Raw genomic sequence first — 70,887 nt, 5'->3', positions numbered from 1 at the left:
CTCTGTCGGAAGGGTCTGTAGTACTGGATCCTTGTTCCAGTCCATATATGGAGTTCTTCCTGAGGGTGAAGGGCTTCCCTGGTGGCTCAGATGGTAGAGAATCTGCCTGCAATGCAGGAGAGCTGGGTTAGATCCCTGGGTTGGGAAGATCCCATGGAGAAAGGAAATGGCAGCCCACTCCAGGATTCTTGCCTGGAGAATTCCATAGACAGAGGAGCTGCAAACAGTCTGACACGACTAAGTGACCAGCACTTTCTTTTTCCTGAAGGCTCCATTTCCTGACTCCATTGATCCACACCCCACTGAGGGTCCCCCCAGCCACCCCCTACCTCTCAGTTCTTGGGTCTGTGCTCTGTGGCGGGAGTCAGGAATGGGTGATGTCACCCAGTGAGGAATCACTGAAGTGATAGAGAGACAGGCTGGCTGCCAGGAGCCCCAGTCTGACCTGGAGTGGCCTCTGTTTCTGTCTCTTACTGGCTGGACAATGTTGGGCCTCTGTCTCTGATTCTCTAGGGAGGGAGTAATAATATCCACTTTAAGACCATAGCCTAGTTAAAAGCCAGGCCTACCCTGTGGGGGGTGTCCCTCAACAAGTAGCAGTCTCCTGGCTTTTTTTCTTTTTTTTAATTTAAAAATATTTATTTATTTATTTGGCTGCATCAGATCTTCGGTACGGCACATGGGTTCTCTATTGTGGTGCAGGGTGGCATGAGGGCCAAGTAGTTGCTATGCAGGTTTAGTTGCCACAGGGCAAGTGGGATCCTAGTTCCCCAACAAGGGACTGGCCCAGTGTCCCCCACGTTGGAAGGTGGATTCTAAATCCCTCAACTACCAGGGAAGCCCTAGCCTCCTGCCTTCTTGCCTTCTCCTGATCTCAGAGGGTTGCTGATGTGACCCCCACATTGGAAGGTGGGTTCTAAACCCCTGGACTACCAGGGAAGTCCTAGCCTCCTGCCTTCTTGCCTTCTCCTGATCTCAGAGGGTTGCTGATGTGACCCCCACATTGGAAGGTGGGTTCTAAACCCCTGGACTACCAGGGAAGTCCTAGCCTCCTGCCTTCTTGCCTTCTCCTGATCTCAGAGGGTTGCTGATGTGACCTCCACATTGGAAGGTGGATGCTATACCCCTGGACCACCAGGGAAGTCCTAGCCTCCTGCCTTCTTGCCTTCCCCTGATCTCAGAGGGCTGCTGATGCGATGAGGGAGCCACCACAGGAATGTTAGGGCCTCAGAGGGCAGTGAGCCTGGGGTGGGGCACCATTCACACACTCAAGAATGTCCTCAAAATGGCCCACACAGGGGGACTCTGGCCTCTTCACATTACAGGGTCAATAACTAAGGGAGATGCTGACTTTCCACAGGCATCAGGCTCTCTTCTGCAACAAGAGAAAAGGAGCTTTGCACTCGCTGCTTCTGCCTCTCCCCTTCCTCCACTAACTCCTCCTCCTCCTCCAGAGACTGGCACAAAGCTCCCTTCCTACAGGAAGCTTCCCTGACTCTCCTTGGCTGGGTTAGGGCCCTCCTTTAAGTTCTCATGCCGCTCCTTCTCCTCTGTGCCTGTACACACTCATTCATCCATCCAGCAAACACTTTTTTTTTTTTTTTACAATGTATACATATTTATCTATTTTGGCTACTTCTGGTCATAGTTGCAGTACACGGGATTTGCGGTGTTTGGTCTCCAGGGGGCACGGGCTCAGCAGTTGCCCGTCGGCATGTGGGATCTTAGTTCCCTGACCAGGGACTGAATTTGTGTCTGCTGCATTGGCAGGTGGGTCCTTAACCACCGAACTACCAGGGAGGTCCCTCATCCAGCAAACGCTTAATCTGTGCTAAGTACAGGCTAGGTTCTGTGCCAGGCTCTGGAGATACAATTCTGAAGAACAATAATAGCTAACCTTCCTAGTATACCTGGTGCCATCTGTGGCTCTACATGCCAGCGTCTTGGTTTATTTAATCCTCTGCTGAGGGGGCTTTGAGGGAGATACTATTATTATCCCCATTTTCCAGGTGAGGAAATGGACCCAGAGAGCTGAGGTAGCTTCTTTTTGGGGGGCCTTGCCCCTTGGTGTATGGGCTCTGAGTTCCCAGATCAGGGGCTGAATCTGCGCTTCCTGTGTTGGAAGCAAGGACCTTAACCACTGGACAGCCAGGGAAGCCCCAGCTTAGGTAACTTGACTCAATTTCCACACCCCAGCCTGGACTTAGACCCAGGCTGTCCATTCCTTTCACCTCTGGACCATTCTAGCTCCTGAGTGAGACAAACATTATGCACTCCCTCCCCTGAAATTCACTGTACTAGGGAAAGAGAAGTCAGCTACCAGGCAATTACAGGACGAGGGAAGGGGACTATGGAAAGGCCCACAGGGGCTGCCTAACCCAGGGGGCCAGAAAAGCTGTCTGAGGCAGTGACATCACTGTGGTTGCGTGTGTGGGGACAGACAGGAAATGGCAAAAGTGGAGGCAGGAACAGTTTTTTTCTGGGTCACCCCACAAGTCACTCACTCATTCTACAGCTACTTAATGAGCCCCTACTCTGGGCCAGGCAGGCCCTCAGGGAGTGAACCAAGCAAACAAAATCTTGCTCTGGTGGAGTTTGCTTTCCTGAGAGGGAAAAGCAGCAATAAACAAAACAGACAAGTAACACATCCCATGAGATAGTTGGCAATAGTGCTCTGGAGAAGGGAAGGGCCTGCACTGTTAAATGTTAAAGGCAGGCCTCCGTGGGGCCTTCCCTGGTGGTTCAGTGGCTAAGACTCCACACTCCCCATGCAGGGGGCCTGGGTTCAGTTCCTGGTCGGGGAACTAGATTTCACATGCCGCAACTAAAGTGTTCCCATGTCGCAAGTAAGAAATTCCATGTGCCGCAAGTGAGGCATGATGGAGTCAAATAAATATATAAATATTAAAAAAAAAAAAGGGCAGGAAAAGCTGACCTGTGAGGTGAGGGAGTAAGTGGAAGGTGTTTCTAGGGGAAGATCATTCCTGCCAGGGTGCAGGTTCTGGGTGGGGACTCTGCCTGCCGTATGCCTGGTCTGACCTTGTTTTCCCAGCACCACTGGGACTCTTGGCAAGAGGCTGATTTGGCAGCAGAGACAGAAGCAGGGAGACCCGTGGGGCCAGGTGAGTCAGGCAGGTGAGCTGTGATGGTGGTTTGGACCAGGGTGACATGAGTGAAAGGAGTAAGAAGCAGTTAGATCCTGGATCTATTTTGAGCCAGGGCAAAACAATTGTGCTGATGGATTGGATGTGAGGTTTGGCCTGAGCCTGAGCCGCAGGCAGGATGGAGCTGCTGTCAGCTGAGATGAACTGAGTGGGGAGCCGATTAGGGGGAGAAGGTCAGGATTTCAGTTCTGAGGCTAGGAGTCATAGCACATTCATCCTTCTCATCCCCAGGATTAGTATAATAAATGGCCAATACATGCTTGTTGAATGAGTGAAAGAATGGATGATGGACAACGTTGGGAGGGTAGGAGGCCAAGGCCAGCTGGTGAAGGGTCTGTGGGGATATGGATCCTGTTCCAGTTCCCCTGGCCCCAGCCCTGGGCACACTGGCTGGCTCGTGTCCACACCCACTCTTGCATCCGTACACAAGGCCTCTCCTACTTCCATCCCTGAAGTGGGGCTCTCAGGCCAGCTGGGGCCTGGACTTGTCCAGAAGCAAATCACGCAGTTGTTCTGGGGCTTGGATGGAGGAAGAGAAAGCAGGGAATCCTGCCAGGCAGGACTGCCTTGGGCTCATCCTAAAAATATACCTCTGGGCTCTGCCAATGCTCCGGGGCCTCCATCAGGCTCCTCAGGGTTCACAGAAGCCTCCAGGAGTCCCAGTCCCATACCTGGGCTCTGATCAGTGGGAGAGGTCACACTTCGGGAAGAGGGGGGTGGGACAGGGTGGGAAGGAGTGGAGAGCAGTAAATAGGAGGAAGACAAGCAAGGAGAGGAGGACAGAAGGCCTGGGATCTGGCTTCTGCCTGGAGGCTTCTGGGAGAAGGCAGAAATCTTGTTTTCTGCAGGGTAAGTTTGCAGCAGGCCTTTTATTCGGATTTGGGGATGAGGAGCTCTCGCTGGCATCCGGGAGCTCTGAGCACTACCGTGTTGGTTTCATTTCCATAGTGGCATCAGGCTGCCTGGGGGCTGCCTAAGCATGGGGTTTCTTCTTACCTGAGGTGCCAGGGGTCATGTTAGCCAAGATGCCCAGGTAGAAAATGGGCACTAACATCTTTGTATTTGATCTGAAGCGTTCCCTCTTTGCACCCTGAGTCTGCCTCCCTCCAGGCCTTCCTTCTCTGGGTTGGGCTGAAATTTCCAGAAAGATTATAGCTAGTCTCCCAGGGGGGAGGGGATTGGTGCCCTGTAGAGTGCTGTGGTCAAGAGTACTTAGCAAGCTTGTGTTTCTATGCAAGCGGCTTCATCTCTCTGTGCTTCTGCTTCTTCATCTGTAAAATGCTGCTAACAGCTCCTTCCTCAAAGGCTTGCTGGGAAGAGAATTAGATGAAATCGTGAATGTTTGACTTTCAGAACACCATGCCTGACCCTCAGGCACCCAACAAATGAAGTCCTCTGTCCCCACTCAGGTCCCAGGGCAGGGAGATGATTTGCACAAAAGATTTCCAAGATGTCCATCTGGATAGATTGGGGCCAGGATTTGGGTTTTCCTTCCCGCCCCTGTGTTTTCCCTCCTGCAAGCCCATCTCCGTTCCAGAAGAAAGACACTTGGCGCTATCACCGTGGAAACCCATCTGCCGCTTCTTATCTGCTGGTGTTTTTTCCTCCCACTTGGAACCATCTGGGTGTCTCACTGCAGAATTAACAGGAGTGGGGGCTGAAGGCTTTGGAAGGCTCTGGGGTCTCAGCTTCCACTTGCTGGAGCACAGATAACCCCAAACCGTGGTGAAGACCTACACGGCCCTGCAGTATCGATCCAGCTCCTGCTAAAATGAGTCTGTCCCACTAAGCCCACAGTGGATAATTCATACCTGGGGGAGGGCCCAGGGAGCAGCCCAAGGGACTCTGGGAGGGGAGTTGGGAAAAGCAGGTCTGCCCTCTGCTTCTCCCCCAGGAGCTTCTCTAGTGGCTCAGAGGGTAAAGCATCTGCCTTCAATGCAGGTAGACCTGGGTTCGATTCCTGGGTCAGGAAGATCCTCTGGAGGAGGAAATGGCAACCCACTCCAGTACCTTTGCCCGGAAAATCCCATCGACAGAGGAGCCCAGTAGGCTACAGTCCTTGGGGTCGCAAAGAGTCGGACACGACTGAGCGATTTCACTTCACTTCACTTCACTTCTCCCCCAGGCATGCCTTGTGACCTTGGACAGTCACACCCTTTCTTTCTGGGCCTTCAATTTCTCACCATCAACCTAATATGGTGGCAGGACTAGGCTTTCCAGAGCAACAAGATCTGGAATTCTCACTCAGAAGTAATCCTAATATAGGCTGCAGGTCAGTCCTTCCCTTTCCCATCCTGCCAACACTTGACTTTATTAAGGAAGAGTATACGAACTTGGAAGTGAGGCATTGGGGATAGTGCTTGACCTTCATCTGTCCACTGGGGCATCATCTAACAGCCCCTGAGGGCTACGTGACTCCCTATGTACTAGGGTCCAGATGTTTTATAAGCCTGAGACTAAGATGCTAGCTTATAGAAAACAGATGAGATAGAAAGGACTTTTGTTCAATAGTGACACAAATGATTTCTGACCAGCAGAGATCACCCCAAAGGTTACAGTCATGTGCTTCAGGGTGGCAGTCCCCAACCTTTTTGGCACCAGGGACCAATTTCATGGAAGATAATTTTTCCATGGACCAGGGATGGTGGGCATGGTTTTGGGATGGTTCAAGTGCGTTGCATTTATTGTGCTCTTTATTTTTAAACTTTTGTACTGGGGTATGGGCTTTCCCAGTGGCTCAGTGGTAAAGAGTCCGTCCGCCAACGCAGGAGATGGGTTTGATCCGTAGGTTGGGAAGATCCTCTGGAGCAGGAAACAGCAACCCACTCCAGTACTTTTGCCTGGGAAATCCCATGGACAGAGGAGCTTCATGGGCTATAGTCCTTGGGTTAAAGGCAACAACAATTGTAGATAGCTGATTAACGATGCTGTGATAGTTTCAGGTGAACAGCGAAGGGACTCAGCCACACATATGCATGTGTCCACTCTCCAAACTCCCCTTCCATCCGGACTTACTGCTCACTTTATTTTCAATCTCATGCTGCCACTGATCTGACAAGGAGGTGCCATCCTCGGCCTGGAGGCGGGGGACCTCTGCTGTAGGGCATTTGCCAGCTGGGACTCTGACTAGCAATCTTATTTCAGCCTTCCCTGTGCTTTGCTGATCAATGAGCCCTCTGAACCAGGGGCTTCCCTGATGGTGCTAGTGGTAAAGAACCCGCCTGCCAATGTAGGAGACAAGAGACGTGGGCTCAATCTCTGGGTCAGGAAGATCCCCTGGAGGAGGGCATGGATACCCACTCCAGTAGTCTGACTGAAGGATCCCACGGACAGAGGAGTCTGGAGGGCTACAGTCCATAGGGGTTGCAAACAGTCTAACACTACTGAAGTGGATTAGCACGTACCCCTCTGAGCCAGCTTTGTCATCCTGAGAGATTCCTCATGAATGAGTGAAATACAACTTTGACAGGTGCTTAGGATGCATTAAAAAAATATATTTATTTGCATATGGCTGTGCTGGGTCTTTGTGGTTGCGTGGGCTCTTCTCTAGCTGTGGTGGGTAGGGGCTGCTTTCCAGTTGTGGTGCTCGGGCTTCTCATCATAGTGGCTTCTCTTGTCGTGGAGACGCAGGGTTCTAGGGTGCGAGGGCTTCAGCAGTTGTGGCTCCTGGGCTCTTCAGCACAGGCTCGATACTTGGGGCACACAGCCTTAGTTGCTCCACGGCATGTGGGATCTTGCCCCATCAGGATATAAACCTGAGTCTCCAGCACTGGCAGGTGGATTCTTTACCACTGAACCACCAGGGAAGCCTCTCACTATGCATTCGAATAATTTTTTTAAAAGCATTTTGAAGATTAAGAGTTGACAGCTCACTGAGCCTCATTTTCCTCTTCTATAAAATGAGGAATCTGAAGGAAGGGCTTACAGATTTGCTGACCACGTGCCAGCAGCTGCTGTTGAGCTCTTTGGATCCATGATTTCATTTAAGCCTTGCAGCAAAACTTCCAGGACAGCTCTCAACCCCATTTTACAGGTGAGGTTAATGAGGTTCAGAGAGGTGAAGTGATTGCTCCAAGGCATCACAGCTAGTGAGTAATAGAGCCTGGTTTTGAACCACTACATCACAGGGCGGGGGCTAATTTCTGCTTCACAGGTTCATTATGGGGCTCCTTAAATGAGACAACATGTGGGAAAGTGCTTGGCAAACTTTACAGGGATGCACATATATGAATGATGATAGTCAGCCCAAGACTGCCTTCTAACTGGCCCACCCAGCTGTGGCCCAGGGTCTGGCTCCTCCCCAGGGAGGCAGGCCTCTGCTTCCCGCACGGCGGTTTTCTGTTATCTGGAGGAAGCCAGAGGAGATTGAGGTGAGCGGGCATCTCTGGTCCAGCCCATCACAAACCAGAACACCTGCTGAAAACCATAGGCTGAGCTTTCAGCTCCTGCTGCTCCTTTGGAGCCTGCATTCCTGGGGCAGGAGTGGAGGGTGGGGACCGAGGGACAGCCAATCTGGACAGGCCAAGTAAAGCCAATTTAAACGCTAGTTCTGAAGTCATTCTGTGCCATTCTCCTGAATATTTCACCTGAATTAGACCTTCTCTGTAGGCTCCAGAAGCCACGCCCAGCCTCCTCTAGTTCCTGGAGTCTCCCAGAGCTGTCCACGCCTGGACATCTCCACCTCAGCCCTGGGTGCCAAGGGGTTAAGCACTAGGGCCAGCTTAGCAAGTGTTTACCTAGCAGGCAGGCTGCCTGGAACCACAGGTAACTAACAGCCTGCTTTCCAGAGCTGAGGCAGGAAAATTTATTTGTCTTCACCTCCCTCCCTAGGGATGCTGCTTGGCAGAGTAAACACAGCTTTCTGTTGGCTCTTTGAGGAGATGTTCAGCAGAGGGGTGGGAGCTGGGGGCAGGGATCAAGCCTAGAGGTGCTCTGAGGTGGAGTTGAAAGGGGTTCAATGCCCTTCTTCTAAAGTCTGGGCCCTACCTCAGGAGTCTGGCTTAGATTGACATTCCTAAAGATGTGATCGTTATTGCTTTAATTGATGGAGACCCTGACATATTGTACATCACTTCATTTAATTCTTACAAGCACCAGAAGGGTGAGGGACTCTTACTTCTGCTTCCGGATTAGGGACAGGAAATGCAGAGGTGAAATCACCTGTCCAGGGCCACTCAGCCAGTGGGCGGTAGAACTGGCGCCAAACCACAATCTCTTTAACATCAGATCTGCTGGGCTTTCTGCTTTCCCTCATGGGACAAAAGGCTACTGATTTGCTGAGTACCTACTGTGTGTCAGGCACTGTGTTGAACATTTTATTTGAATCTCTATTTCCTAGAATCCCTTTGCTACACCTTCAACATCAAAAAAGTGAGATGGTACAGTTCATACCTGGGGAAGGAAACACAGGTGTGAACCCCAGAATAAGAACAAGATGGGCTTCAGTTCTCCTCTTGTAATCCAAAGGTGTCCTCACTGGATGTCCATCAGGTCCTGCGGCCCCGCCTCATATAGACCCTGCTGCTAGCCAGCTCCCACGTCCCCTGCGTCCTCCATAGTCCAGGCCACCATCATTTCACACCTGGATCATTGCACTGAGCTCTGGGCTCTGCTTTTCTCTTGCTCACTGTGTCCTCACAGCAGCCTGGGGGATTTGATAAAATGTAAGCCCCATGCCGCCTTGGCTGCAATTCCATATTAACCCTGTGTTTTTAGCTTCTGTGTTTTGATGTTTGACACCAGGGCCTTGCTGACCCGGCAGGGATTGCCTCCCCTAGGGTAGCCATTTCCTACAGATAGTGAATAGCTCATCCTTGAGCCTGCTTTTCAAATGCAAACCAACCAATCTAGACAATGTCAATCCAAAAAAAAAAAAAAAAACACCCCAACCAATCCAGACAAAACCAACCACGGCCGACAAAGGTCCGTCTAGTCAAAGCTATGGTTTTTCCAGTAGTCATGTATGGATGTGAGAGTTGGACCATAAAGAATGCTGAGCACCGAAGAATTGATGCTTTTGAACTGTGGTTTTGGAGAAGACTCTTGAGAGTCCCTTGGACTGCAAGGAGATCAAACCAGTCAATCCTAAAGGAAATCAGTCTTGAATATTCATTGGAAGGACTGATGCTGAAGCTGAAGCTCCGATACTTTGGCCACCTGATGCAAAGAACTGACATTTTGAAAAGACCCTGATGCTGGGAAAGATTGAAGGTGGGAGGAGAAGGGGACGACAGAGGATGAGATGGTTGGATGGCATCACCGACTTAATGGACATGAGTCTGAGCAAAGTCTGGGAGTTGATGGACAGGGAAGCCTGGTGTGCTGCCGTCCATGGGTCGCAAAGAGTCATACACAACTGAGTGACTGAAATGAACTAAATCCATCACATCCTCTGCTGGGCATTCACACTCAGGACCACGATTCCACTGCCCTATGCACCCCAGGGTCAGGAACCAGAAACAGTTGGAGACAGTCCCCATGCCTCAGAGTCCACTGAAATTAAGCATACGAGCCAATTCTAAGCCTGCCTGCTCTCTCACCAGCTCCTCCCATGGAAACCACAAAAAAGGCCCTTGCCTGTGTTTTCCCCTGCCTCCCTCCCTCCCTCTTCCTCCTGACTGACCCTGGTGCTTTCCCATGTGGGCCCTCTGTGGCTTGGTGTGCCCGCTCCTCTTGCCGTCTGTGTGTGCAACAAACTCTTTTTTCTGTGTTTTTTGGCTGCGTTGCATGGCATGTGGGATCTTAGTTCCCAGATCAGAGATGGAACCCGTGGCCTCTGTGGTAGAAGCATGGAGTCTTAACCACTGGACTGCCAAGAAAGTCCCAAACTGTTTCTTCAGTGGTAGTTGTTTCCTGGTCTGTCAGCCTCACAGCACCTAAATAATAATAAAACCTAAGTTTTGAAACAAACTTGCCCCAGTGGCTTCCATCACACAGGAATATTCTTTTCACGGCTTAGAAGACCCTCCGTGATTTGGGCTCTGTCTGCTCTCAAGACCTTGTCTCCAGCCCCACTCTCTGGCCACTGTGCTCTAGACCCAGCACAGCCATTTCTGCCTTAGGACGTTTCCCCCGTCTGTTCCCCCTGCCTGGAATGTTCTTCTCCCAGAGTTCATCACGGGTGGCTGCTCAGCTTACATGTCACCTCCGCAGGAAGGCCCTCCCTGAGCACTCACTGTCAAGGAACGGCAATAGCCTGTCGTCCCACGTGTTTCCCATGTGCCGGGCACCAATTTCTATACTTTCCATGTACTTACTCTTTGAATCCTCACAACAACTCTGTAAGGTAGGTATAATTATTTCCATTTGCAAGAGAGGAAACTAGCTCAGAAAGGTTAAGTGACTTGACCAAAGTCTCACAGCTAACAGGTAGGAGAGCTGGGATTCAAATCCAGCAGCCAGTTTTCAGAACCCACACTCTGAACTATGCACCTAGTCTCCTGGTGCAGAGTATGTTACTATAACTATTATTATTAGCATTGTTTTGAACAAAGGCTGAATTTCACCCACCCATGTTTTTTAATTGAATATGAATACTTCAGGGGAGCCGCTGGCTGTCCAGTTTGCTATAGTCCCTCCTGCTTCCTATTGTCTTGCACCAATTTACCTGACTTGCTTGGACTCTGAAGGCATTCATGTCTGCAGTCTCTACTGGGTGCCTCTTACTCATTTACTCTCTCTCTATATATATGTATATTGGCCATGCCTCAGGGCATGTGAGATCTTAGTCCCCTGACCGGTGATAGAACCTGTTCCCCTTGCATTGGAAGACTGGAGTCTTACCCACTGGACTGCCAGGGAAGTTTTTCACTCAATCTTTTAACCAACACCCACTGTGCCAGGTACAGTGCCAGGCCCACAGAGATGAATAAGATGGCATCCATGGCCTCCAGAGCCCAAGGCTGTGTTCAGAGGAGATGGGCACACAGGGGACCTCGCTGCCTTGTGATGTGTGCTGTCATGGGGATGCCAGTGAGTGTCAGGAAAACCCAGGGGGATTCAGCCAGGAAGGATTTCCCAGAGAAATTGACATCTCTGCTCAGTTTGAAAGACTAGACAGAGAGCAGATGGGAAAGACATAGCACCAGCAAATGGAAAGAGCACAAAAAAACACATGTGGGTGGCCGAGGGCATGCCTGTCCACGGACCAGCTTGTCACTGGATGAGAAGGAGGAGTGAATCTGATGGGCAGGGAATGCTGAAGCAACTTCAGAGACCCTGATTCCTACCCTTTCCCTCTAGCCCAGAGTTAATAAGTAGATCTGCATTTAGGTCCCTGGCTTTGCCAGTTATTAACTGCAAAGCTTGGGCAAGTCTCCTGGCCTCTGTGAATCTCAGTTTCCTGACCTGCAAACCAAGAATGGTACTACTGATGCCTCAGAATCTCCATGCCAACTGAATGAAACAAGGTGTGCCAAGCAGTTGGCACAAACACAATTCTTACCAGTTCTGAACACTGGAAGCTGGAGATGATCAGGTGGAGGATGGCAGGGATAGAGTGAAGTGGATGTTGGATGGATCACAATGGATTCAACACGTGTTTTGGCAGAGGAGATAGCACTTGCAAAGGCATGGAGGGTGAAAGGACATGGCACAATTAGAGAATGTTATGTACCCAATTACTTTGCTGTGCTTGGAGCAAGAGGTGGCTTGAGTTCCCCCAAAAGCAAACCCTGAGACTTGGGTGCTCGTGATCTATTTGGAAGGTGATTTCAAGAAGCAGAAGAGATAGCATGGGGAAAGCGAGGCAAGGAGGGGAGAAAATAAGATGGGGAGCATACATATGCAGCTCATTGCTGTGAGCAGCTGGATTCAGCTCCCTGGAAATTCTAAGAGACAGTGTGAACTGCATCTCAGAATCATCCTATCTAAGGATGGGGAGTCACTGGCTTCTGTGATGGCTGAAGGTTGCCCTTGAGGTGGGGGCCATGTGCCTCTCCCTTCCTCGTCCTTAGATACCTAAGAAAGCCCCCAGTCAAGGAAGCAGAGAGAAAAGGGACTTGGAGTGGAGGAGCTCCCCGTTGCTGGAGACCACCACATTGGCATGGGGGCTCAGAAGGGATGAGAGGATAGGAGAGACGGATCAATGCTGTCTGTGACTACCTCTTTGAGCCTCTGTTTTCTTGTCTGAAAAATAAACTATGACATACTTCCCAGGAAGACTAAATGACCTAAAGGATTTGAAAGTTCCTAACGACATGTCTGACACGTAGTAGGTAAAAGAAATGGTAGGTATGGTTAGGCTCAGCTCTGATGCCAGGCCTTCAGAGGAGAATCCCTCCCTGATCATCCTATTGAGAATAGCTCACTCCTTTTATTCCCTATCAAAGCATCTTATTTCCTTTAGAACATTTAAGAGTGTGCAATCGGGCTTCCCTGGTCATCCAATGGTTAAGAATCCACCTTGCAATGAAGGTAGCACCAGTTCAATCCCTGGTCCAAGAAGATCCCATATGCTGCAGGGCCCCTAAGCCTATGCTCCACAACTACTGAGCCCTCAGACAGAAAACACTGAAGACTGAGAGCCTGGAGCTAGTGTTTCTCAACAAGAGAAGCCACCACAATGAAAAACCTGCACCCCATAACTGGGGAGTAGCCCCTGCTCACCACAACTAGAGAAAGCCCACACACAGCAGTCAAGATGCAGCACGGCCAAAAATAAATAAAATTTAAAGAGTATGCAATTACCTTGGTTATCTGTTTATTATCTGGCTCCTCTCAATAGAATGAGAGTACCATGTGGGTAGGGAATTAATCTCTCTATTTACTGCTGCCCTATTTCCAGCACTTAATTTTGTTACTACAGTAACAGTAATAGATCCTATTATTATGGCAACAATAATAGAGAAGGACAGTTACTGTTCTTGATCTTTATTAAGCATGTACACTCTACCTGTTTGTTGTTGTTCAGTCACTAAGTCATGTTGATCTTTATTAAACGTACACACTCTGCCTGTTAACAAGACGTTAAAAGAGGATTCATCCACACTCCAAATGGGTCCAGAGATGATAGAGACAAAAAGTGATGGCTCCCTTGAGGGGATGAGTGATTATAAACTGGGAAGGGACAGAGACCACATTTTGGGGGTATTGGAAATGTTCTACATATCAAACTGGGTGACGGTTATATCAAATTTTTTTTAAAGGTTGAGCTGTACAGTTAGTGCACTTCACACACTTTATTGTATGCATGTTATAGTTTGATTTCGAAAAGCGTTGTCCATCAACTTCAGCAGGTAGGGAGGAGAAGAGGAAACCCAAAACTGGTCACTCAGATGCCAACTTAAAGTAACTTAGGGACTTCCCTGGTGGTCCAGTGGTTAAGAGTACGAGCTCCCAATGCAGGGGGCCTGGGTTCAATCCCTGGTCAGGGAACTAGATCCCACATGCCTCAACTAAGAGTTTGCACGCTGCAACTAAATATGCCACAACCAAGGAATCAGCACGCTGCAATGAAGATCAAAGATCCCGAGTGCTGCAATTAAGACCTGGAACAGCCAAATAAACAAACAAATGTTTAAAAATGAATAAAGTAATTCAGCAACAAGGTAAAGGCTGGAATGGGATGGTAGTCAACCAGAAGAGATCCTTGGACAACTGGACGATGGGATCTATAGTGAAAGCCTGGGAAATTAACCACTTGTTAAAAACCGTTGCATTTGGGTTGTTATCTCCAAAAAGACTAGACTGGAAGGAAATGCATTTGAACTCAAGTATTTTATTTTGCAACAGGAGTTTGGGCCCAAAGAAGATCTTCCTAACATTGACAAAGGAGGCTGTGAGATTCCTCTTCCTGGGAAGTTTAAAACTTAGTTGGCCAGCAGATGTCCCCAGCATGGCCTAGTCTGGGAGTCGGAGACAGAGAAACCAACTGCAGTGGCCCCTCTCCTAACTAGGGACTCTGATTAGTCATGTGTTCTGTGCCAGCTGCAGAGCACTAATTAATTAGCCAAAGAGAACCATCTCTGATGTGCACTAAGGTTTTTATGTTCTGCCATCACCGCCACCAACCACAGCTTTAATTACTGTGGCTTGATTACCACAGTGTGGTGCTACAATCACTCTCCCCTGATGACTTTATTTTGGTTCCTGGAAGGATGGTGGTGGTGACGGTGTGTCAGGAGGAGAGGAGGGTCTAAAGAAGCCTGAAGCATGGAATCTGGACACTGGCAATTTGAGGGTATGTGGTTGGGAGGGAGGAGGGATCAGCTGTAGGACTCATCACCTGACCTCAAAAAACTCACAGTTTAATGGAGAGTTAAGACCTCCCACCGAGATGGCACAGGGCAGTGTGAGGTAAGGCCCCAAATGAGAGGTGCACACAAATATCCCAGCAACTGAGAGGGGGCAGAAGTTGTTTGGACTGGAGGGGAATCAGGGAGGCTTCGTGGAGAGGGAGGATCGAGAGGAATTGTCAAGGAAGAACGGGATTCGACAGACACAAAGCAGGGCAGAGTGTTTGGTGGAGAGAAGAGCGTGAATAAAAGTGTGGGGGGAACAATGAGAACCTACAACATCTTGAGACTGGGTGAACGTAGCTGGGGGCAAGGCAGAAGGGCAATTTCTGTCAGAAAAACAAAAATAAAAACCATGAGCAACACTTCAGAATAATTGGTGGTTTGGGGCAAGTTAGGGAGGACCTAGAATGTCAAGCTAAGAAGCTGGGACCTCATTCAGCAAGGAGTAGGAAGTCTTTAAAAGTTTTTAAGTTGCTTGGTTGATCCAATTTTCTTATGAAGTTTACCAGACTCCTGAGACTCCATTCCTCACACTCTGCTCCAGCCAGAGTGTTAAATATTCTTCGTACTCTGTATTCCTGGCCAAGTCCTATTCCTTCAGTTCTCAATTTTAACATTTCTCTAAGATCTCTACGAAGCCTTGAAGACACTGTCCTATTTCCCCCAAGCCTGGGCAGATTAGCCCTTTCAAGAAGGCTCCCATAACCCTTTGGGCTTTCCCCATTAGAGCAACTATCGCTGTGTAATTCTTCCTTTGTCGGGATCCTCCGCTGGGCTGTGAATTCTTCTGAGGTTAGCAACACAACTCGTTCACCAGGGTGTCTCTGAGAACCAGCACAGAGCCAGCAAAGTGAGGGTGGAGGGAGGAGGGGCTAGGGACAGAGGGACAGGGAGGAATCTCTCAGTTTTCTCTCAGTTCTTGGATAGGAGTTTCGGAAGGACAACTGAATTTATCACACGTGTCAACAGGTACAGGTTCGTAAAGGACACAAAATAAGCTCAGATCTCCTCAGCTCCCCTGTGAATAAAGCTAATCCCTGTCTATCTCCAGGCACACCCAGGAATTATTTGAGGAACGGTGCGGCGGAGGGTTACTAGCCGGGACTATAAACAGTAACCCTCCGCTCGGGCTTTGTCATCCTGGTGGCGGCTCTTCGACCACCAGGGGGAGGAATCGTACTTCATCCCGAACTTCGGCAGGTTTCCCACAACGAAGAGGGGCCGTGTAGAACTCTGGGAATTGTAGTCTTGGGATCTTATGGGCACTCTTCGCGATGCACCTCGGGAATTATAGTTCTGGACAGAGGCGGGACATGCTTTTAAGTGCTAATGTCGCGTTCTGGAAACTACAATTACCAAGGGGCCACCAGCTCCTGGACAGTTTCTTGTTTCCGTCGAGTTGACCGTCTGGGCTGCTTCTGAGGGATCAACGTGATTCGGTAAGTCTGGAGAAAGCCTCTGTTCTGAACTGAGGTGTCTGCGGATTTTGTCACATTCCAGCCCTGTTTGGGGGCGCCTCGTCTCAATCCCAGGAGCTCCCCATTGTCTTTCACCTTTTCTGTTTCCTGTTGAGACACCTCCAGTATCCACCCGCACCCTTTACTCTCCGGCTGTCATCTTGCATTGTCACTCCTGGCGCCCCCGAAGCCCCACCGTGAGCTCTCGGCACACCCCCTCTGAAACCTGGGCTTCTTTATGTTCCGCACCTTCTATGTGCTTCACTCTTAGCCTCACTTTCCTGGTTTTCATGCTGATGGAACAAGGGTCACCATTCCTTCTTCCCAACCCACGGAGTTGCTCAGAACTGGAGTTCAGCAGAGTTGGGTTTTATTATTGCAGCTCTGCAACTCCTTTGCTGTGTGACCTTGGGCAGATCACACCCCCTCTCTGGGACTCACTCTCTTCATCTACGAAGGGGAGATGACAGTTGCTCTCCGTCTTAGCTTGAGGCTATGTTCTGGAGCCAATAAGCTAATATGTGTGAAAGTACTTTGTAAACTGTAAAGCCTCCACAAGCGAGAGAGATTATTTTTACTGTAATTATTAATGCTCTGAAATACTCTCATCTTGGCTCCTTTTATAGCGCTGCCCCTCTGTTGCTCAAACCTGCCCCTTGAGTGCCTGGTGTCTCCATCCTCTAAGAACAGGATATTTCCTCACTTCCCCAGAGATCACAGACTAATGAGAGCTTTGTCTGAAAGGAAGCCCCAGAGAAGTGCTTATCTTGGACTATGTCCTGAAATAGCCAGGGATGAAAAGTCCACACAGCTGGCAGAAGGGTGGTCCCTGCTCACTGAAATCAGGGCCCGAGCAGGAGATGGACAGCTGCAATGTAAGCCCTCTCTGTTCCCTTTGGGATCTTCTGGGCCTATATAAGGGCTTCCCTGGTGGCTCAGACGATAAAGAATCTGCCTGCAATGCAGGAGACCTGGGACTGATTTTGAAATAGGTGTCTCAGACCTGATAAGACTGAAAGGAAAGAAACCATTTTGTCAAAGGATTTAATCCAGAAAACCACAAATCCCGCCCCCCCCCACCCCCGCAAAAGAAAAAAGCTTGGCTGCTGCTGCTAAGTCGCTTCAGTCCTATCCGACTCTGTCTGACCCCATAGACGGCAGCCCACCAGACTTCCCCACCCATGGGATTCTCCAGGCAAGAATACTGGAGTGGGTTGCCATTTCCTTCTCCAATGCATGAAAGTGAAAAGTGAAAGTGAAGTCGCTCAGTTGTATCTGACTCTTAGCGACCCCATGGACTGCAGCCTACCAGGCTCCTCTGCCCATGGGATTTTCCAGTAAGAGTACTGGAGTGGGGTGCCATTGCCTTCTCCGAAAAGCTTGGCTGGGTATAAAGAAAAAGAGACATAAAATTGTTAATTAATTCCTAACATTTTTATGAGCACTTAAAATGCCCCAGACCCTAGGCAATATTGCTTTTGTTACTAAATTTCACTTATGAAGTGTCCTCATTTTACTCACAAGGAACTTAGGCTAAGAGATCATGTAGCTAGTTATGGTTATTGTGCCTTCTATATGTTAGGTGTTTCATATACTTTCATTTAATCCTCATCAGCAATTTCATGAGTGACTGTTATTTCTATCATGTGGAAAAATTATCAGAGGCTTAGAATTGAAGGAACTTGCTCAAGGTTAAACAGCCAGTTAAATGGTGGAGGTGGAATTCAGACTGTCACCAAAGCCTTTCTTTTCCCACTATACCATGTAGTCTAATTTTTAGATCAAAAAGACATTGATTAAAGAATTGAGAGGGTTTAAATCAAAGCCAAATAAAGGAAGCATTTATGGGGTCCCTCTGTGTGGGGAAAGCATGAGGATAGATGGTTTATCCTCCAAAGAAATGTAAAACACATTCTACCTCTGTAGCATATCTGAAGAGATAAGGCGTAAGTGTGTGAAAAATTAAATAGCATTCATTGGATCAATTGGTTACTGAGACCAGTTCTATGCAAACCACTACATTAAGCCAGGAACTGGCAGGAACATGCTTCTAGGTGGCCATGGGGATTAAACCACGTGATATCATAATCATTATCTTTTCATTAATATGAAAATGGTGGGCTAGAATACCATATCCACTCAGTAAATGTTTATTGTATGCCCATGTCTGAAAAAAAGAGAAATCCTGGGTACCATCTGGACCAGAGGTTCTCGAACCTTGGGGGTCAGAAAGCTTGGGAAGCTTTATAAACTAATTGATCTCTGGCAATGGGGCTCTAAAAGCTTTGTTTTTGAAAAGTTTTCCAGGTGATTGTGAAATAATAGATTCAGGAACCTCTGATCTAGATTCTACTTGGACCACTTCTTGGAGGCAAGTCACTGATTGAAAACTGCTAGTTGTTGTTGAGCGCTGAGTCGTGTCTGACTCTGTGCAACCCCATGGACTGAAACATGCCGGGCGTCCCTGTCCTTCACTATTTCCTGGAGTTTGCACAAACTCGTGTCCATTGAGTTGGTGATGCCATCCAACCATCTCATCCTCTGTCACCCCCTTCTCCTCCTGCCCTCAAATCTTTCCCAGCATCAGAGTCTTTTCCAATGAATCAGCTTTTTACATCAGGTGGCCAAAGTATTGGAGCTTCAGCATCAGTCCTTCCAATGGATATTCATGGTGGATTTCCTTTAGGATTGACTAGTTTGATCTCCTTGCAGTCCAAGGGACTCTCAAGAGTCTTCTCCAGCTCCACAATTTGAAAGCATCAATTCTTTGGTGCTTAGCCTTTTTTATGATCCAACTCGTACATCCGTACATGACTACCAGGAAAACCATAGCTTTGACTATATGGACCTTTGTTGGCAAAGTGATGCCTTTGCTTTTTAATACACTATCTAGGTTTGTCATAGCTTTCTTCTGATGAGTAAGTGTCTTTTAATTCCATGACTGCAGTCACCATCTGAAGTGATTTTGGAGCCCAAGAAAATAAAATTGGTCACTGTTTCCACTGCTAGAGTAGGTACTAATTCAAGAGCCATCCTGAGGCAGCCTGTGATTGGTTATCAGGTGAGTGATGCATACATACTCGAGTGGAGAAGAGGGAAGATTGGAAGGACTTGAGAAGCTTTACAGAGTACCAGAGATTTCACTAGGCTTTGATGGGTGGGGCAGGTTTGGGTGGGTAGAGAGGCTTTTAGGTAGACATCACCTCAAATTGTTTAGATAAGGTGAACCAAAGTAGGTAGAGACACCTGGACTGAGTTCCTTGGAGAATTCCTTGGCATTTATTAGATATGACACTGGATGCTCTGTGGATGTTTCTTAGGCAAAAATTTGTAAGTTAGGCTGGATTTTCCCATCTCTCCATTCTACTTGGGCATCAGTCAATATGAGCCCAGAGAATGCAGATCTGTTTTCATGTTAGCCTCACTCAATTTAGTTGATGGCCTTCCCAGAAACTTTCCAGGATTACCAGAGAGTTCTGCTGCCCTTCTGTTATAGGCATTTTCAAGTGCCCTTGTCCTGTTTCCTGTCTCATGCAGTGTTCTGTTTTTGGATTAAGACTTGCATCTCTTCCTATAAGCTAGCAGCATTCTGGTCACCCAGTCCTGAAACCTGACTCACCTTTGGCTCTCCCTTCTTGCATAACTCCCCAAATCTACTTAGTTGCCCAAATCCTATTGCTTCTCCTTTTCACTCAATCAGCAAATATTAATAAAACTTCAGCTGCTTCATTGTCTCGCGGGCGACCTGTCCTGTGCCTCTTCCCCATCCTGCTGTGGGTCCTCTGTGCATTTGCCTTCAAGCAGAAAAGGTCAGGGTCTGAGACTAAGCACCACTCATCCAACTTCCCTTTGGCTAAATAGCCCACTGACTGCATCAGGAGCTTAGCGTCTTTTTAAAAAGAATTCGGTTTTTAAATTTGCTTCAGAGAAACAAGATGAAGCAAATCTGTAGTAGAAAGAATATCACTTATTGTCTTCCAAAGTTAAGTAGAATGGCATTAAGATTATTGCTTGTCTGGAGTTTTCCATTAGGCCAGACAATTGGAAGTTGGCAGTGAGGAGATCTGTGTGTAATAATAATTCTGGTAACCTTGAGCATTTCCCTTAACCCCTTAGGACCTTGATCGCTTCATCAGTAAAGCACATTTCTGTAGTGAGCTGAGTCGGGGTGGTGGTGCAGGGGACGACTGTGGGGAGAAGTGATCCCTAAGGTCTCCTCTTGTCCAGAGACCTTGTCTCTTCCATGTTTTGAGTCGAACTACCTAATCCATCCCAGAGCATCTTAAAGAAAGCAGAATAATGCAATGACTGAAATTGTGGCCCAGGACTCGGTGGATCAGTTTAGATGCTTTTGGTTCAAGCAGTAGAAATCTAAACCAGTTGGTTTAAACAATAAAAAGGGGTTTATTGGGTCTTGTAACTAGAGGTCTAGGAGTGGGCCAAGTTTCAGGTATAGTCTAATTCAGAGATTCTTAATGTCTTCACAAATAACTGCATTTCTCTATGATTCTCTCAGCTCTGCATCCTCCACGGGTACCTTCATTCACAAGGTAACAAAGTGGCTGCGACACTTCAAGGCTTCACATCCGCACTTCATGCTAGTCCAAAACAAGAAAGAGCTTGTCCACACTCTACCATCAGACCAAAGTCCTAGACTTTGCCCTGGTTGGCCCAATATGTGTCATGAGCCCACTCTTCATCCAGATACTGATGGGGATATGTAGGGCTGACAGGTCCAACTCTAGAGGTTAGAGAGGTGTCAGCCCCACCCAGATCACAAGGGATCTCCGTAGGAGGGAAGGATCGGATGAATGTTAGGAAGTTGGACCACATTCTCTACTGTCACAGCCACATTGCCCGTGATCAGATTCTGGCTCTGTTCACTGTTCTTGGGTAAATTGCCTCACTTTATTAAGTATCAGCTTCCTCGTCTGTAAGATGAGCTAGCAATTCATATCCCAGGGAATTATTGTAAGGATTTCATTAAATAATACATGTATGTGAAGCCCTTGGTGTAGTTCCTGGCACAGAGTAAGCGAGCTGCTACTGCTGCTGGCGGTGATGTAATTGAAGAGGAAGGAAGAGCAGTGGCATTAGTCCTGATTTAAAAAGTAACCTCGACTTCCCTGGTGGTCCAGAGGTTAAGACTCCATGCTCCCAATGCAGGGGCCTGGTCAGGGGAGCTACATCTCACAGGCTGCAGCTAAGACCCGGCACGGTCAAAAAAAAAAAAAGGCATCCTTGTTTTAAAAAAAGCAAACAAGAAGCAACCGAGTTATAGGGATGCTTTCTAGTCAGAGCATGCACGCCTGCCACGTGGAAGGCTCCTGTTTGATCTCCTGCCCACATCATACTCTAACCTATTTCTGGCCCTTTCTGCTCTTACATTATGTCCTGTATAAAAATGCTCCCCTCTCCCCTGCCTCGAAAATCTTCCTCATACTTAAGACCCAAATAAGTGCCTTTTATAGTTTATAGTTTAGGTCAGTGATTTTGTATGTACATCATTTTGTCTCCCCACTAGCAGGATCAGTGAGGGGTTAAGAGCTCAGGTCTGGATTAGACAGACCTGAGTTTGCCACCTAGAAGCAGTGTGACTTGGGGGAGTTATTCAACCTCTTCATACCCTAGTCTCCTCGGTTATAAAACAGGGTCTTAATAGTACCTTCCTCAGATGGTTGTTGAGAGGATGAAATGACGCAGAGTATGTAAAAATCTTAGGTCAGTGCTGACACATAGTAAATAATAGATGTTAGTGGCTGTGTTTGTTATTCTTAGCCTCCTGAGGACAAGGTCTGTGGCATGTTCTCTGCAGCAGTTGCTGCTGTGCTGGGCACATAGTCAGTGCTAAATGAACACTTGTTAGTGGGTTTTGAGGAGTATGGAGGCTCTGTTTCCTTTCCATGATCTTCTCCTCACCTCTCCACCAACAGCAACAGAAAAAGCAGCCCCCTAGACCTGGGTTTGATCCCTGGGTTGGGAAGATCCCCAGGAGGATCCCACTCCAGTATTCTTGCCTGGAGAATCCCCATGGACAGAGGAGCCTGGCACAGTCCATGGGACTGCAAAGAGTCGGACACGACTGAGCGACTAAGCACAGCACAGCAAACCTTAGTAAAGGCAGTGTAGCAAGGTGGATGATTGGAAGACTGTCTGCGTCACTGGCAGGGAGGAGGGGTGATAGGAGGCGTAGAGAGGGGTGGCTGATAAGAATAAGCAACAGGAAGCTGAGAGGAAACCAGCAAGAGGCTGTTCTGTGTTCCGCCCTCCAGCTGTCAAGTTCAGCCACTGCCCAAGTCTTCGTTCAGCTGGTGATGAGATGGGGGTCAACCAGTCCATGAGCTTTCCGCCTGTCACGGGACCCCACCTCGTAGGCTGTGGGGATGTGATGGAGGGTCAGAGCCTCCAGGTAAGTGTCTCCAGCGTGTCTCTACTGCTTCTGTCACAAGTCTGATGATGTAATTCCAGCTAGGGGAAACCTGAGTCAGAGCTGGTCTGGATTTGATTGTTGAGCACCCAGGTCTCTTTCCCCTGAACTTTTCTCCTCTTTTCAATTAGAAGCATCTCAATAGACAAGAGACGATGGATTCTTTTTCCCAACTTGGAGGAACTGGGGCCTCTAACTTCAAAGGTAGCTCTCTGATGTCTTGAGAGCAGGTGCCTGATCCTGGAAAGGTTTTGGATCTCACCCTAATCTGAGTGTATGAGAGGAGGAGCAGTGGGCTATGTGCCATTGACCTTTGATTCCCCGGCCCCACATAGGAAGACAGTCTCCTTTTTCTCCTCTTCTGCTCTCGTCTGTTCCGCCCTCCCACTTTAGTCCGGGACTTTCCCTCCTTCAGTTCCTAGGTCATTCTCTGCTGGCCCTTGAACTCTCCCTCTCCCTTGTGAGAGGCACATACCCCCATGTAGAGTGAATGTGCTGCTGCTGCCTCCCAGGGGCCAGGCTCCAGGGTTGCCCAGGGTGCCACCAATGTCACCCCATTCAACAAGAGAGCTACTCCTTCACTTCTGGGGCTCCTCCAGGCCTGGGCTTCCAGCCACATTGAAATCTTTTTTTGATAGCCCAAGCACTGGAAATATTTTAGTACCCCTCCAATGTAATTCAAAATACAGTTGGCTGTTTGAAATAACATAAGCCTTATGTGAATGCTGAACATAAAATTGCTTCTTTCTGGGTTTTCTGAGTGTAAAATTCAGGTATGTGAATTGAAGGTAAAGTTTCCCTGTTTTAGTACTTGGCTGGTACCCTCAAACAACTGCTGAACGTGTCTGTTGGGAAATGAAGCCATGCTTGGGCTTCTTGCTCCGAGCAGCTGCTGTCTTTTTTTCCTTACAGGGCAGCTTCTTTCGACTGTTCTACCCGTGCCAAGAGGCAGAGGAGACCTTGGAGCAGCCGCTGTGGATTCCCCGCTATGAGTACTTCGCTGGCCTGGCCGAATACCTGAAGTTTAATAAGCGCTGGGGGGGGTTACTGTTCAACCTGGCTGTGGGTAAGAGCTGGCTTCACCCCTGGGTGCTCTCCCAGCTGCTTAATTATGTCCCTTGGAGATCTCCAGGCAGACACAGTACCTTATAGTTTGTGTTGTCCAGCCCTTTTGTAGTGGGGCATCCGTAAGTCAGTGTGGTATGGAGAGTGGAGAGAATTACAGACAGGAGAGCTTTATTTATTTATTTTTTTGAAGAGCTTTAGTTATAGAGTTAGACTGCCCTGGATTCGAATCCAGTCCTTATCATTTACTAGCTGTGGGGCTTGGGCCAGTTACTGAATGTGTCTGAACATCTACCTTTGCAGGATTGTAAAGTCAGACGTGTATATACATTGTAATGTATATAAAAGACGCATTCTGGTGCTGTGCTTGGGATGTGGAATGTGTTCCATAGGTGGCAGCTATTACTCATGTATCCAGCGTGCCTTATTTCCGCTCTGTGTCAGCTATAGCTTAGATTAAAGAAGCACTCTTGACTGCCAAGGAGCATACCATCTCCTGCAGTTGCCCCTCTAGCTCCTCCCTCTTCTGGGTCAGATCACGCTGAGTCATCCACTTCCCCCAAAGACCTCACCGTTAGGAACTCTACCGACTGCCTTAGCATCTCAGGGATTTGCCCATAAGTTGTTCAGTACTCCCCCTTTGGCTTTCTTTTCCCACTTTCTGTTGTGTTCGTGCTCCCGAGGGGAGAAAAAGGGAAAGAGTAAATGACTGATTGTCCTGGGTTGCTCAGGTGAAAGGTGGGTCTCTTGAGAGGAGGGCCACTGGGTCCCCACCTTGCTTGCGCTCAGGCTGCCCTTGGGATTAGTGTAGGGGCAGCCGGAGATTCTTACCCCATGTCTCTGCTAGGATCTTGTCGCCTGCCTGTTAGCTGGAATGGCCCCTTTAAAACAAAGGACTCTGGATACCCCTTGATCATCTTCTCTCATGGCATGGGAGCCTTCAGGTAAGAGCTGCGCTCCCCCAGATCTTGTCACATTCCTTGCCTGGTTGCAGCTGCTGACTCTCAGCATGTTCTCAAAAGACAAGGAAACCCATATTTCCATCTGTCAGCTCTTATCTGTCATCCGCTTCATCCCAAAGCGCTGGGTCCACCTTCTTTAGAAAGCCTTCCCCAAGCCCCTTTCACCTGGTGGAGCCTTTCGGCAGCCTTCATATCATTCCCTTCTCATGTTCTAGCATTTATATAAATACTTGTTTTAGCCTTCTTCCTCTATAACAGCCCAGAAGTACTAGAAGGAGCTTGAGCGTTATGTTCAGAGAGTCGATTATTCAACATGCATCAGGGACAGCAGTGATGAAGACAGACTTGCTCCCTGCTCCCGTGGAGCTTGCAGCCTCAGCTGTGAATCTCAGCCATACCACTGTGCTGTGTGAACTCAGGACCATGGTAGGCGTCTCTGAGCCTGTATTTCCTCATCTGTCAAACGGACTCGGATGAGGCACCGAGTAGGTGCGCACTTATGCCCATACTCCTCTCCATCTCTCTACGTGGAGCATTGTGGGGTGATGAACTGTAAGATCCCCTTCGTCATCAACTTCAGGGAATGCTGGCCTAAGTTTTACAAGTCAGTGAAATTGTGAAAGTGAAAGTCACTGCATCGTGTCCGACTCTTTGCAACCCTATGGACTATACAGTCCATGGAATTCTCCAGGCCAGAATACCGGAGTGGATAGCCTTTCCCTTCTCCAGGGGATCTTCCCAACCCAGGGTTCGAACCCAAGTCTCCCACATTGTGGGTGGATTCTTTACCAGCTGAGCTACGAGGGAAGCCCAAGAATCCTGGTGTGGGTAGCCTATCCCTTCTCCAGCGGATCTTTCCGACTCAGGAATTGAACCAGGGTCTCCTGCATTGCAGGCGGAATTGCAGGCGGATTCTTTCCCAACTGAGATCTCAGGGAAGCCCTTACGAGTTAATATCCATTCAGAATTCTCCCCATGAATTCTTATTTCTGCACCTTGGCGTGTTATGTAGTTATGTAGTTACGTATTAACTACTGTGTACGTGGTTCCTGTTTAAGCTTGTTAATATTCTCACTGTATGTTCATTCATCAACATGTAAGTTTGGTTTATGTCCAAGAGCGTTACACAAAGTCATCTATTTTTGCCTTTACACATCCCACTTCCACTGAAACGATTGTCTACAGTGTAGCCAGGGAGGTCTGCTGCTGCTAAGTCACGTCAGTCGTGTCCGACTCTGTGTGACCCCATAGATGGCAGCCCACCAGGCTCCCTCGTCCCTGGGATTCTCCAGGCAAGAACATTGGAGTGGGTTGCCATAGGTCTATTTTATTTTATTATTATTTTTTGCTTTGGCATCTTCCTGCTCTGAGGAACATCAGTAAGTTCTTTTATTCATTTAAAAAATTATTTATTTTTAATTGAAGGATAGTTGCTTTTGTTGGCTTTTGCCATACATCAACATGAGTCAGCCATAGGTATACAAATGTCCTCTCCCTCTTAAGCCTCCCTCCCACCTCCCTCCCTACCCCACCCCTCTAGGGTGTTGCAGCACGTGAGCTTTGGGTTCCTGTGTCATTCAGCAAATTCCCACTGGCTGTCTCTTTTGCTTATGGTCATGTATATGTTTCAGTGCTACTTTCTCAAATCATCCCACCTCCTTCCCCAGCTGTGTCCAAAAGTCTGTTCTCTATGTCTGCATCTCCATAGCCACCCTGTAGATAGGTTCATCAGTACCATCCTTCTAGATTCCACATATATGTGTTACTGTACAATATTTGTCTTTCTCTTTCTGACTTACTTCACTTCGTATAATAAGCTCTAGGTTCATCTGTCTCGTTAGACCAACTCAGATGCATTCCTTTTTATATTTAGAAGCCCTTTGAACTTAATTCAGCTCTTGTCATGATCTTATCTGAAGGCAGGTACAGGGCAAAGTTTCCAGCCTAGTTCCTCGCAACTTGTCCACCTCCAGCTTTCCAGACAAACAGCCCTAAAGGTACTATGTTAGTTTCTGCCTCAGAGTTTTTGAGCTTTTTTCTTTGTTTGAAGATACTGGAGTTTTTCTAATTTTTTTGTCTTTGAGACATGCTCTATTTTTTAAATTAGATTATAAAATTTTATTTAATAAAGTAAATATTATAAAATATTTAAAAAAATCAGTTCAGTTCAGTTGCTCAGTTGTGTCCGACTCTTTGCGACCCCATGAATTGCAGCACGCCAGGCCTCCCGGTCCATCACCAACTCCTGGAATTCACCCAGACTCAGGTCCATCGAATCAGTGATGCCATCCAGCCATCTCATCCTCGGTCGTCCCCTTCTCCTCCTGCCCCCAATCCCTCCCAGCATCAGTCTTTTCCAATGAGTCAGCTCTTCACATGAGGTGGCCAAAGTACTGGAGTTTCACCTTTAGCATCATTCCTTCCAAAGAAATCACAGGGCTGGTCTCCTTCAGAATGGACTGGTTGGATCTCCTTGCAGTCCAAGGGACTCTCAAGAGTCTTCTCCAACACCACAGTTCAAAAGCATCAATTCTTCGGTGCTCAGCCTTCTTCACATTCCAACTCTCATATCCATACATGACCACAGGAAAAACCATAGCCTTGACTAGATGGACCTTAGTTGGCAAAGTAATGTCTCTGCTTTTGAATATACTATCTAGGTTGGTCATAACTTTTCTTCCAAGGAGTAAGCATCTTTTAATTTCATGGCTGCAGTCACCATCTGCAGTGATTTTGGAGCCCCCAAAAATAAAGTCTGACACTGTTCCCACTGATTCCCCATCTATTTCCCATGAAGTGATGGGACCAGATGCCATGATCTTTGTTTTCTGAATGTTGAGCTTTAAGCCAACTTTTTCACTTTCCTCTTTCACTTTCATCAAGAGGCTTTTTAGTTCCTCTTCACTTTCTGCCATAAGGGTGGTGTCATCTGCATATCTGAGGTTATTGATGTTTCTCCTGGCATTCTTGATTCCAGCTTGTGCTTCTTCCAGCCCAGCGTTTCTCATGATGTAGTCTGCATATAAGTTCAATAAGCAGGGTGACAATATACAGCCTTGACAGACTCCTTTTCCTATTTGGAACCAGTCTGTTGTTCCATGTCCAGTTCTAACTGTTGCTTCCTGACCTGCATACAGATTTCTCAAGAGGCAGGTCAGGTGGTCTGGTATGCCCATCTCTTTCAGAATTTTCCACAGTTTATTGTGATCCACACAGTCAAAGGCTTTGGCATAGTCAATAAAGCAGAAATAGATGTTTTTCTGGAACTCTCTTGCTTTTTCCATGATCCAGTGGATGTTGGCCATTTGATCTCTGGTTCCTCTGCCTTTTCTAAAACCAGCTTGAACATGAGGGAGTTCATGGTTCAAGTATTGCTGAAGCGTGGCTTGGAGAATTTTGAGCATTACTTTACTAGCATGTGAGATGAATGCAATTGTGCAGTAGTTTGAGCATTCTTTGGCATTGCCTTTCTTTGGAATTGGAATGAAAACTGACCTTTTCCAGTCCTGTGGCCACTGCTGAGTTTTCCAAATTTGCTGGCATATTGAGTGCAGCACTTTCACAGCATCATCTTTCAGGATTTGAAACAGCACAGCTGCAATTCCATCACCTCCACTAGCTTTGTTCATAGTGATGCTTTCTAAGGCCCACTTGACTTCACATTCCAGGATGTCTGGCTCTAGATGAGTGATCACACCATCATGATTATCTGGGTCGTGAAGATCTTTTTTGTACAGTTCTTCTGTGTGTTCTTGCCACCTCTTCTTAATATCTTCTGCTTCTGTTAGGTCCAGACCATTTCTGTCCTTTATCAAGCCCATCTTTGCACGAAATGTTCCCTTGGAATCTCTAATTTTCTTGCAGAGATCTCTAGTCTTTCCCATTCTGTTCTTTTCCTCTATTTCTTTGCATTGATCGTTGAAGAAGGCTTTCTTATCTCTTCTTGCTATTCTCTGGAACTCTGCATTCAGATGCTTATATCTTTCCTTTTCTCCTTTGCTTTTCGCTTCTCTTCTTTTCACAGCTATTTCTAAGGCCTCCCCAGACAGCCATTTTGCTTTTTTGCATTTCTTTTCCATGGGAATGGTCTTGATCCCTGTCTCCTGCACAATGTCACGAACCTCATTCCATAGTTCATCAGGCACTCTATCTATCAGATCTAGGCCCTTAAATCTATTTCTCACTTCCACTCTATAATCATAAGGGATTTGATTTAGGTCATACCTGAATGGTCTAGCGGTTTTCCTTACTTTCTTCAATTTGAGTCTGAATTTGGCAATAAGGAATAGATACTATAAAATGAAATAAATTATAAATTTTTAATTAATTATAAAAATTCTATTTTTTCTATAAGAGTACAGTTGATTAACAATATAGCCTTAGTTTGAGGTGTATAGCAAAGCAATTCAATTATACAACAAAGCAGTTCAGTTGTACATAGACATGTATCTATTCTTTTTCAGATTCTTTTCTCATCTAGGTTGTTATTTAACATTGAGCAGATTTCCCTGTGCTCTACAGTAGGTCCTTGTTGCTTACCCATTTTAGATACAGCAGTGTGTACATGTCAATCCCAAACTCCCTAACTGTCCCTTTCCCCCTGGTAACCATAACTTTGTTTTTGAAGTCTGTGAGTCTGTTTTGTAAATAAGTTCATTTTTTTTTTTTTTTTTTTTTGCTCTAAGATTCCACATCTAATTAACAGTATTTCTTTGTCTTACTGAGAGGGTAACAGGCAGGAAGGCCGGGGGCCTCCAAATGGAGGAAATAGGCAGCAAGTGTCAGACATTTTTTCTCTCTCTCTTAAGCGGCAGGAGGAAACAAGCTACAAGTGTTAGGTGTTTTTCCCCTTCTCTATAGAAATTTAACAAGAGGTATTGTTGTAGCCTCGCATTCTAGGAAACAAACTCACTCAGAAGGACAATGTAGTGGAGTGCAGTTTGTCACACCGGCGGGCCCAAGGCAGAGTCTCCTCTTAGCCAAGGACCCCGACCAGTTTTTGTGAAAACCTTATATACCCTAAGTGTACTTGCTCAAACTCACCTCCCCGAATTCCCTGAAACTAGTCTGGACAAGGTAAAAGAGAGATAAGGTCAAAGTTAACTCATGATTCATGTGTCACAAGACATTGATAAACAATGGATATTTATCAGTAGGCCTGGGTCATATCCCTATAAACATAATGGAATTTACCACTTTGTTCTGTTAGAGATAATTAACATATTTTTTAGGCAATGGAGAGTCCAAGTACAAGTCCTGAGGCTCTTTTATCCGGGGGTCTGGTTTTCCATTGGTATGCCATTTCTATAGACACCAGGCACAAAGTTCAGAGTCCGTTGGGAGGGCGACCATGTGTGTAACCTAATGTTCACAGCCTGGCCTAAGAGGGAGTCCAACTCTGTGTTTCCTCCTTCAGCATCTTTTAAAATTCTGTGTTGCCATGAGGACACCTGGTTCCACCAGAACTTCAGTTCAGTTCAGTCACTCAGTCACGTCCAACTCTTTGTAACCCCATGGACTGCAGCCTACCAGGCCTCCCTGTTCATCGCCGACTCCTGGAGTTTACTCAAACTCCTGTCCATGGAGTCAGTGATGCCATCCAACCTCTGTCATCCCCTTCTCCTCCTGCCCTCAATCTTTCCTAGCATCCGGGTCTTTTCTAATGAGTCAGTTCTTCGCATCAGGTGGCTAAAGTATTGGAGTTTCAGCTTCAGCATCAGTCCTTCCAATGAATATTCAGGACTGATCTCCTTTAGGATGGATTGGTTGGATCTCCTTGCAGTCCAAGGGACTCTCAAGAGTCTTCTCCAACACCACAGTTCAAAAGCATCAGGTCTTCAGCTCAGCTTTCTTTATAGTCCAACTCTCACAGAACTTAACTTTTCTCAAACCTTGAGCTAACCCATGCATTTTTCTTATGCAAATGTTTGTCTTAAGCTATGTTAATGAACTATGTATTTACTCTAGACTCTCTTCTAGTTGGTACCTCCGAAGACTCAGAGCTAGGTTGTTTTACTCATGCAAATATTCTCTTAAGTTATGTTAATGAGGCTGTATTTGCTTGGAAACCTGCCTTTCTTCAAGATTCCTGTCAATACTGTTATGGCCCTGTGCGGATGTTATCTCAAAATGCATGTTGTGGGTGAGGGGCCTGATGCCATTCTCTGAGTTTTGAGACATTTCCTTTCTCTAATTAGCAGACTGCTAGTAGCTATAAAACTTCCGGCTAAAGACTAGCAGGGGGGCACTGTTTCTGCCCCCTTCTGATGTCTATGTCTGAAGCTTTCTCTATCTCTTTTATACTTTAATAAAACTTTATCACACAAAAGCTTTGAGCGATCAAGCCTCATCACTGGCCCTGGATTGAACTGTTCTCCTAAGAATCCTGGCGTCTTTCACGGCTCAGCAACAACCTTTCATTATTTCACTCAGTCCATCCATGATGCTGCAAATGTCTGCCCTAGGGTTTTCATCTGTGCTGTGCTCTGTGGCTGTTCCCTTTGCTTGGAATGTTTCCTGTTTGGTTCCTCTCTTCTTCTCCCCACCTTTAGTCTTTTGCCTGGCTAGTTCCAAATTACCTTCAGGGTCTTAGTTTGGGTGTCACCTTCCTAGGGACACCCATCCTGACATGCTTTCATAAGACAATCTGTACTTCTCAGTACTTAACATCAGTTCAGTTCAGTTCAGTTGCTCAGTTGTGTCCGACTCTTTGTGACCCCATGAATCGCAGTATGCCAGGCCTCCCTGTCCATCACCAACTCCCGGAGTTCACTCAAACTCACATCCATCGAGTCAGTGATGCCATCCAGCCATCTCATCCTCGGTCGTCCCCTTCTCCTCCTGCCCACAATCCCTCCCAGCATCAGAGTCTTTTCCAATGAGTCAACTCTTCGCATGAGGTGGCCAAAGTACTGGAGTTTCAGCTTCAGCATCATTGCTTCCAAAGAAATCCCAGGGCTGATCTCCTTCAGAATGGACTGGTTGGATCTCCTTGCAGTCCAAGGGACTCTCAAGAGTCTTCTCCAACACCACAGTTCAAAAGCATCAATTATTTGGCGCTCAGCTTTCTTCACAGTCCAATTCGCATCCATACATGACCACAGGAAAAACCATAGCCTTGACTAGACGGACCTTAGTTGGTAAAGTAATGTCTCTGCTTTTCAATATGCTATCTAGGTCGGTCATAACTTTTCTTCCAAGGAGTAAGCATCTTTTAATTTCATGGCTGCAATCACCATCTGCAGTGATTTTGGAGCCCAAATAAATAAAGTCTGACACTGTTTCCACTGTTTCCCCATCTATTTCCCATGAAGTGATGGGACCAGATGCCATGATCTTCGTTTTCTGAATGTTGAGCTTTAAGCCAACTTTTTCACTCTCCTCTTTCACTTTCATCAAGAGGCTTTTGAGTTCCTCTTCACTTTCTGCTGTAAGGGTGGTGTCATCTGCATATCTGAGGTGATTGATACTTCTCCTGGCAATCTTGATTCCAGCTTGTGCTTCTTCCAGCCCATCATTTCTCATGATGTACTCTGCATATAAGTTAAATAAGCAGGGAGACAATATACATAATTGTAATGAATTAATTATTTATGTGATTATTCTTTAACGTATGTGTTTATCACTAGATTATAAGCTCCATGAAGGCAGAGACGACGTCTGTCTTCTATCTTTCCCGATGTCTAGGGCAGTACCTGGAAAACAGTAGTTTCCCGATAAATATTTACGTTTTACTAGGTTCCATACATTCAGCCGATTTCTGTTGAGCACCTGCTCTATGCCAGTTTCTTGGCATGAAAAAAAGGTGGGACATATAGAAATAGAACAAATCAAGGAATTTTCATCCACTAGAGGAGACTGCATCTAGATGCACATAAGTATAGTCCATGGCAGGAAGTGGAGAGCAGATGTAGAGACAAGGCTAGAAGGACAGCAAGATGGTTTTCAATGTTGCTTTCTTATTCAGTAAATTTAGTACTTGCCATGTGCGAGGGCCTATGCTGTGGCTGGGTGTTCAGTAGTGAATAAGATAGAGCCCCTGCTTTCAGACTGTAGTCTGGTGGAGAAAAGAAGCTAAGAAATACTCTTTCCTCAGCCCACAGGTATTTTCTTGAGAGAACAGGTGAGTGCATGGCTTTAGCGTGGTCTTTTTGGTCTAAGACTCTGTCTTGAGGCTTCACATCTAAATACACTTGGGTGAATCAGTTATAAATATTCTTCATTAACTATAGTGAAATTCCAAGAAAAAAAGGCAGGGAGATAAAGGGACATGGTTTCCTCTCATTGTATCTATGGTTAATGCAGGATCTGAAATCCTTCTCATGGGTCACAGACTTGTGACTTTCCATCCCAGGGAGGTGTGTGTATTTTTAAATATTACCTAACCATTTGTAACCATCACTTCATAGGAAGTAGATGGGGAAACAGTGGAAACAGTGTCAGACTTTATTTTTTTGGGCTCCAAAATCACTGCAGATGGTGACTGCAGCCATGAAATTAAAAGATGCTTACTCCTTGGAAGAAAAGTTATGACCAATCTAGATAGTATATTCAAAAGCAGAGACATTACTTTGCCGACTAAGGTCCATCTAGTCAAGGCTATGGTTTTTCCTGTGGTCATGTATGGATGTGAGAGTTGGACTGTGAAGAAGGCTGAGCACCGAAGAATTGATGCTTTTGAACTGTGGTGTTGGAGAAGACTCTTGAGAGTCCCTTGGACTGCAAGGAGATCCAACCAGTCCATTCTGAAGGAGATCAGCCCTGGGATTTCTTTGGAAGCAATGATGCTGAAGCTGAAACTCCAGTACTTTGGCCATCTCATGTGAAGAGTTGACTCATTGGAAAAGACTGTGATGCTGGGAGGGATTGGGGACAGGAGGAGAAGGGGACGACCGAGGATGAGATGGCTGGATGGCATCACAGACTCGATGGACGTGAGTCTGAGTGAACTCCAGGAGATGGTGATGGACAGGGAGGCCTGGCGTGCTGCGATTCATGGGGTCGCAAAGAGTCGGACATGATGGAGCGACTCAACTGAACTGAACTGAACTGAACTGAATGTGCCTCTGTCTTCTTTGGTTCCCACATAGTCTTGTGAGGTCGGTGGGTGGAAGAATATTTTACAGATGAGCAAACCAACTCTGAAAGGCAGACTTGCTCAAGGTTACAGTCTGAACTGGGGAGGGATCAGAAATCTCTAGCTCTTAAATCCTGTTCATTGCCTCCCCAAGAGAAGTGAGTGAGAGACGGTGAAAAGAAATTTAAATAACTGACCTTCCTGAATCAGTTAGGGTACAGGCAAGTTGTATTTAATAGAAAAACTTCAAACAATAGTGACCTAAATAATATAAAGTTTATTTTTTGCTCAGATAAAGTACTAGACAGACCTAATATGGTAGTTTTGTAAAGTAAAAAACCAGACTTCTTTTATAATCTTGCTCTGCGTGTGTAGCTTCTGCTTCTAAGACTATCTCATGACCCAGGGAGGTTGCTTAGCTCTAGCTATTACATACACAGTCCATGCTATAGGAAGGGAGAACTCTCCTGAAAGTTCTGTATAACACAGCTGCTTACATACCATTGACTACAGCTGCCCTGTCCATTATGCTAACTTCTAGCCACATGTGTCTATTGAATATTTGAAGTATGACTGGTCCAAACTGAGATATGCTGTAAGCATAAAACACACACTGGGTTTCAGATTCTTCATATGAAAAAAAGAAAGATAGTGCAATAAAATATTTTAATTTAAAAATCTTGATTATATGTTGAAATGATAATGTTTTAGCTATATTGGGTTATTAACCATCCAGGCTGATGCTTCTTCCTGGAAGACTTTACCAGAACCTTTAAAAGATATTGTCTAAAGTGTCTGGGGCACAGAGCGCAGGTTTTGGAGTCAAAAATCTCCAGCGGAAAGTTTAACTCTACCACTTACTTAGCTGTGTAACCTGGGGCAGTTACTTGGCCTATTGTAAAAAGAGCTCTTATCATAGAAAGTACTCATAAAGAAGTCACTGTTAGTGTGTGTGTGTGTATATATATATATATACACATACCATTTTATAAATTTACCATTCTCATTCATACAATGGAATGTTACATGGCTTTTAAAAAAAATCACACCACAGGAAAATATGAACTGGCATAAGAAGACATTCATACTGTTTTGCTAAATGAAAGAAAGGCCACAAAATAGCTTATATTAAATAATAACATTATTGTTTTTTTAATGCATTTTTAAAAGAACTGGAAGGACAAACATCAAAAAATTCTGTTTCTTTTCACTATTTAAAATATATCTACTAGAAAATTTTAAATTGCTTAGAGTAGCATTATATTCCTATTGCTGGACTAGAACTTAGTCACGTAGACAAACCTGGCTACAAAGAGGCTGGGAAATGTCATTTTGATCCATGAGAGTGTCTTCAGCTGAAAATTAGATTCTGTTATTAAGGAGGAAGGGAAAAATAGGTGTTTGGAGTAGGCAATTAGCAATGTCTGCCATATTTTTTTTGAATGTTGGAGGACAGACCAAAGGAAACCACATGCTAAATCACAGATGCATATTTACATGTTAAAAAGTAGCCAGAGTCCCTGTCCTCAGGGAGCTCACCAGCTAATTTGGGAGATGTACAATATACAGAGGGCACGGCAGCCCACTCCTGTACTCTTGCCTGGAGAACCCCATGGACAGAGGAGCCTGGCGGGGTGTGGTCCATAGGGTTGCAAAGAGTCAGAGGCAACTGAAGCGACTTGGCACACAGCACACACAATACGGAGACAATAAAAAAGCAATTGTGTCAAGTAGCCAAACTGTATTGAGGTTGGGATGGGGACTATGGATCAGTGTATGGGGTTGCAAACATGGTGGATCAATCTGCACATGCTCCCTGGAGGAGAACACTCAGGGTATGCTGGCTGGGGAAAGCTCCTGAAGAAGAGCTGCTGCAAATGAAGCTTCCTCCATTCCATCTTTTGTGATGGCTGCTAGCAGAGCATGGTTGGACGGGAGGCTAAGGGCAGGCCACTCTTTGATCACTTCTCTCGGTTCCTTCCTGGAACTCTAGGACAGTCTATTCAGCCTTCTGCATGGAGCTGGCCTCTCGTGGCTTTGTGGTTGCTGTACCAGAGCACAGGTGAGGATGACAGTCACAACAAACCATCATGGGTCGGATGCCTGCCATCCTTGGCTTGGGTATAGGCTAGTTCCCTGTGGATGTATCATTTCCAGTCCTAGTGTTAGGCAAGGTAGGGATTGTATTTGTTTTAAAACGTGAGGACACCAGGGTTCAAAGATATTGACTAACATTGCTGAAAGTGACACAGCTGAATTGGGGTTCAAACGGAGGTCCGTCCCCCATATCCCCATTTTTTCTACTCTTCTATGTATGCCCTCTATCTTTTTCCCATTTAGCTAGAGGATAAGCTAGAATGGCTTGGCTGAAAAGGGGATTTGATAAAGGGGAGAAGTAAGTCCCTGGGGGCACATGTATTGCAGGGATGGGTCAGCTGCGGCCACCTGTTTCTGCAAGCAGACCCCAGAGGAGAATCAGCCTGATGAGGCCCTGGAGGAGGAATGGATCCCCCACCGTCAAATTGAGGAAGGGGAGAAGGAATTCTATGTTCGGAACTGCCAGGTAGGCTTATGCCAATAGGGAAGGAGAGTTACTAAGCTTGTCTTTTGTGTAAGACACTCACTGAGAAGACTTTGCACTAACTTCTTTTGAAGTCTCATTCAAAGTGGTCCTGAGCTTGTCACAGCCAAGAAATGAGATCTTGATCAAAACTCTTTAACGATTGCAAGTGACAGAAACCCAACTCAAGCTTGTTTCGCAAAAAAGGAGAATTGGTTGGTTTACATAGCAGACTGTAGGAAGGACAGGACCACTGGGATCACTGTCATTTCTGTCTCCTTGCTAGCTGGTCTCATCTACTAACTGGCTTACCTTACGAGGTTGCGCATGTCCGCCCTCACCATCTAAGACAATAGGGCTGTTTGGGGGTTGTCGCCAGTTTCTTCCCCAAGATGTAATAATATAAAAAATCCTGGATAGAGACTCTTAGGCTGGGAAGAAGTACCAAAATATGAAGTTCCCATCAGAAATGCATTGCTAGATGTTTTGGTGAGGGACAATCCTCAGAAGTCAAGGTTAATAGAAGTAGGGATGGATGAGTGCTAGCAGACAAAAGCAGTAGACATATGCTATAAATGGGCAAGCAGAATCCAGTACAGGGTTGATAATAGGAACACTTTTATGTCCTTTTGTTTGCGAGATGCTTTCATATGCCACACAGTATAGCCATGTTATAGCTCTGTTTGCCGTGGGTAGGTAGGTAGAGTCTGAACAGCTGGGTTGACTCCATTGTGCTGTTAGGTGGGGCTGACATGAGTGGCTGTGAGGGAGCTGAGGCTTTCTCAGGATGTGGGGCCCACAGTGCTTGCTGAGATGTGGGTGGGCACATTCTTCCTTGGCTCTGAGGGGGACTGAGATTCCCACTGGATGGTTGTACGGTATTCCACTCCCCCTGGGACTATCTCTGTTGCAGGTGCACCAGAGGGTGAGCGAGTGTGTGAGGGTGTTGAAGATCCTACAAGAGGTCACTGCTGGGCAGACTGTTATCAACATCTTGCCTGGCGGGTTGGATCTGATGACCTTGAAGGTATGGCAGCACTTGGTATGACCGGGAACATATTTTATTCATCAAGACTTTCTTGGTTACAAATAACAGAAACCTAACTCATTAGCTTCAACCAAAAGATAATTTATTGGCTCAAATAAGTAGCAAGACCAGAGGCAGATTGGCTTTAGGCCAGTGTAGCTAGAGCCAGACAAAGCTGGGTCCCCAGCATTGTCATCAAAGCTCTTGGCACTGTCTCCATTCTCCTGGCTCAGCTCTATTCTGTGTATATGGGCTGTATTCTCACCATACTTTCTCCATCAGGCAAGAAAGGTGGTTGCTGGCATTCCAAGCCTGCATTTCAACTCAGCTGTAGATTTAAAAGGAAAAGAGACTTTTTAGCTTCCAATGTCTGGAAAGGCCATGGCTCTACTTGGGTCATATTCACATTCTGAGCCAGTCACTGTGTCAGAGGGCTAGAGTATTCTGGTTGGCCTGCCTAGGATATACACCCACTTCTGCATTAGGGGAACCTGAGCACCAGGACTCACAGCCCCTCAGGGCCGCATGGATGAGGGAGAGATAGTTCATTCACAAAGGAAGGGCTGTGGAGCTGCAAACGAGCTCTGTTGTCTACAGCAGTCTTGTTCCTTCTTTTAAGGGAATCCTAAGAACCCCTGGGAGGAGAGAAACTGTCCCCACTATGAAATTTGGTGCCTATAAAAGCATATTTTCCTCCCCTATCCTATCCTTTTCCCCATAATCTGAAAAGTAGCTCAACCTTTATTTAGAGAACCAAGAAAGCACACAAAAGCATGAAAGAAAACGAAACAGAATTTTTTGATGTTTGTCCTTCTAGGTCTTTTAAAAATGCATTAAAAAAAACGATAATGTTATTATTTAATAGAAGCTATTTTGTGGCCTTTTTTTCATTTAGCAAAACAGTATGAATGAGTTAATATTTTTCTGTGGTGTGATTTTTTTTTTTAATAACCACGTAACATTCCATTGTATGAATGAGAATGTTAAATTTATAAGATGGTATGTATATATATATAAAATAACAGTGAGTCCTTTATGAGTACTTTCTATGGTAAGAGCTCTTTTGATACATACATACACATTGTTATCTCTTTACATAGAAAGAAACCAAGGATCCAATAGTCCAAGTAACTGCCCCAGGTTACACAGCTAAGTAAGTGGTAGAGTCAAACTTTATGCTGGGGCTTTTTTACTCCAAAACCTGTGCTCTGTGCCCCAGAGTCTCTTTAGACGATATCTTTTAAAGGCTCTGGTAAAGTTTTCCAGGAAGAAGCATCAGCATCAGGCAGGACCTGAAATCTAGAGAACTTTACTAGCTTGTGTTGTCAATTCCCACTGGAGAAGCAGGGCCCAGGCACTGCAGTGCAGGCCTCTGGGCCTGAAACAGGCATCAGGGGATGGCAGGCTACATATAGCTCGATTAGTTCCAGAGGCAGCCTTTTGGAGAAATAGAGAATTAAAAAAAAAAAGTTAAGAAGGGGATTCCCTAATAGTTCAGTGACTGTGACTGCATGCTCCCAATGCAAGGGACCCAGGTTCGATCCCTGGTCCAGAAACTAAAGCCCATGTGTCGCAGCTGAGAGTCATATGCCCCAACTGGAACGTCCTGCATGTTGCAGCTGAGACCCGGTGCAGCCAAGTAAATAAAATAAATATTAAAAAAAAAAGCTAAGTACATTTTCATCTTTCAGATTGGGCAAGACCCAAAAATTGATTACTTACCCTGTTGGCAAAGCTGTGGGGAAATAAGCGCTGCTCTGTGACTGGTGTGAGTGCAGCTTGTCCCTTGCAGGGCAGTCTGGCAATAGCAGTCAACAGGACAGATACACATTGTGTTGGACCCAGCCATTTCCAACGCTGGGAATTTATTTTACATATCCCTGCATACTTGCGACATGATGTATGTGCAAGGTTACTCATCCCAGTGTTGTTTGTTGTAACAGAAGATTGATAGTATCCTAAATGTTCACCCGTAGGTGAGCACAACTGGTTTAATAGATTATGGAACAATGGATGTATTATTTTGGATAATGCTAATTGCTATAACATCCGTGCCCAGTTGCTCAGTTGTGTCCAAGTCTTTGTGAACCCATGGACTGTATCCTGCCAGGCTCCTCTACCCATGAGATTTTTTTCAGATAAGAATACTGGAGTGGGTTGACATTTCCACCTCCAGGGGATTTTCCTGTCCCAGAGATCAAATCTGAGTTTCCTACAGCTCCTGCATTGGCAGACGGGTTCTTTACCACTGAGCCACTTGGAAGCAATTGCTATAACATGTAAGCCCCAAATCTCAGTGGTTAGGGAGGAGAGATTTATTTCTCTCCCACATGAAGTCCAAAATGGGTGCTTCTATGCAAGGACTAACTCAGGGAACTAGGCTACCTTCCTCTAATTGCTCTACTCTCTTCCACTTGTGAAACCCACCTTCACCATATACATTAACCCAGGAATGGGACAGAGTGTGGAGGTTGGTATGGAAGAGTGTTTATAGTATCCAGGACTGGAAATGGAGATAATCACTTTCACATTCTATCACAAGGCCACATCTGACTGCTGGGAAATACAGTCTAGCTGTGTGTCCAGGAAGAAGAACAGTTTTGGTGATCACTAGTGGTCTGTAACATGGTGAAATCAAATGTGGCTGTAAAACAGGATAAGGAAGCTCTTAATGTAGTAATATTCGTGTATTAAAAAGTAAGATACAGTATTTCTTATGTAAAAGCGAGAATGTATATATTCATGTTTACCTGTATAGGATAAGTAAGCTCTCCAAAGACACAAGAAACTCACCTGTCTGGGTAGGGAGTGGGCAACTGTGTGGAAAGGGAAGACTTCTTTATGCTCCTGATTTTAGAGTTATGTGACTATATTACCATTAAAAAAGCTGAAGAGGCCTGAACCAATCTGAAGGAACTTAGCAAAGTGGGGAGGAAAAAAAATTTTTTTTTAATGTGGACCACTTTCAGAGTCCCTGTTGAATTTGTTACAGCATTGTTTCTGTTCTATGTTTTGGTTTTTTGACCTGGAAGCATGTAGGAATCTTAGCTCCCCCACCAGGATTCTGCACCCCAGGCCTTGGAAGGCAGTCTTAACCACTGGATCGCCAAGGAAGTCCCATGAAAGGGAGAATTTAGATACAAAATCTTGAGCTAGATTTTACTGAGAGCAAAGGAAGGCGCAGGTTCTGGGCAGAGGCTGCACAGTGAATCCTAGAGAGATTTCCTGAGCCCTTTAGCAGGCAGCTGCAGTGGCTGTTTATATAACCATGTCCTGAAGGCTTCTGGGGACAATCAGAAATTGATGCGTGCAGAGCTTGTTAGAGCGAGCAGACTCACTCTGCTGGATAAAAGTCAGGACAGATATCAGAGGAAGTAGGACCTGAGATGGTTTCAGTACAAGCAGTCCTTGCTTCAGAGTGAAGTGGAGGGGCAGCAGGAGTGCCCCATTCTGCCCTTGATTTGGTGCATATCATCCCTCCTGTTGTAAGGCAAGGATCTAGATGAAGAGAATTCTTATTCTTTTTTTCTTGGCTGCGCTCTGTGGCTTCCAAGATCTTAGGTCCCTGACCAGGGGTTGAACCAGGCCCCTGCAGTGAAAGCGCTGAGTCCTAACCACTGGACTGTCAGGGAATTCCTGAGAGTTCTCATCCTTAATGTGTTCTTCCACTGATTGGTCACATAATTTCAGTTTATTCATTTATTTATAGATATTTGAGTATCTTCCTGGTCCAGATATTACAGGTGGTAAGATTATAAAAATAAAGGTGAAAGACGTGGTTTTCAGAATTCCTGCCTAGAGAAGGCTGTTCAGTCCAGGGCTGGCCTGAGTGGCTGCTCTCCAGTGGGCGAGAGGTGCTTAATAACATGGTTTTGGAGGGCTCGCCCCTGTATTGTGCTTCCATATCATCGTCTCCCTGTTTCTTCCTCTTGCCCCGAAGAGTCCCTAAAAAAGCACCCCTGCCTTTCCAACTTGGCTTCCTTCAGGGCAGCATTGACGTGAGCCGCGTGGCTGTAATGGGACATTCGTTTGGAGGGGCCACAGCTATTCTGGCCTTGGCCAAGGAGACGCAGTTTAGGTGAGTTTCCCAGTGATGCTGCTGTTAGCTCCACATGCCGCATGTTCATTCAGCAAGCATTATGTACCCGGCACTGTTTTGGGAGGTGGGGGTTCAGTGGTAAAGAAGAAAGCAAGGTAAACAAAGTAACAAATAATCAGAGCCCCAGCAGGCGAGTGCAAGGAAGAGAAGGAAGCAGGCTGATAAGCTAGTATCTGTAGGCTTCCTTGCTGCTGCTGCTGCTAAGTCGCTTCAGTCGCGTCTGACTCTGCGACCCCATAGACGGCAGCCCGCCAGGCTCCCCGGTCCCTGGGATTCTCCAGGCAAGAACACTGGAGTGGGTTGCCATTTCCTTCTCCAGTGCGTGAAAGTGAAAAGTGAAAGTGAAGTCGCTCAGTCGTGTCCGACTCTTAGCAACCCCATGAACTGTAGCCTACCAGGCTCCTCCGTCCATGGGATTTTCCAGGCAAGAGTGCTGGAGTGGGGTGCCATTGCCTTTCCTGGAGCCTTCCTTGAGAAAGTGACAAAAGCTGAGACTTTAAGGAAAAGAAATCAACATACGTAAAGGTCTAGAAGATCAGTCTAGGCAGAAGGAACAGCTAAAGGCCCTGAGGTAGAAAGAAGCTTGCTGTGTTAGTGTAGGAAGAGCATAGAGGAGGCAGGGGCGGGGAGTATGGGGGGAGGCGGGCAGGATGGGGAACTATGTGATTAGGGAGATGAACTGGCCAGATCACAGGGCCTTTTGGCCAGAGTAAGGAAGTTAGATTTTATTCTAAGTGTGATGGGAAACCACTGAAAAATTTTAAGTATAGAAAAATCTTATTTACATGTAAAAACCACTCTGTGAATGGGGGTTTCTCCAGTGGTTCAGCAGTAAAGAAAGAGTCTGTTATGCAGGAGATGCAGGTTCGATTCCTGGGTTGGGAAGATCCTATGGAGGAGGGCATGGCAATCCACTCCAGTATTCTTGCCTGGAAAATACCATGGACAGAGGAGACTGGCAGGCTGCAGTCCATGGGGCCTCAAAGAGTCTGACACAACTGAATCAACTTAGCACGCATGCATACATGTGACGAGTCGGCTGCAGGACAAGACTGGAAACAAGCAGTCTGGTTAGAGTGAGCTAATTTCAGAGTCAAGGTGAGAGTTGAGGGGTTTGCATTAGGATGGAGGAGGTGGGCTGGAGAGAAGTGATGGAGTCAGGATCGGTTTTAGAATTTTCCAGACTTAGTGATGTATGAGAGAAAGAGAGAGGAATCAAGGTTTTTTCATTTGTGCGCCCATCATTTGAAGGGAAGATGACCGTCCTTTATTGAGATGGAAGAGATGGGAGGAGCTTTAGGGCTGGGGGGGTAGGATGCTAATCTTAGGACCTTAGTTTTGCCCTTGATGACAGAGATTGATGCTTGATAAACTGGCCGTGACTTCGAGCTGTGGCCCCAGGGTGGCTTTCCCTGACCACCCTGCCGTGTTTGCTCTGGGCTGCTTGTATTTTCAGGGCGCTAAGCTATATTTTGTTGCCTTGTGTGTTCTGTCTCCACTGCTCCCAGAGCTCCCAGAACTGTGTCATTTATATCTGGGTCCACAACACAAGGCTTAAGCACAGAGTAGGTACCGGATGAGTGGAATGAATGAATAGTGAATAATGTGTCATTCTGTGTGATGCAAGTCTGCTGCCTGAAAGTAGAGCCAAGAGAAGAAGGAGATCAGATCCTTGCTTTCAGAGAGTTTAAAAATCTAGAAGGATTTTTGGTGGCCTATAAAGAAAGCTGAGCGCTAAAGAAGAATTGATGCTTTTGAACTGTAGTGTTGGAGAAGACTCTTGAGAATCCCTTGAAAGCAAGGAGATCCAACCAATCCATCCTTAAGGAAATCAGTCTTGAATATTCTTTGGAAGGACTGATGCTGAAGGACTCCAATAATTTGGCCACCTGATGCAAAGAACTGACTCATTTGAAAAGACCCTGATGCTGGGAAAGATTGAAGGCGGGAGGAGAAGGGGACGACAGAGGATGAGATGGTTGGATGGCATCGCCAACTCACTGGACATGAGTTTGAGTAAGCTCCAGGAGTTGGTGATGGACAGGGAAGCCTGGCGTGCTGCAGTCCATGGGGTCGCAAAAAGTCAGACACGACTGAGTGACTGAACTGAAAAGTGATCTCTAAAAAAGATCCTAACCGAAGGATGTGGGCCCTGGTTCCCCTTCCTGGCTTTCTGAGCCTTTGCCTCACTAAAGGGGGAGCTCTGTTCTCCCCTCACTATCCTAACTGTCCTTGGCTGGGTTTCTCCATGGCAGTCCCACGTCTGGTCTTGTTCCAGGTGTGCTGTGGCTTTGGATGCTTGGATGTTTCCTCTGGAGCATAACTTTTACCCCACGGCCCGAGGCCCTATCTTCTTTATCAACACTGAGAAGTTCCAGACAGTGGAGACTATCAACTTGATGAAGAAGATTTGTGACCAGCACGACCAATCCAGGATCATAACTGTCCTGTGAGTAAGCCCCACGGTCATGCCTGATCTCCAGGGTCTGCTCCATTTTCTTCTCAGTTGTGTGGCTCCCTCTAAATTACCTGGAAGTCGTACCCATGGATAGAATGTCTAAATACCTCCTGAATCTCAAAATCTTAATGCCTTTCAAATTTCATATCTGCCCTTCTCCACTTAGCTCTACCTGCAGTGATTTCTTCGCTAGTTGGTATGACTTTATGGCAGGATTTACCTTTTGCTTTCTGGAAAAGGAAATCATGGGATTGTGCGTTGCAGAGGAAGAGGTGTGGGTCTGAGTGGACTCCAGGAATCTCTAATCTCCTTTGGGAATTTTGTTGAGTCTTTTGGAGAGTGTGGAGTAGCAGACCTATGACATTCACAAGACAGATTTTTAGAGACCTTCATGCATACCTGAATTCAGGTATCTTCCATAAACCATCTATTTTCTGCCTTAGAAAAACCACATTCTTTTCATGTCCATCATTAGCACCATCAGATGGATTGATTTTAGGAGCCATTTTTCACAGACAGAAGATTTTGAGTGACTTTGAGAAATGAACTTTACCTAGGAAGTGGTTTACAGCTACAGTTGAAGGGCTAAAGTCTCACTGATAAATCTCTGATGTTATCCTGCCCTATCTCGAGCCAAATAACACACGTGCTTCAAGGAGCCCAAACTAGCAAAACAAGTAACTACGTGTCATGGACCTCTGTACTCATTCAGGTGGTTGAAATGCCAGATCCGAGGGCCGGACTGCTAGGGGTCTGCCCAGTAGGCCATGGCTTCTTCCCTTGCCCATGTTGGCCCATGCCGTCTTCCATGGGGCCAGCCTCTCCCCTTTCATTTTGATTTCATGGCAGCAGAGAACTGCTGGAGAGTCTCCCCAAGTCAATGAGATTCAGGATAATTGTGATCTCTAGAGGGAAGCGGGGGTGAGAGCAGTTGGAAAAAGGTACGCAGAGACTGTGGGTTTAACTCTTGACAATGTATTATTTCTTAAACTGAGTGCTGGATACTCAAAGTATCCATTATATTTTTCTTTATACTTTCCCATGTGCCTTAAATAATGCATTTTAAAGTCAGCTTTTCTTCACCATATCAAACAGAGTTTGACATTTAGATCTTCCTTCCCTCATTGAATTGACTAGTAAATTAGTTCTGAGTAATTTAGCTCGAAATGAACCTCGTGAGAATTTCACCTTCAAATTAAGTGCGTTTGATGTCAAATGACAAATTGTAATCCAGAAACCCTCCTGTATAAGCACTTGCCCTAACTTTCCTGATTATTTAAAGGCAAGTTCTTATTGTTTTTCTGGCTTACTTTGTGGTGCAGTTCTGAGCTAAAGAAAGAGCTGATATGTTTTGTGAATGTTCAGAAGTCATGGGGTAAAAGCCATGGGGTGACAGTTCATAACATGGGAGGGCAGGGGTTCCAGACCTTACCTCCTTGCCCTGACCCGTTTCCAGCTGACTCTGCCTTTTCCCTGCCCAGTCAGGCCTTGTGGTCTCAGAGTTGAGGCAGCTTTGAAGCCAGGCTCACCTGCTTTCAAACCTTAGCTCTGTCTCTTACTAACTGCATGAACTTGGGTAGATCATTTCTCTCCTTTGGTTCTTTCAAAGAGGAAAATACTTCCCTTACTAAATTGTTGTGAAAATTAAGGGAGATAATGCATGGAAAGCACCTTGCACATTGTGGGTGCTTAAATATTTGTGTGCCTTGGCTTCCAGACCCCTACCAGACACTTTTTTCTTTTCCTCTAGGGGTTCTGTTCATCGGAGTCTAACCGACTTTGTTTTTGCGGCTGGTAACTGGGTTAGTAAATTCTTCTCCAGTCACACCCGTGGAAGCTTGGACCCCTATAAAGGTCAGGAGACCGTGGTGCGGGCCATGTTGGCCTTCCTGCAGAAGCATCTTGGTAAGCAGAGAACTGGAGCTTATGGGGCAGCTGGCGGGGAGGGGTCTCTTAGATATCCCTGCACGGTGGTCTATTCTGACATGTCTCGGATCTTCTGTCTCTCGGGCTCAGTCTCTCTGTCTCTTCCTCCCATGATATTTCTGTTTCTCTTTACTCCAGTTTCCTCTGTACCTTCTCCGCTGTGCTTTTTTCTCCTGCTGAGAACATCTGCTTATTCGTAGTTTCTACTTCCTCATCACTTTGGTCGGCTTGAACCAGTTGCATCTTGTTCTCTCCCTCATGGCATCCCTTTCGTCTTCAGCTCCTACTGGTCACCCCCACATTTCCGGGAATTTCTTAGACCAGATTCCCAAGAGAGACAGCTTGGTGGTACCAGCCCATCTTTACCCGCCAAAACATGTTGTAGGCTCCTGCCCAGCCTGGGCCCGGAGCTCTCTCGATCAGATGTCTCTTTTTCATCCAGTCAGAATGGAGGAGGCTACCCTACTATGCCAGGCTGACCCCTCAGCAGGTGCTATGCAGAGGGCAGCGTCCTTCAGAAGGGAGCCATGCTGGCCTGGGGTTCTAAGGCTTGACTTAACTCTAACCTAAGGCCAAGACCTGAGTCTTTGTAAATCCGCCCCACTTGCCCTGGGTATCCCCTCAAGACCCACCCTGAGACGCTGCAGCCCCCTTGCACATGACCGCTCTTAAGATATTTGAAGTCACCGCTGGTGTCCTCTCTGACTTCTCTGTTCATTAAGCTAAATGTTCCTGGTACCTCCCCCCGTTGCCTGTGAAATTTCCCCCTTTGAATGGGCTGTTCGTTGGTGTGCCTTTGAATGTGTGCTGCCCTGACTTGAATACAACATGCCAGATATGGTCTGGCCAGTGCCTGGCACAGTGGGACTGTTGCCTCTGTGTTCTGGACACTAGACTTCCAGCTGGATGGCCTGAGTGTATTAACTTTTCCACCAAATGCTGAAAAAGTTTGATTTGGATTGAGTTTCCTTTAAAAATGCATCTATCTTATTTTGTTATTTCTTTATTTGGCTGTGCTGAACCTTAGTTGCAGCATGTGGTATCTAGTTCTCTGACCAAGGGTCGAACCCAGGCCCCCTGCATTGGGAGTGTAGAGTCTGAGCCACTGGACCACCAGAGAAGTCTCTGAATCTGTCCTGTTTTGAATGTATTGACTTTTTAAATCTAGATTTGTGTTTCAGTGTTTATGCCTGTTTGTTTCATCTTGCTCGTCGTGAGCCTTTAGGGTTAGTAGAGACCTTAGAGCATCATTCTTATCACCTGGGAAGAGAAGAATGGATCTGTCTCAAGACTTTAATGGGCTCTGACGACATGGTCTGCTACTCACTTTCCCTGTTTCCTCTTAGGCACCATATCATTCAGTTCAGTGCAGTTGCTCAGTCGTGTCTGACTGTTTGCGACGCCATGGACTACAGCACGCTAGGCCTCCCTGTCCATCACCAACTCCCAGAGTTTACCCAAACTCACATCCATTGAGTTGGTGATGCCATCCAACCATCTCATCCTCTGTCATCCCCTTCTCCTCCTGCCTTCAATTTTTCCCAGCATCAGGGTCTTTTCAGATGAGTCAGCTCTTCTTATCAGGTGGCCAAAGTATTGGAGTTTCAGCTTGAACATCAGTCCTTCCAATGAACACTCAGGACTGATCTCCTTTAGGATGGACTGGTTGGATCTCCTTGCAGTCCGAGGGACTCTCAGGAGTCTTCTCCAACACCATAGTTCAAAAGCATCAATTCTTCGGCACTCAGCTTTCTTTATAGTCCAACTGTCACATCCATACATGACTACTGGAAATGATCCTTGTCCATCAGAGGGCAGACAGACTGAAAATCGTATCATTCGGGAAGAGCTAAAGATGACAGAGGAGGGATTTCCCTGGTGGTCCAGAGCTTAAGACGCTGTGCTTCCAGTGCAGGGGGCCTGCTTTCAATCTCTGGTCTGGAAACTAAGATCCTGCATGACTCATGATGAGACCAATAAAAATTAAAAAAAAAAAAATTAAAGGTGGCAGGGGCCCTCTCCATGGCATGATTGGATTCCGTTGAGTAGCCATGTCCTCTGAACTAAGATACTCATTATTGGAGACCATCAGATGATTAGGAGCGTCTTAGACTGAGGAAGATCGTTGAGGACAGGCTTGATGCCAGTCCTTCTGCTAAACTACTATAGTTACTTCAGCATGTATAATCCTGAAGATGGCCCTTCCCAATGAGTATTTGTATTATTAACTCCCTTTTACAGATGAGGATACTAAAGCTTAGAGAATTTAAGTAATTTTGTCAAGGTTATCTGGTTAGTAAGTGGCAAAGCAAGAATTGGGACTTTCCGGGTGGCTCAGCGGTAAAGAATCTGCTTGCCAATTCAGGGGGTGTTGATCCCTGGGCCAGGAAGATTCCCCTGGAGAAAGAAATGGCAACCCACTTAAGGATTCTTGCCTGGAAAACCCCATGGACAGAGGAGGCTGGGCCATGGGGTTGCAAAAGAGTCGGACACGACTGAGCAACTAAACAACAAAGTCAGAATGCCCGCTAGCCTGTCTGATTGGAAAGCCCCGGCGCTCCGTGGCTGCACTGTGATACTTGTCTTTAATGTCAGAGAAGAGTAAGGCTCAGCAGGCAAGAGTCTTCTAGACAGAAGGCACAAAGGCTGGTGTGGGCTGGTCAGTTTTGCGAAGCTGTGTTTAGTGTATCTGGCATTCAGGATAGTGGAGCTGTTGGAAAATAAAGGTAGAGAAGTGGGCAGAAGCCAGATATAGAAACCCATGTATGCCTGAAATAAGTTTGAATTTTATTCCATGGACTGTGAGTGCCTTTCGTGGATAAGCAGGGGATTGTCATCATTAGACTTATGTTTGTAGTCTGACTATGTCTTGGAGGATGGGAGAGATGGGATGGGTTGAGAGGGAGAGAGCCCAGGTAGGAAGCTCTTGCAGTATCCACTTGAGAAGAGATAAGACGGTGAAAAAAGGTGAAGACTCTCAGCTTGGGGTACTTAGTTTTTCAAAGAGAGAAAAGCCTTTCTCTGAAAGGCCACCACTGTATGGTGGCCATACAGTACGTGTGATGTGGGAAACTGAAATGGGTTGTAAGTGGCTCAGCTGAACCTCTCACCATTCCTAAAAAATCTCCCTGATCCTGGGAGCTCAGCTTGGTGCTCTGTGATAAACCAGAGGGGTGGTGGGTGGGAGGGAGTCTCAAGAAGGAGGGAGTATATATATACTTCGAGCTGATTCACATTGTTGTACAGCAGAAACCAACACAAAATTGTGAAGCAATTATGCTTAAATTAAAAAAATAAAATAGAAAACTTAAAAAAAAATTACCTTTGATCCTAAAAATTACCTCTGAGAGCAGCGTTCTGCTGACACAGGGCTTGTGTTACCTTCTGTTAGGAAGGTTTGGTGCGTCGTGCAGCTCCTGTTTCCACCTGCTTATCCTCCCTGCCTCGCTCCTGGAAGACAATTTCACACCGTCTTCTTTCTCTTGAAACCTCTGTTTCTTTCCTCCCCTATGTGGTCTCTCAGCTGATTAACTCTGTCTTCCACTTCACTCAGAAAATGGAAGCCATCAGTCCGTCTTCGAATCCCAGCACCGCATCTCCCTACCTTCTTGTAGAGACTCAGCCTTCCATCTGGTTCCCAGAGGTTCCTACTCAGTCGTCTTGCTAGGCCAACCCCTCCACTTGCGCACTGGATTTCACCCTCTGGTCTGCTCAAGAGGACTGTGTCACCAATGTTCTTTCTCTTTACATTAGATCATCAATTTTTCCCTGTCTGCGGCTCATTTCATGCTGAAATTTCTTTTTTAAAAATTCTGTCTTGACCCCACACTTTGGTCCCCAGTTACCACCCTGTTTCCCTCTCCCTCATGATAGCAGAACTCCTCACACGAGTGGCTTCACTTTCTCTGATCCTTCCCTTCACTTTCTCTCTTGAACCTACGCCTACCAGGCTTTTGCATCCCACTCCTCCGTGAAACCTTCACAGTACTAAATCCAGCAGTCACCTCTCGTGCCTCATGTCACTGGAACTCTCGGCAGCTTCTGGGAGAGTTGGTGAGGCCGTCTTCTGTGCAGCCCAGTCTTTGCTTCCAGGATGCCTCCTTGCAAATTTTCTCCTTCTCAGTGTCTGCTCCCCTCCATCTGCCTTGCTGCCTCCAGGGCTCAGTGCTTGGACCTCTTCTCTACCTGTATCCCCCGATGCCATCTGGTCTTCTGGCTTTAAATGCCATCTCCATGCTGAAAACTCTCCAGTTTGTCTCCAGTTCGGTCTTGCCCATGAGCATCAGATTTATTAACTCAACATCTCTACTTGGCCTTCTAAGGGGAGTCACACATAATAACAGCTTTCAACTGCAGTCTTTCCTTTCTCAGTTAATAGTAACTCCATCCTTCGAGTTACTCAAGCCAAAGTCCCATTCTTGCCTCCTCTCTTACACCTCCCATCTAGTCCCCCAGAAAATCCTATTGGCCCTACCTTCAGAATACAAATAGAAAGTCATTTGTCACCACCCCCACAGCTACCATCCTGTCCAACTCGTCTCTCACTTAAGAGTTTCCTAACCGGTCTCCCTATTGCCACCCCTGCCTCCCCACACAGTCCTTTCTTTTTTAAGGGCTTCCCTGTTAGCTCAGCTGGTAAAGAATCTGCCTGCAATGCAAGAGACCCCAGTTTGATTCCTGGGTCAGAAAGATCCGCTGGAGAAGGGATAGGCTATCCACTCCCTATTGCCACCCCTGCGTCCCCACACAGTCCTTTCTTTTTTAAACTCTTTTTTTTTTTCATTTCTTTGGCTGTGTTGGGTCTTAGCTGTGGCATGTGGGGTCTTCACTGCAGTGCATGGGCTTCCAAGCTGTGGTACTCTGGCTTAGTTGCCCCATGGTATGTGGGATCCTAGTTCCTAACCAGGAATCGAACCCATGTCCCCTGCATTGGAATGTGGGTTCATTTTTTTTTTTTTCCTCTAATAATATTTTGTATTTTGTGCCTTGAAATTTTGCACCTTAAAAAAAATCATTGATTTTATTCCGGGCTGCCCTTGGTCTTTGTTGCCGTGTGCAGGCTTTCTCTAGTTCAGTGAGAGGGGCTCCTTGGTTGCTGGGACTTCTCATGGTGGCTTCGCTTGTTGCCGAGCGTGGGCTCTAGGTGTGTGGGCTTTGGGAGCTGTGGCCTGCAGGCTCAGTGGTTGCAGGCTCTAGAGCACGGACTCAGTAGCTGTGGTGCATGGGCTTAGTGGCCCTGAGGCATGTAGAATCTTCCTGGACCAGGGATCGAACCCATGCCCCTGCCTTGCCAGGTGGATTCTTGTTCACTGTACCACCAGGGAAGTCCTGCACATTTAAAAACTGTTTAAAATTTATTTTTGACTGTGCCGGGTCTTCTTTGCTCTGCAGGCTACTCTCGAGTTGCATGTATGGGCTTCTCCTTGCGGTGGCTTCTCTTGCTGCAGAGCCTGGAGTCTAGGGCTCGCGGGCTTCGTAGCTGTGGTACGTGGGCTCTGAGAGCACAGGCTCAGTAGTTGTGGTGCACAGACTTAGTTGCTCCATGGCATGTGGGATTTTCCTAGATCAGGGATCAAACCCGTGCCTCCTACCTTGGCAGGTGGATTCTTTACTGCTGAGCCACCAAGGAAGCCTGGAAGGGAGATTCTTAACCACTAGACCACCAGGGAAGTCTCCACACTCCTTTCTTTATCAAGCCTTCAGAGTGATCCTTTCAGAAAGAAAGCGAAAGTCACTTGGTAGTATCCGACACTTTGCAATCCCTGGACTATATAGGCCATGGAATTCTCCAGGCCAGAACACTGGAGTGGGTAGCCATTTCCTTTTCCAGGGGATCTTCCCCACCCAGGGATCGAACCCAGGTCTCCTGCGTTACAGGTGGATTCTTTACCAGCTGAGCCACCAGGGAAGCCCCCTGTTAGAAAGGAAGCCATATCTGGTCACTCCGCTGCTCAGGATCTTAACGTGGCTCCTATTTCTCTGAGAGGCAAAGTCAACGCCTAGTGTCCCTCCTGTGGCTCTTCCCCGGGCCTGCTTCCCCTCTCGCTCCACAAGCCTCCACGTCCCAGGCTCAGTCCTGCTTCAGGCCTTTGTGTTGCTGTTCCTGCTGCCTGGAACATTCTTCCTGTGTAATCTCGTGGCTCACTCTCACCTCCTTCACTTTTTCACTCACATCTCACCTTCCCAGGGAGGCTTACATTGACAACCCTCTTCAAAAAGCATTGTACCATCCCTTCCTCCCCTCACCCCTGGTCCCGGCCACCAGCACTGCCTCTGTCTGGCTCGGTTTTTTGCCACAGCGCTGCTCACCTTTTCATAGCCTATGTAGGTTGTTTTGTTTATTGTTATCTCTAGATTGTGAGCTCTATGAGGATGAGGGTTTCTATTTGTCCGTGGCTGTATTTCTGGCATCAGGAACAAACTGGCACACAGCAGTGTGCTCCGCATTTTTTTAAGTGATGAATATGGCGCACTGTTTGTCGAGGACCTATTCCCCGCCAGGGCCTTGGCAGGGCCTTGGGGATCTGAAGATGAAGGAGAGTGGTTGCTGCCCATGTCCCAGGTTTTTGTTTTGAACAGAAACACCATTTGCCTGCTCAGCTGTGTCCTGCTCCCTCAGCCTGGGCCTTGGGCCCTGCCTGACTGTTCCCCCCATGTCATTAGCTCCATCTGCCTGTGGTCCCAGGGACCTCTCTGGAATCATACCTACTTTATGCTGCTTCGCGATGTTACTGTCCCGTTCCTTCTGCCCTTCACTGAGGCGGCCGTGGATTCATATTCACTGGCTGGCTTGTGGAGGATCTCTTCTTGCTCAGCAACATCCATGAGGCTGGAAGTGGGTTTTCCACTTTCTCACCCTACCTCACCGGGGTTTGAATTCTGTCTCTGCCACTTAACCAGTTGTATTGACATAGGATGAATCTGGTAGCTTCGCTGAGCCTGTTTCTTCAGCTGTAAAATTGGGCCAAGACACAGGGCTCCCCAGGTGGCGCTAGTGGTAAAGGACCTGCCTACAGTGTGGGAGACTTAAGAGACCCAAGTTCTATCCCTGGGTCCGGAAGATCCCCTGGAGAAGGGCATGGCAACCCATTCCATTATTCTTGCCTGGAGAATCCCATGGACAGAGGAGCCTGGTAGGCTACAGTCGCTGGGGTCACAAAGAGCTGGACACAACTGAAGCAACTTAGCATGCACGCAGTGCTTGACACATAGCGATATTATGAAAATTAAATGAAACAATGCATGTTTAGCAAAGTTCCTGGAATGAATTGCCCTTCAGTCAGTGCTCCCTTCTGTTATTATTGTCGTTACTGAGTTGTTATGGGTTAAGCAAGTTGTTTAAGAAGAGCATGTAAAAATGCACTGAAAGAACAGTAGTTATCATTATTGCTTCCGCCATCGCAACCACTATAACCAGTCATTGTAGTATCCCAGATGCTCCTGTCTCTTTGATGACCCACTAAATCCATGGAAGCTACTCTTCGATCTACCTTTACAAGTTTACCTAACTTCTCTGTGTTTTTTTTTTTTCCTCCGTTCAGGCCTGAAAGAGGACTATGACCAATGGAACAACTTCATTGAAGGCATTGGACCATCACTAACCCCAGGGGCCCCACGCCATCTGTCCAGCCTGTAGGCACAACTGGTCATTTGTGGAAGGTCCCTGAGCTGAGTTCCCATGTGGGGCCTGCCCAGGGATACCCTTGGCCTCCTTTCAGGAAGTGATTGCCATGACCCTTCTGTGTTGATTGAGAGGATATAATCACACTGCTGATTGGTAATGGGGTACTTGAATCTCAGACTTGTCGATCTTAAACTCATGTTGGGACTTGGGTCACTTACTGATGGGCGAACGGACATTCTGAGGACTGAGCCTTAATGGTATGGGGTACAAGCAGTGGGATGGGGCTGGGGAAGACCTAAGCCCTAAGCTGAGCACTATGAACCCTATTAACCTAGCCAGCCAATGCCCTTACCTTGGGCCAATGTGGCTTCTGCAGTGGAAGAAATGAAGCCAAAAGACAGGGAAAATTCCCACCATCCGGACCTCTAGTCCAACTTGGCACTGTCTCTTCCTCCTTCACTGCCTTTCCCTCCTCCCCAGGGCTGCTTGGTGAGTTCTGAGCACCTGAGGTGGCTTTCTAGGATCTGGACCACCATCAGATTTTTCTGTTTATTTTCAAGCCTTCTCATCTCATGAAGCATAGTCCTGGTCTTCAGGAGAAGGTATACTTGTTAGCCTATAGAAGGGGCAGATAGCCTTGTCATGATAGCACAGGGAGAGAGGCTGAGGGACAAGGGGTACCCCAAAGCTCTGGATGTCTTAAGAGTTTTGCTGAAAATCTCACTTGACAGGAAACAACACAAGTAGATTGATGGAGAAAGTAGAATACACTGGTAAGTAGCCATTTGAACAGGCCCTCACCACAAAAGGGAGAGAGTTTGGTCAGTTCGAATGCAGGAAGCCATCTCTAGAGAGAAGTCTAGAAACACTTCAGTTTTGCCTCTTAACTCAGGTGTTGTGAGCCTCCAGCTTGTTCAGAATCAGGGTGCTCTAGTGGTCTGTCTCCTGGCTCTGAGGGCCTAGCCTCAGAGTTAAGTCAAGCTACAGACTGGATTTCCGTTTTGTCCCATTTGTAATGTGAATGATATTAATACTCATGTTTGCCTAATGATATGTTGGAGTATCTTCTATATTTAATCTTCATTACAGCAAGATGGGGAGCCATCTGGAAGTAACTTTTCCTTCTGTCTTTCTTTGATTGCTTACCGCGTATGCCAGTGTGGAAAATGATCTTTAAAAGGAAAGGAAGTCTTCCTAGGGATCTAGTTCAAAGCTGTCTGGGAATATCAACCTCAGACACCCCTCTCTACTACTCTAGACTTCTCATTTCAGTCCAAGCGGGAGACCCCAGAGGAGGCAAGAGAAAGGGAAATGCGACTCTATACGACAGGTCGGAGGTCAGGGTCACCGGAGCAAGCTGGGACTGTGTCCCGTCTGTCAGCAGCTGTTCTTTCTCAGAGGTGAAGCACCACATCCAGTGAGGCTGTGGACCTACCTGGGAAGCAGCTGTGGATTCCAGTGAGACGTAGCGCGAGGAGGATGTCACGAAAGCCCCAGGCTCTGGAGTTCTATAACCTGGTTTCCTATAGCCAGGCTCCACCACTGCTCACTGCGTACATTTGAGCAAATTACAGTGTCTTTTTAGTCTCAGTTCCTGCATTTCTAAAATGAGGATCTGCATTACGCATACTTAGGATTAGTGAAAGGGTGCATAACCCATGTGTTATTTTAAGTATGTTTCCTACTTTCCAAACTTGGGAGATTTATATCGTTACCCTATAGCTGTTTTCTACCTCAACTGCTTTTGGTCAGAGAAAATGACCCACATGGCTTTTTTATCCTGAGACTTGCTTGTTGACCCAGTGTGAGGTCAATTTTGTAAATGTTCCATGTCTGCTTAGTAACACTGTACATTCTGAGGTTTTTCGGCTTGCTGTTTTACTCAAGCATACATTATGGATTTCCTTCTGTGAGAGCGCATACAAGTGCCTTCCAAGCCCCAGACAGGGATCAGAGCCCATGCGTGCTCACAGAACCAGCAGAAGTCATCCCTTGTGCCTGGGCATGGTGGTGCAGATGCTGAGAAGTCAGTGCCAACAGCACGAGCACCTGAGACCCAGCGTCTACCTTAGACCCGTAATAATAATGGGTATATCATGTGAAGACCTGAAACTTCCTAAAGAAGGAAGTTGTTTAGAAACTGGACCCATCTCCTCCATTCAGTTTGTGTTCTGGCAATGACTCATTGGTCCGCTGTCACTGGAGAAGAGGAATCTTCCCCACTGAAAATGATCCTTTCATTCATAAAATGTCGTATTGACTATTTTGAACAGTAATTTGCCAAAAAGATAACGCACATACTTCTTACTGTGATCTGACCTCTTCTTAAGATGTTTCCATCAGGGTAGACTAGATGGCATGGTAGTAACCAACAGACCCCAAAGGGATAAAAGCTTACTTCTTGCCCACACTACTTGTCCTGTGTGTTGGCTCAAGGCTCTCCTTGGTGTCATTTTTATCCTCACCTGGGGACCCAGGCCAGCCGAGCTGCCACTCTCTGGAGGTGTCCCCACTGGCTGTGGTGGAGCAGGAAGAGAGTGGAGAAGCACTCCCTAAGTCCTTAAAGCTCCTGCCCACAAGTGGCCATCATCATTTCCACTCACAGCTCATTGGTCAAAGCTAGCCATCGTGGGGTCGCACAGAGTCAGACAGGACTGAAGCGACTTAGCAGCAGCAGCAGCAGCAGTCATCCGGCTGTAGCTAGAGAACATTCAGCTGTAGCTAACGGTCAGCCCCCAGAGAACAAAGCCACTTGTGTCCAGAAGTATTATCAGCGCAGTGGCGCCCTCTGGTCTGCGAAGATGTGGAGAGCTGTCTGCACCTTTCCACCCAAAGTAAACGTGAGAGTCGGTGCTTAAAGAAGGCTGAGTGCTGAAGAATTAATGCTTTTGAACTGTGATGGTGGGGAAGACTTGAGAGTCCCTTGGAGTGCAGAAAGGTCAAACCAGTCAGTCCAAGGAAATCAACCCTGACTATTCACTGGAACGACTGTTGCTGAAGCTCCAATACTTTGGCCACCTGATGTGAAGAGCTGACTCATTTGAAAAGACCCTGATGCTGGGAAAGATTGAAGGCAGGAGGAGACGGGGGTGACAGAGGATGAGGTGGTTGAGTGGCATGATTCAATGGACATGAGTTTGAGCAAGCTCCCTGAGAGAGTGGGGGACAGAGGAGCCTGGCGTGCTACGGTCCCTGGGGTCCCAAAGAGCCAGTCGGACGTGACTTAGCGACTGGACAGCAATAACAACAAAGTATAACTAAGTAGTCACTGAGAGAATGCTTTAGGGACACTCCTGCAACTGGAATGCACAGCCTTCAGTGCTTGGACTTTGTAATCATTCCTTTAACTGCTCGGAGTGGGTGCCACAGGTCTTTGGTCTTCTGTCCTAGTTTTTTGTTAGCTTCCAGCAAATTGAAGGGCACCAGTTAAATGGCCTTTTAGATAAGGTAAAGAAATCCTGCTAAGTAACTGGTATGTGCTCATAAATTGCATTCTAGTGAATCCTTTCCAAAAGCACAGATGTCCTGGGCTGCTTCTGCATGTTCTCATCCCCCGTCCCATCGTTGGACCATGCCTGTGGAGGCACCCTAGTGGTAAGGTATATTGTGACATTGCTGTGCGCAGAGCGGTGCATCAGGAAGGACAGTAAGTAAATATTGGATGGAATGGGATTCCCCATCCCTCCCAATTCCTGGACGTGTCAGACTAAGATTGACCAGGTTCTTGTTACGCTCTCAGCGGTCCCCAAGCCCTTTTCCAGTGTGTGTCCTGCTTGCCCTTCTTCAAGAAGACCACTGGGCTCTTGTAATTGTCAATTGATGGACTCCAACTCTGTGTCATAGCCTTGTGGGAACCTTTGTCTGTTCCCTTTTCCTTGTGGGTCACCACTTGCCCCTGGGCCTGCAAAGTGACAGGAGAGACAGGAGAGGCCCTACTCTGTACTTGGGACCTAGCCTCAGTAGGAAGCTCGCTTTCTGTCCCATCACAGCAGGATGCAAAAGCCAAGTGTCGCTGGCCATAACTGCGTGGAAACTGATGGCACCGATGCTGACGATCACCATCATAATAGCCAGCGCTCTCTGGGCCCTTACTGTGTGTCCCAGGCTGTGACCAGGGCTTTACATGCAGCATCTCATTTGCTGTTCACAGTAAGCCCATGAGGTCAGATGGTATTAGCCTTAGTTTATGTATGAGGAAACAGGGTCGTAGAGAAATTATTTGATCCAGCTCTCACAGAAAGAATTTGACAAAACTGGAATTCAGGCATCAAAATCCAAACTCTTAATCACTAGGCCCCATGGCCTAATAGGTAACCTTGGTTTTGCCTCATAGATAACCCTTCTCTTTAAAAGGACTTCCCAGCAGGGCAGTGGTAAAGAATCTGCCTGCCAATGCAGGAGAAGCAGGAGACACAGAGTTGATTCCCTGGGTTGGGAAGATCCTCTGGAGTAGGAAATGGCAATCAATTCCAATATTCGTGCCTGGAAAATTCCATGGACAGAGAAGCTTGGCAGGCTACAGTCCATGGGGTTGCATAGAAACAGACATAACTAACCACACACACACACCTTAAACTCTCAGGTTATAAGGAATGTAATTTAATGAGATTGAATCAAGAAGGTTAAACTCCCTAGCAATTTCTATGTGACTTGCATTGAGATTTAATAACATCCTTAGTGTTACTGAGAAGCAGATTTGGGAGAGAACTGAGCTTTGCCAAGAACTGTGGGCCAGGTGCTCTGTTGATTTGCAATATGAGGAAAGCAGTTCAGGGTCGAAGAACATGATTTGAAATCAGACAGCACCAACACTATTAGTCCTGTGACTTTATGCTAATTTGTTAACTTTTACAAGCTTCAACTTCCTCATTTGTAAAATGGGAATTCCAATAGTATTTTAGGGTTGTTGTAATAGTTAAATAATGTATGTTAAGTGCTTAGCACAGTGTCTATATTAAGGGCTTAATAACATTAGCCATGAGGACTTCCCTGATGGTCCGGTGGCTAAGACTCCACGCTCCCAAAGCAGGGGCCCAGGGTTTGATCCCTGGCCAGGGAACTAGACCCCACATGGCACAGCTAAGACCCTGCCCAGCCAAATAAATACTTTTTTTAAGTTAGCTGTCATAACTATTGTTTATTTGGTCCTTCTTACGTACCTGTAAGTTTAGGGAGCATCTATCCTTGTGCTGAATGGCCCAAGATGGTCCTGGTCTAATTCTCATTCCAGCTTCAGTTTCAGTGAGCTCCCTGCTGCCTGCCCCACTGTCATGGGAGGGTAGAACTAGATGAAGAGAGTTTTCCCATTCTCTCCCCTCTGATCTCTCTGCTCCTCACCTCAAAAATAAAACTTCACACCACAGTTGTAGTTTTGTGGTTTTCTTCACCACTAGGGAGAGTCTACACTCTTAGGTTCTGGTTTGAGTTTTAGTTTCATACCTGATCATCCAAACACAGACACCTAAGCAGCAGATGTAAGCCGAAGGTCTGGGAGACTCAGAGAGAAGTTCTGTGTAAAGGGTGGGAAAGGGAAAAGGGCATGGGGATAGGCAGTTGGTTGTAGAGGCTAGTTGGTGAATTTTTGTCTGCTGCCCTTGACACTGAGGTCAGGGAGTTAAAGTGTCCTCTGACCTCCCCAGGAGAAACTCCAGGCCTGAGGATGTCCTGCGAATGACCTGTCCACAGCTCTCCCTGACAGCCAGGTCCTCTTGTTTCTCCCTTTGCCATGATCCTCACACCCAGCATGTCTTCCCCGCTTCACTTGAGTCTAGCCCCTCCATCAACTCACCCTGGAATCATCTTTACAATCTCCCGGACTCAAACCTCTCTCTCTTCCTTTGCATTCTGCTGCCAGATCTGCCTGAAACACCACTGTGTAACAACACCAGCCTGCAAGGGTGGTCTGACGGATGATGATGAAACTGATTGCCCAGAGCCCCAGGTTCTTGTCCCCCTCTCTCCCTTACTCTGACCCATGTGCGTGCTTTCCTTTCATGACTTCAGTTTCCCTGTCAGTTGGAATATGGGCTGGTGGTCGAGTCTCCATCACTTGAGTTGCCAAGAATCTTTGGGACTCCTTTCTCTCTGTAGAATTGCGTCTTCTCCCCTCACTTTCTTGCCCCACCTCTTCGGTTCTCTGCTTCTTGCTGTGCCGCCTTTTTCCTCGTTCCCTTAATATGCCTACCCATCCCCCAAACAAACATGTGCCCCTTCTCACAATGTTTTCTTGCTTGCAGGGCCTTCCCAGTCTCCCATCTGTATATCCAAACACCTGCTCTTCCTTGAGGCTCATTTTGAGTTCCACTTTGCCTGCAAGAGCCTTCTTGATTAGATTCGGTCAACATCTGATCTCTTGGCCTCCTGCTCCCTGGAAGACACAGATTCTGGGCCATAGTTAGTGTTACACTTTACTACATTATTCCCGGAGCAGGACCCATCTGTTGGATGGAAAAGCATCTGCCTGTTGACTGACACGGGGAGCAGGGATCACTGTCCCCCCCCTCAGAATCCCCCCATCAGCAGGCTTCCTGTTCCCCATCCAGACGGGAACAGCTGGCACGCGCCCACCCTCAGATGTCTCCAGCTGCCCCTGCTTCCTTTTTTGAGGGGGAGAGGGGTTTCCCAGATCCCAGCTGTGGGGCCCAGGGCAGAGTCAGTGACGGAGTAGCTAAAGACAGGTGGAGTGAACTGAGATACACGGACATGTAGCATTTGAGAGTTAAAAAAGAGGGCAAAACTGAGCACACATCTCACCAATGTGGAAAATGAGGGAAAGTAGTTTGACAGCTTATTTTTCCATCTCGCTTTCATCTAAAAAAAGAAGCTGCTCAGAAATGCAGCCCTCCTCAGCCTGCTAAGCCAGATGGTCCCTAGATGCTCAGCCTGCCAAGTGTGCATATATAATTATTCATTTTCATGGAATCACACCCAAGTCTGAATTCAGACACTGACACGTTTTTTTGCCATATGATCTAGAGCCAGGGAACCCTTCAGAGCCTTTCTTTTTCTGTAAAATGGGGTCACTAGTGTCTGCCTTGCCCACCTCAGGACTTGAGGGGCTGAGAGGGTTTTGGTATAAGAGCACTTTGTAACTTATAAAGCACAAGTGTATGTTGCCATTAATAATAAAAGGGCCACTATTTAATGAGCACTTGTTTTGCGCCGGATTGTGCTAAGTGTTTTACATGCATTGTATCATTTAATCCTAGCAGCATTCCTATAATGAAGTGCATGTCACCCCATACAACAAATCAGGAAAGTGAAGTTCAGAAAAATTTGCTAACCCAGGCACAGTCACCTAGCCTGTAAGTTAAGTGCAAGAGCTAGGAACCTAAACCCTTTGTTTCCAAAGTCCAGGCTCTTAATATCTATTCATTCCTATCTAACAAAAAGAAAGCAGTTCTTTACCCTGTGGAAGCTAAAATACCCCATAACTTGATCTCCAGTAAATGTCTTAAGCAGTTGGGTCGTACAAAGAGTCATTTCTGTTGAAGACCTAGCTGAGTCCTAACAATACATCTTGAATTGCTCTTCTAGCAGTAGCAGTAGCCTGGTTCTATCCATCCATCCATCCATCCATCCACCTCATATAAAGTTGACAGCTCAGGGAACAAATTCATTAGCACTGAGCTCTGTAAACAATGAAGCCAACCAGCTGGCAGAAAAAAATTTTAAGTCTCTCACCCTCACTTTGTAGATTCATGATTTTCAGCTGTAGGTGCGTATCAGAATCACTTGGAACTATATAAAAATACTGATGCCCTGGTCCAGAGACCCAGAGAAGCTGATTCAGAAGGTCTAAGGTGGGAACCCGGAGAAGGCAATGGCACCCCACTCTAGTACTCTTGCCTGGAAAATCCCATGGACAGAGGAGCCTGGTGGGCTGCAGTCCGTGGGGTCACTGAGAATTGGACATGACTCAGTGACTTCACTTCACTTTTCGCTTTCATGCATTGGAGAAGAAAATGGCAACCCACTCCAGTGTTCTTGCCTGGAGAATCCTAGGGACGGGGGAGCCTGGTCGGCTGCTGTCTATGGGGTCCCACAGAGTCGGACACGACTGAAGTGACTTAGCAGCAGCAAGGTGGGAACCAGGGTGTGTGTGTGTGTGTGTGTGTGTGTGTGTGTGTGTGTGTGTGTTAGAGAGAGAGTAAGTTCAGGGTTATTTCTGATACAAAAGAGTTTTGAAAACCCTGGCTATGGTTTAACACTATTAGCCTATTTTATCTTCTTTTGTGGATCAGGAGTACTGAAAATAAGCATTGTTAAATTTTAGAATTGGAAGAGTCCTTGGTCCAAGAGGAAACCGAAGCTCAGAGAAGTTCAGCAGGTAGTTGACAGACTAGAATTAAAATCCAGATTTTCTGACTTCCAGTCTAGTGCTTTAGATATACCCATGGGTGCCAGAGTTTTGTTGAATTTTTCAGAAAATCGTCAGGACCCATCCACCATGACATCCATGATTTCCGGTCAGCATACCTTGGAGTTTCTGTAGGGAAGAATCCTGGGCTAAACTTGGGTAGCAATTCTCATGTATGTTCTTTCATTCTGTACGTGCTTATTGGAGCCTGCACTGTGGCTGCCCCTTTCCTCCTGGGATGGAATACAGTGGGCAAAAAAGGCAAGTCACAGGTAGGCCCTGTGTGCTGAGTGCTATGATGTGGCTGGGGAGGGAGAGGGTGTCAGACTCAGCAGCGGCACACGGGGTTCAATTCAACTTCAGCAGAGAAGCTAAAAAGACTTCACTGAGTGTCATATACCTGAGCTTGGTGTTTGAATAAGTTATCTATTGCTGTATAATAAATTATCCCCAAATTTAGCAGCTTAGAACAACAAACATCTCACAATTTAGGACTCAGGGCTTCCGGAATGGCTTAGCTGGGTGGCTCAAGCTTAAGATCTTTCATGAGGCTGTAGTCAAGATGTCAGCTGGGATTTCCATCATCTGAAGGCTTGACTGGGATCAAAGAATCCAAACTGGCTCACTCACATGGCTGTTGGCGGGAGGCTTCAGTTCCTTACCACGTGGAGCTTTCCATAGGGCTGCTGAAGACATGATAGCTGGCTTCTCTGAGAGCAAGTGATCCAAGAGAAGGGTAGGGAGAAGTTGTGATGTATTGGATGACCCATTCTTGGAAGTCATACTCCATCATTGTCCACAATATCATTATCACACAGGTCAGGACTATTCAGCGTGGGAGGGGAGCCACACAAGGGCAGGAATGCAAGGTGGGGATAATTGGGGGCCATCTTGGAGGCTGACTGCCCTGCTATTGAAGATGAATGGACTTTTCCAGATAGACAAGGGGGAAGAAACAGAGGAAATTATTTCAGTCAGAGGAAGTAACACGTAAAGGCACTAAAATGTAAATAGTAGAACAGAGCATGCTCAGGACATTCTAATTGGCTTGGAGAAAACAGGCGATATAGGGATATAGGGAAGCTTACTGAAGAAATCAGAGAAGGCCTTCTATGCCAAGTAAAGGAGTTAGGGCTTTATTGGGTGGGCCAGGGGTTTTCACATATTTCTGCATACTGGAATATTGTGAGGAAATTTTAAAACTTCCAGTGCCCAAGCTGTACCCATATCAATTCAGTAAGAATCTCTGGGAATGGACCTGGACACCAGCAGTCCCTAAAATTTTTCACGTGATTCCAATATGCAGTCAAGGCCGAGAAGCAGTGAGGTAGGCAATGTGAAGAGTCATGTTCTCAGATTTCCAGTATCTTCTCAGTGATGAGGAAATGTAGCTGTACCTTCCTCCTCTGATCACCTCGGAAATGAAATATTAAAACTAGAAAGACCCTATCATCAGTGCTTGCCCCCTCAGTCAGGTATTATATGTTTCATCATCTCTATGACCAAAAATTAAGCAGAAATAGCTAAACTTGAGCAGCCCTAAATAAGTTCTCAGCATCCTAAATTGCCCACTTTTATAAACTTCCAAACCTAACATTGATGACAACGTTCTTGTATTAACATAATCACTCTGGAGGGTTTTTTTCCCCTTCGCTTAACCCTTATATATACATTTCTCTATTTCTGCATGGTTCTCATACCCAAGTCTGAGGCAGTGAATTGTAAAGGTTAGGGTCTCGGCCCTCTGAATCAGGTGGGCCTCTGGACTGAAGTCCTGCGGACCTCATTTATTAACTTGTGGAGTGACTTAACCTCTCAGGGCTTCAGCTAACTCATCTGAAAGAAGGTGATAACGCCTGCCTCAGAAGATGCTTGAGGATGTTAGTTAGATGAGGTCATGTGTGTCAGGGCCTTTGCCTAGCACCTAGCAAATAGTTTTCAATCAATGTTTGTTATTATTCAGTGTCTCAAATGGCATTTTAACATTCTGTTGCATCAACACCTCTCCCACCCCCAGGCCTGCTTAACAAGTGTTCTCCGTTGCCAGGGTATTTGAACATTTCTAGTTGTTTTTGGCTGTAATATTATACTTTTTTTTTTTTGGTATAAATTGATGGAGTGTTTTTTAAAGTTATTTCCCTAACTTATTAGTATGGAAATTTAAGATTGGGTGGTGAAGTAACTTGTCAAACGGAAGTCATACTGCTTGCTGGTGGCTGAGCCAGGACTAGGGCCCAGGTCTCAGACACCCCAAGTCTTAACCTTTCCACCCAGCCCCCATACTCACTGGAGACTTGAAAACTGACCCTTCTTGGCTTCCCTTCTCCACGCGGAATAAGTCAGCTCTCCCATTGTGTATTTTGACATCTCGTCTCCTACCCTTTCATCATCCTAGAGATCCCTCATCATCCCAGTATAATTGGAGCAGCTTCCCAGCTGGCCCCCTGGGCCATGGGAGCAGACAATGACTGATGCTTTGGAGACCTGGGCTTGCCCCTTGGCGCCTCTGGATCTCTCTTAGTGGATGTGCTGTCGGCTGGGGATGGGGATCCTGTCTGGCTCAGACACACCCCTCCCTCCTTCCTGGACCGCTCTCTGACTTCATTAAATCCAGCTTCCCAGAACAGCAGAGCTTAAAGGGACCAGAGGGACCGTTCTCTAACCTAGCTTCTGTTATTAAAAAAAAAAAAAAAATGAGGAACAGGCTCGGTGATACCAGGTTGATCAGTGGCAGATCTGGGGCTGCGACCCGAGCCTCCTGACTCCCAGTGTGGTGCTGGGGAGAGGGTACTGGAGCTGGGCCGGCCTGCGTGTGAGTCCCAACTGTGTGAGCTTGGGCAAGTGGGTTAAATGATCCTCAATTTCCTTTTCTATAAAATAGCCACACCCAGCTTGGGGATGTTACGAAGTTTAAATGAGATAAGGAATGCAGAGTATAGAGCACTGTGCTCAGTAAATGGTAGGTATTAGGTAGAGAGTGGTTTAGAGTTTGGGCTTTGGAATCAGAGAATCTCTGTGATGGACAGGGAAGCCCGGCATACTGCAGTCCATGGGGTCACAAAGAGTAGGACACGACTCAGCGACTGAACTGAATTGAACTGATTCACATCCTAGACACACACTTATAAGCGGTGTGATCTTGGATGACGTGGTTTAATGAGATCTTTTTAAAATTAATTTACTTTTGGCTTTTGGTCTTTGTTGCTGTGCGAAGGCTTTCTCTAATCGCCGCAAGTGGAGGCGCCTCTGTTTTGTGGTGCGTTGGCTTCTCATTGTAGTGGCCTCTCCTGTTGTGGATTTTCCCAGACTAGGGATCGAACCCATGTCCCCTGCACCGGCAGATGGATTCTTAACCACTGGACCACCGGGAAGTCCTAACAAGATCTTAATTAACAAGAGCTAGTACTTACTGAATTTTCTTGTTCCAGGCAATATGCCAAATGCCTTAGATATATTATTTCATGTAACTTTCCCAACAATTTTTTAAGAGAGGTAACATCAATATCCAGATTTTATGAATGAAGATACTGAGGCATGAATCAATTTATTTTCTGATTATTCTCTGGTTTGAATTCTTTTCTGCCAAACACACCCCTCTTCTCTTCCTCAGTGCCTAAGGATTTTCTCCTGCTTTTGAGCCTTGTAACAGGCTTTAATCTCTGAAATAACCCTTTCCCCCTTCTCTTCACTGCATTCTGTTCCTCCTCTCTTTCTAGCATTGCTACTGGCTCTCCTCCTCCAAGAATCCGACCCTGCAAACCTCGCATCAGCCAGCCCAGCACCTTCTCTTTCCTGTCTGCTGGCAGCTCTAGATCAGTTTCCCTCGTTTGTTAGTTTCACTTTCCTTGGTGTGTATCTCCGATCCAGGAGCTTGGGGTGCACTCCGGTTCCTCCTTAACACAAAACACTTCCCAGAGGACAAGTATCCCTGACAAATGCAAGTCAACCAACATCATACCTGCTTGTGTCCCTCCTGGACCAGGTGCTGGGTGCTATCCTGACCCTTTAAGCCGGGCTGACCAATCACACACCACTTAACTCCTGCTCCATAAAAATGAGACTCAGGGGACTTCCCTGGTGACCCAATGGTTAGGAATCCACCTGCCAATGCAGGGGACTTGAGTTCGATCCCTGGTCTGGGAACTAAGATCCCACATTTTCTGGGACCTCTAATCTCAACTGCGCCACAACTACTGAAGCCCACGTGCCCTAGAGCCTGTGCTCCGCAACAAGAGAAGCCACCAGGAAGCCCGTGTCCCACAGCTGGAGAAAGCCCTTGTGCTATAAGGAGGACCCAGCACAGCCATAAGGAAATAAATAAATGAGAGACTGAAAAAAAATGGGACTCAGATTTCACACCCAAAGTGCACAAGTCTGAAAACATGAGTGCCGGAGCACTGGACCACTCACACCCTGCTGTGGGACAGCCGTGAGCTGGTGAGTTGGAATACAGAGCCCCAAATGATCATATCCTCCAACCAACAAGTCTACCCCTAGGCATACGCCTAAAGAAACCCTTGCTCACTCATGCACATGTGCAAGGAAACACACACAAAAATGGTTCCTACAGCTCACAGCTAAAGCTATTGTTTCCCAGAAAGTTCCAGCTAGAGTTTTTAAGAATAATGAAAATATCAAATGGTTTAAAATCACACTCCTTGAAATTTTCCTTGTGGTAAAATATATGTAACATAAAATTTACCATTTTAACCATTTTTATGTGTTCAGTTCTATGCTATTAAGTACTTTCAGGTTGTTGTACAACCTTAAAATCACATTTCTTGATGAGCATATGTTTAAATATCTAGATGGCAGAAACTTATAAGTTAGGAAACATTAAGTAACTAATATTTTAATTCATCTTAGCATTTAGCTGCCTCTTTTTTCCTGTTGACATAATAGATAGGTATCATTTTTTCTCTCTAACCTTTTTTCTTTTATTTTTTCCAACTTTTAAATTATGAAAAAAATTAAAATGGAGGGAAAAGTTAAAATAATAATACAAGGACACCTGCAAATTCACCACCTGGGTTTAATAATTTGGAGGCTCTTCTTCATGCAGTTTATGAAATGCCACCTTCATAGGTCTCTCAGGCTAGTTCCCCTGTTTCCTGTCTGCCACTCAGGTCCATTTTGTTTGGGGGTTCCCTTTTCATTTTGCTAGAGTATGAATACTTTTTTGAAATGAAGCATGTGAGGGAAACTTCTGGGACCTCAGTCTTATGTATGCTAAATGAATTTGAATTCTAGGTTCAAATTCATTTTTTCCCTCAGAACTTTGAAGACCTCACCCTTTTTTTTGTCTTCCAGCATTTAGTCTTGTGGCTAAGAGATCTGATGTCAATCTGTCTCTTGATCCTTTATTTCTAGAACCTTTGGAGGCTGACCTTTATCCTCCAAAGTCAGATGCTTCACTGATACATATCTAGTTATGCCTCTCTTTTTGATCGAAAGACATTTATGAATGAAGGACTTGGTTAATCAACCCTAATCAAACCTAAGCCTTGGTTTAGGTTTCTCCTGAGGCATCTAAGTTTTCCTTTCACAGATGCTCTCTTTCCTGATTGTGGGCTCTGATAAGGGGCCTGGGCTTGTCAATAAGCAGGCTTCTCTTTAGCAGTCTTGGGATCTCCATAAGTGCCAAAATAAAGAGTGGAAAGTGTTAGGGGTCTGTTTGTTGCCACTGACAGAAAACAGACTTGATCCAGTTTAAGCAAAAAGAATTTCTCGACTTAGGAAGTTTGAAGTGGGGTTGCCGACTGCATGGTGGCAAGGTGGCTGCCAGCAGCCCAGAATCTCCTCATCTTTATAGTCCATGATCCCAGAGGGAGACCCTGAAGATGCCCTCTCCAGGCACCTTATTGTTAGACCCCGTGGGAGGAGGTTGCCTCTGCTTGGATTCTGTAACCTCTTCTTGGACCAGTCACTGTGGACAGGAGTTAGGTACTGAAATTGGCCAGGCCTGAGCCATGGCCCACTCTGATGCCCGGGGCAAGCATGGCACTGTGACTGACTGTTTACAGAACCATGTGGGATGGCAGAAGGGCCGGGAACCCTCTAAGGGCAAAGTTCCAGGCAGACAGACCACCCATATCCTCATAAGAATTCCAGGGTGTTTCATTCCCAGATGGCATCATCTGTTTCTCTTCCAGGACCTCTGGCTTTTTTACCTAGAAATCCTCCCTAAGATCTCTCACTTTATTTAGAAAGTACTTTCAGTCCCTTTGGCAGATTTTCCAGCAGCCATTCAACTGTGGATGCTTTGATGCAGCCCTATATTCATATGAGGAAATTTACCCTAAAATTAAACCATTAAATTTATATGTGTATTTTACTTTCAAGTGGTACATGCTAAGCAGACATCCTCAATTCCACTCTGAGCCCCACCCAGTGCCAGCCTTTGCCTCTGGAAATCCGGGATGGTAAGGGGCTCAGTGACATGATAGGAATTAGGAATGGAGTCAAGGATAATGAAGGTATGAAAGTCAGGGGTAGGGTGAGCATCAGAGAGAAAGAAAGGATTGGATTTGTCTTTTATAACCTACCTGATAACTTTCTAAATGGTAATTTTATATTTTGACTCAGTTCTATCAGAATATCTCCCATATCAAATTGGCTTTGCCAAACTGCTCTGCTTTGAAGCACAGTTGGCCTGAGACTCAGATGGCTGATTCCCAGGCCAATACTCTTATCAGATAGGGCACGGTGTCCTGGCCAATTGGGTGTGGGCCAGGGCCGGACAGATTCCAGGCTCTGCCCTCATTTGTCTCCCACAGGTCACTGCCTAAGCAGTTGGCTAGAGCAGAGGCTCTACCCATCCTTTGTCTCACTTTCCACACTCCCTTCCTCTCCCTCCAGGGTTCCAGATCTGGAAGGTGAGGGTGGACTGGGCTGCTTCCACCCCCAGCCCCAAGTCTCAGCCCTATCACTCAGTCTCTTGGCCTCTTTTGTCTTTGATAAACACCCATATCCTCATAAGATATGAGGATGCCCTCACTTTCTCGTTTTCATGCTGGACCCAGTTTAGGCTTGGGAGCTGCAGAGCTTGTAAGACTTCCTCTAAACTGCACTGGGTGGCTGGGAAAAGAGGCCACAGCCCCCTGGATCCCCGAACCCCTGATGTAAACAGAGCAGTTACCTCCCCTGGGAGCAGTCCCTCTTCACCATAGAGTCTCAACCTTGAGTTGCTATTTTTATCTGGTTATTTTTTGCTTTGATTTTCCTTTGTTTTTCCCACCATGTTTTTTTTTTTTCCCACATCCCACTCCACCCCATACCCTATTCCTGATTAAATGATGCTGTCTTAGCTCAGGCTGCTGTAATAAAGTACTATAGACTGAAAGGCTTAAACAACAAATGTATTTCTCATAGTTCTGGAGGCTGGAAGTCCAAGATAAAGGTGGTTTGATTCTGGATGAGGGACCCTTCTCTGTCTTCTTCTTCTTCCTATAAAGCCACTAATCTCATCATGAGGACCCCACACTCATGGCCCCATGTAAACCTGATTACCTCCCAAAGGCAGTACTTCCAACTACTAGCACGCTGGGACTTAAGGCTTCACCATGTGAATTTGGAGGGAGGATACATTCAATCCAGTCAATCCTAAAGGAAATCAACCTTGAATATTCATTGGACGGACAGATGCTAGAGCTGAAGCTACAATACTTTGGCCACATGATACGAAGAACCAACTCATTAGAAAAGACCCTAATGCTAGGAGAGATTGAAGGCAAAAGGAGAAGAGGGCGACAGAGAATGAGATGGTTAGATAGCATCACCAATGTTGGACCCAGTTTAGCTGCAGAGCCTGTAAGACTTCCTCTAAACTGCGCTGGGTGGCTGGGAAATGAGGCTGCAGTCCCCTGGATCCCTGGACCCCTGGTATAAACAGAGCAATTGCCTCCCCTGGGAGCAGTCCCCCTTCATGATAGAGTCTCAACCTTGAGTCACTATTTTATCAAGTTTTTTTTTTTTTTTTTGCTTTGATTTTCCTTTTTTTCATTGTCCTCTATGGGTTTTCTAATATCCCACCCTATTCAATGGACATGAATTTGAGCAAACTCTGGGAAATAGTGAAGGACAGAGGAGCCTGGTGTGCTGCAGCCCATGAGGTTACGAAGAATCGCTCATGACTTAACGACTGAACAGCACATTCAACCCACAATAGAGCTTATTATAGAAATATTTGAATAATACACAAAAATAAAAAAGAAAAGCATAACCTAGTCTACCATCAAAAGGCAAATAGTGTTGGAAACTTATATTTCCATCAAGTATTCCTCAACACTTAGTTTAAAATATACATATATATCATACATAACACTTTGTGTCTTATAACTTTGTGTTAAGTGCTAAGTTGCTTCAGTCTTGTCCAACTCTTTGGACTGTAGCCCAGCAGGCTCCTCTGTCCATAGCAGGCAAGAATACTGGAGTAGGTTGCCATGCCCTCCTCCAAGGGATCTTCCCTGACCCAGGGATCCAATCCACGTCGCTTAAGTCTCCTGCATTGGCAGATGGGTTCTTTACCACTAGCGCCACCTGGGAAGCCCTATAAGCATTTTCCCATACTAAATAATCTTTACAAACATTTTATAATATTTATGTACTCACCATCTTAAATGACTGAATAATAGTTTATAACTGTACTACAATTTGTGTAAGCTATCTCTCAATGCTGGATGCTGAAGTTGTTTTTACTTTTTTACTGTAAAAATTAATGTAATTTCTTATGATGCAACTATTTTATGTCTTGACTATGGTGGTGATCCCCCAGATCTACATGTGACAAACTTCCATAAACACAAATGAGTGCACACAAAATAGTGAAATCTGAATAAAGTGTGTGGATTGTTTGAATAACTCCTTGATTGTGGTTACACAAGATATTATTGCCGTAGACAGGATGTTTGTGTCTCCTCAAAATTCATATATTGAATCTAATCCCCAATAGAGGTGGGGCTTTTGGGAGATGATTAAGAGGATATTCAGGAGGGTGGGGTCCTCATGATGGGGATTAGTGCCCTTATAAAAAGGATACCAGAGAGTTCTTCCCCCTCTTCCACTGTGTGAGAGCACAGTGAGAAAACAGCTGTCTATGAATCAAGAAAAATGGGCTTGATCTTGGACTTCCCAGTCTCCAGAACTGTGAGAAATGTGGTTTTAAAAAAATATTTATTTATTTCACTACACCAGGTCTTAGTTGCAGCATGTGGGATCTTTGATCTTCACTGTGACATGCAGGTTCTTTAGTTACAGCATGTGGGATCTAGTTCCCTGATCAGGGATCGAACCCTGGTCCCCTGCATTGGGAGTGCAATGTCTTAGCCACTGGACCACAAGGGAAGTCCCAAGTGTTTGTTTTTTAAATGATCCAAGTCTATGGTATTTTTATTCTAGTGGCCTGAACAGACTGACACAGTTGTTGTTCAGTCACCCAGTCGTGTCTA

At 46.3% G+C, this 70,887-nt stretch overlaps 1 protein-coding gene across 1 annotated transcript; it reads left to right on the top strand.

Annotated features, from left to right (window-relative positions):
- PAFAH2 (platelet activating factor acetylhydrolase 2) lies at window positions 15,709-54,197 on the top strand. The gene is made up of 11 exons (XM_005676826.3): window positions 15,709-15,840; window positions 22,131-22,267; window positions 23,198-23,351; window positions 24,198-24,294; window positions 35,382-35,450; window positions 35,813-35,951; window positions 36,862-36,975; window positions 40,962-41,053; window positions 43,353-43,523; window positions 45,283-45,437; window positions 53,000-54,197. The coding sequence occupies exons 2-11, from the start codon at window positions 22,178-22,180 to the stop codon at window positions 53,092-53,094; spliced, it is 1,176 nt and encodes a 391-aa protein (XP_005676883.1). The 5' UTR covers window positions 15,709-15,840; window positions 22,131-22,177; the 3' UTR covers window positions 53,095-54,197.

The sequence above is a fragment of the Capra hircus genome, chromosome 2, assembly GCF_001704415.2.
Source record: "Capra hircus breed San Clemente chromosome 2, ASM170441v1, whole genome shotgun sequence".
Taxonomy (NCBI): Eukaryota; Metazoa; Chordata; class Mammalia; order Artiodactyla; family Bovidae; genus Capra; species Capra hircus.
The sequence above is the reverse complement of the archived record's forward strand: the minus strand, read 5'-3'. Positions and strand labels throughout refer to the sequence as shown.

What these genes read in the sequence shown, in the direction of transcription:
- PAFAH2 (XM_005676826.3), top strand. Translation starts at nt 22,178, where the DNA reads ATGGGGGTCAACCAGTCCATGAGCTTTCCGCCTGTCACGGGACCCCAC. An exon ending in GTTGCTGTACCAGAGCACAG is followed by an intron (nt 35,451 to 35,812) that starts GTGAGGATGACA and finishes CATGTATTGCAG; the next exon opens with GGATGGGTCAGCTGCGGCCA. An exon ending in TCTATGTTCGGAACTGCCAG is followed by an intron (nt 35,952 to 36,861) that starts GTAGGCTTATGC and finishes TCTCTGTTGCAG; the next exon opens with GTGCACCAGAGGGTGAGCGA.